This window comes from Abramis brama (genome assembly GCF_963993115.1).
Source record: "Abramis brama genome assembly, chromosome: 13".
Classification (NCBI taxonomy): Eukaryota; Metazoa; Chordata; class Actinopteri; order Cypriniformes; family Leuciscidae; genus Abramis; species Abramis brama.
Window position 1 is genome coordinate 6,980,034 of NC_139975.1, and position 71,217 is coordinate 7,051,250.

The 71,217-nt window shown below is 38.0% G+C and overlaps 6 protein-coding genes across 10 annotated transcripts; 1 reads left to right on the top strand and 5 right to left on the bottom strand.

The window, feature by feature from the left end:
- Positions 1-1,871: 1,871 nt before the first annotated feature.
- vegfba (vascular endothelial growth factor Ba) lies at positions 1,872-23,071 on the bottom strand. Of its 5 annotated transcripts, none has more exons than XM_084133243.1 (9): positions 22,393-22,463; positions 21,562-22,270; positions 17,583-17,625; positions 15,223-15,419; positions 13,002-13,075; positions 10,341-10,373; positions 8,917-9,000; positions 6,931-7,137; positions 5,158-5,317 (listed from the first exon to the last, which is right to left on the bottom strand). In XM_084133243.1, the coding sequence occupies exons 2-9, from the start codon at positions 21,643-21,645 to the stop codon at positions 5,296-5,298; spliced, it is 744 nt and encodes a 247-aa protein (XP_083989369.1). In that variant the 5' UTR covers positions 21,646-22,270; positions 22,393-22,463; the 3' UTR covers positions 5,158-5,295. The 5 variants fall into 5 exon arrangements, with proteins under 5 accessions (XP_083989368.1, XP_083989369.1, XP_083989370.1 ...); XM_084133244.1 differs by having other exon boundaries at positions 6,931-7,134; positions 22,393-22,462; XM_084133242.1 differs by having other exon boundaries at positions 1,872-5,317; positions 21,562-22,487.
- Positions 23,072-25,057: 1,986 nt separating this feature from the next.
- On the bottom strand, positions 25,058-35,609 carry dnajc4 (DnaJ (Hsp40) homolog, subfamily C, member 4). Its single transcript, XM_084133247.1, has 8 exons — positions 35,543-35,609; positions 34,485-34,537; positions 33,918-34,041; positions 32,764-32,854; positions 31,022-31,200; positions 29,833-30,000; positions 29,179-29,265; positions 25,058-26,213 (listed from the first exon to the last, which is right to left on the bottom strand). The coding sequence occupies exons 3-8, from the start codon at positions 34,007-34,009 to the stop codon at positions 26,117-26,119; spliced, it is 714 nt and encodes a 237-aa protein (XP_083989373.1). The 5' UTR covers positions 34,010-34,041; positions 34,485-34,537; positions 35,543-35,609; the 3' UTR covers positions 25,058-26,116.
- A 1,302-nt stretch (positions 35,610-36,911) lies between these two features.
- Positions 36,912-43,877, bottom strand: tmco6 (transmembrane and coiled-coil domains 6). The gene is made up of 13 exons (XM_084133236.1): positions 43,678-43,877; positions 43,458-43,567; positions 43,235-43,344; positions 42,893-43,076; positions 42,706-42,810; positions 41,976-42,067; positions 41,285-41,401; positions 40,996-41,110; positions 39,449-39,617; positions 39,199-39,293; positions 38,053-38,220; positions 37,137-37,262; positions 36,912-37,052 (listed from the first exon to the last, which is right to left on the bottom strand). Exons 1-13 carry the CDS (start codon positions 43,766-43,768, stop codon positions 37,032-37,034), a joined length of 1,503 nt encoding a protein of 500 aa, XP_083989362.1. The 5' UTR covers positions 43,769-43,877; the 3' UTR covers positions 36,912-37,031.
- Positions 43,878-51,874: 7,997 nt separating this feature from the next.
- Positions 51,875-54,707, top strand: eif1ad (eukaryotic translation initiation factor 1A domain containing). Its single transcript, XM_084133249.1, has 5 exons — positions 51,875-52,028; positions 52,388-52,505; positions 52,605-52,713; positions 52,800-52,908; positions 54,219-54,707. The coding sequence occupies exons 2-5, from the start codon at positions 52,419-52,421 to the stop codon at positions 54,436-54,438; spliced, it is 525 nt and encodes a 174-aa protein (XP_083989375.1). The 5' UTR covers positions 51,875-52,028; positions 52,388-52,418; the 3' UTR covers positions 54,439-54,707.
- Positions 54,654-56,350, bottom strand: LOC311094968 (N-acetyllactosaminide beta-1,3-N-acetylglucosaminyltransferase 2; the record flags this gene model as incomplete). Its single annotated transcript, XM_084133237.1, has 1 exon — positions 54,654-56,350. The coding sequence occupies exon 1, from the start codon at positions 56,094-56,096 to the stop codon at positions 54,654-54,656; it is 1,443 nt and encodes a 480-aa protein (XP_083989363.1). The 5' UTR covers positions 56,097-56,350.
- Positions 56,351-69,240: 12,890 nt separating this feature from the next.
- Positions 69,241-70,769, bottom strand: LOC311094969 (N-acetyllactosaminide beta-1,3-N-acetylglucosaminyltransferase 2-like). Its single transcript, XM_084133238.1, has one exon. It carries the CDS (start codon positions 70,645-70,647, stop codon positions 69,277-69,279), a length of 1,371 nt encoding a protein of 456 aa, XP_083989364.1. The 5' UTR covers positions 70,648-70,769; the 3' UTR covers positions 69,241-69,276.
- Between the last annotated feature and the right edge of the window lie 448 nt (positions 70,770-71,217).

Sequence of the window (71,217 nt, forward strand, 5' to 3'; positions counted from 1 at the left end):
CCGGAAAAAGGTGTGGGGAAAGAGTTTACATTTTGTGGGGCCGGGGGACACGCGTAGGCTATTCTACGCCCATGCACACACACACACACTTGAAAACAGACAAGCATCCATATACACAGACTGCTGCAGTCACACACACATTACCTCACTGCATCAAGTACAGTTATCAAACATGCTGTGAAATATTTATATGAGAACTCGGCACTCCAGCGACTCGCCACGGGTGAGGATGTTCTGTTTTGATAATGTCACAGGAATCAGATGTCTGGCTCTATATTAATGCAAAATCCAATATAAGAGTGTGATGAGGGGACCAGACAGTGAATAAAAGCGCCACTGCCGCTCAGCATGAATCTGACCTTTACAGGACTGTCAGCAAGCACAGGCCAATAAAAACCCGCTACAAACTATAATTTTTTTGTTTAAAAAAAGAGAGAAAAAGGTCTCATTAAAACCGTCCAGAAGATCCAAATCTCTCTCTTTCCTTTGTAAAATTTATACATAGAAAAAATGAAAGAAAACCAAGCCTATTTCAGGATTTTGGTTAGCTGTAATAAAATGTAAAAAAAAAAAAATAATAATAGTCATGTCACATATAATGCGTAATAATAATAAAGGTATAAAAAATAAAATAAATGGAACATAAATATGCAAACAAGTCCCAGTCATAAAACAGGCTTAATTTTTTTTACATGAAAAATATTATTTAGTATTTAATTTTTTTATTTATTGTATTTATTACACATAATATTTAATTCCCAAATTAAAAGATATAGGCCTATGTAGAAGTTTTTTTAGGATTTGGTCAATTGTCATACAATTTAAAGAAACTGTTGTTATAATAATAATAATAATATGCAATATATAATAATCATCTTAATCATAATAATGATAATAAAATAGATTAGAAAAATATGAACAAAAATGGTAATAGAAACAGACTTCATTTTGTATCACTTCATGCTGTATCACTCCTGTTAAAAGCCTAGAGAAAAACAAGGATCAGTGAATCAGCAAACAGGAGATATCAGGTGAGGTAAGGCAGGTCTGTGCTGTTCCACAGGCGCTGGGCGGGTGACATTATTAGCTCCTTGTGTGTGTGTGTGTGTGTGTGTGTGCGCGAGTCTGACTCAGCAGCAGTCAAGCGAGAGGAGGGAGAGAGATAATATTATTTCTCACATCATTACGGTGCTGGCGGCCCTCTGCCTAAGACTCCCAGACCCAGGTGATAATTATCACAATGTTTGTCTTTCATTACCGTTAAACGGCAGGAAAAGAGAGGGAGGGGTGGACGATGCAAAATAGGGAGGGTGAATTGCCAATATAACAAAGACTAAAGCAAATTTGTCCATTCCCTACTGAAAAGTTCTGCTGCATTTTCATACAGTGATGGTATAGAGGGATAGTACTTTAATATGTACTGAAAGATTACTATGCATTATATTAACATGATACTCCGAGGTCAGAGTCTTCTTAAAACATGTTACATGTCTATAGGCTATAGACCATATTATCACAATAGATTGCCTCAATATTGTTCAGGACACATTTTACCACAAAAAGTAGGCTAAGCCTATTATAGGACCATTAAGGATTTTTTTGCCTTATAAAAATATATAAAGTCTATATATTTATATATATATATTTTACATTGCAGTAATGCAAATATGTGTTTTAAAAAAAATGCACAAAAAAAAAAAAATTGTTAATTGTCCATTTTCTTTTTTGTCTTTTGGGGTGAAATATGAGGTTGTATGAATGAAAATGAATCTCACGGGTTGTGAGATTCTCCGAGTAATATTGTGGTACTGTTTGCAAGTGTGTGAAACATGCTGTAAATGTTTCAGAATTACCAAATCATCACAAATCTATCTCAAAAATAAGACATTTCACTTTATTTATATTAATATATAGCACATTGCTTTATGGCTGTTGTGTTTTAATATACTGTATGTGTGTGATCAGACCTACGTTTGAATGTATACACATCGTAGACATAAAGCAGAGCAGGTTATGTCTCTCTGTAACAAATATTATACACACGTTCACACACACAGGAGAATCGGGCACAGATGGTATAGCAGCAATAACCATTATTAATTACGTTCAAACACTCAAAGCTTATATCGTGTATAGACTGTGGTGCAGATTGGGTTCTGTGGGGTTCTGTTCTAACTGGATACATGTCAGACAGATACGGTTCTATGCACAAATTCTCAGAACAAAGCGACAGGACTCTGGAATTATCTTTACATAGAATAGAATGGAAACACTGAAGTTCTGTCGGTACATTCATATTGTATGCATTTAGTGTATTTTTGATTTATATATTTTCACGGTTCTATATTCTTACTGTGATAGTTACGTTAACTGTACAGACACAGAGGTAGTTGATATATGTTACTGTTGAGAGAGAGAAAATGCTACATTTATAGCACAGGATATTTCACACGGAACATTTCACAGCGGCAACAGAGTTGAAGGAAAGCCGGTCATCACAGACGAGGAAACAGGACAACATATTGACCAGTCGACACAGAAAAGACCTGAAAGTCAACATGAACTCAAAATCAACCCTATTCACTTTCATAACACACAGTCTTATTGTACATGTAGTTCATTTCAAAGAAAATAACATTTGCATCCACATCTGTCATCAAATTGGAACGACTTGCGCGTGGGCTATTGGATAATGCTAACCAATAGTCAAACGGATATTTAGGCAAACTAACATTCAGATTTGGCTCCATTTTGGTTTGGGAACACCCTTTTACCATTCAATCAACTACCCATGTATAAAATGAAAAGCCGCCCTACATTTCTTTTTTCACTAAAACACATTACAGAAGTAAATTGGGTTGCAATTGACATTTCATGTTGACTTTGACAAATATCAGTAGTTTGGGAATGCTGATAGCAAGTGGATATCCTAGTCTGGAGGGTGAAAGGGTGCTTAAGGATCTTAATTTACATTATTGCAGATAATGACTAAACAATAATATGAAAAATCACTTAAAGTGAGGTCAGCCTCAGTTCCTTGCTCTTGAAAATCATAATTCAGTCAATAATGCTACATATAAGGTGGAAAGAAGTGTTTGGCTAAATGACCACCATTTAAAAAAGTAAGTGATTCTTTCACCTTCGGCCTCCCCAGCTAACAAAAGCTTTTGGTCTTGGTGAACATTTGAGAAAACATTAAGGGAATGTTTTCTCTAGTATATCATTACTTTTGAATGTTCTCTGAACAATCTGAAAAAAGTAGCAAGTAGTAACATTTAAAAACATTGGACTAACATCCAATTGAAATGTTTCAGAAAACGTTCAATGAACGATTTTTGTGCTAATGTTATGATTGTTAAATTTCATTTCATTTCAAAAATTGGATTTTTGATTTTGGTTATTGAAGACCAGGGGCCGGATTCACGAAAGTCTTCTTAAGAAAGAAGTTAAGAAAATTCTTAAGAAGATTTTTTGGGAATGCAAAATATTCTTATCTTTTTTCTTAAGTTAGAAAATAAGAAGAAATTGGCAGTTAATGTTTAATAGAATGTTTCGTGAATCCGGCCCATGAAAACTATGAACAAACATTCTATTAACGCTACTAGACGAACGTTGTTCATAACTTTGAGAGTCAAAGTTCTGAGAACATTCCCTGTTAGCTGGGTCTGACATCAGTGGAAACACACAGTCCTCAACATCATCGACTGACAGCTACATCATCTGAGCTGAGCTGTATGATTCTGAAGAAATCAGGCAAAAATACGCAATATTGTTGGACCATTACAGTCGCAGCAAATTAAATGTCCCACAAGAAACATTGCAAAGCATAATACAAAATGCATCTCAATATAAAAAATAAATACGTCATCCTCCCAATCCTGTGAGATGATAAAGAAAAACTTAACACACAGAATGGGCCCTTCCCTTTTCTGAAGCTTGCCGGGCGCTCTCAAAGCTTCTTTACTCAAATTCCACAAAGTCGAGACTGTGAATTTGTCTACGACGGCCACCCAGCCTGTTTCTATTGGTTGAATTAACAAAGATACACAAAGAAACATTCTTTAAAATAAAATGGACTACAATAACATTAGTATTCTTTACAAAATGAATAAGATAGATAAAATAAATTCTTCTTTCAGTATCAACACAGAAAAGCTTATATTTACCTGCTTGCATTTGTATGTGTATGCATGAGTGTGTGTGTGTGAGGGAGAAATAATTAAAAAAAGAGACAGATGAGTTGAAAAGAATAAAGAAAGAGACGAAAAATGAGTGTGATCGGGGGTGTGGGAGAGAGAAGACGTGTGTTTGGTGAGCACCAATTGAATATAGCCAGGTTTCTATACTATTAGCATTCCTCTCACTGGCTAGCCAGTGGGAAAAGCTTTCAATTCCCAAAGGAAGGAACCAAACAAAAAGCAAATCAAACAAACACAAAAAGACTCATTGATACAGTCTGTGAAGCCACATTATGGACTTATAGAGACCAGGAATAAATTAGGATAGACGAGCAGATCCTTATTATTCACAACTCAGACCACACAGACACCCGTCCATCCGTCTAATCAACCCATCCAACCATTTAACGCGAGCAGAGGGTCAGAGGACACATCGGGGACGTTCTTAGGATAAGATACTCTGTTTGTGTAGCAAGACACTTGAGTTCTCTCAACATTGAAGGTCTGTCAACATCCATCCCATCAAAAACTCTCCACTTAAGACTTTAAGTAGTTTGGTAGAAAAAAAGACTCCTTCCTTATTCTGTTTTCCCTTTGAAAGTTCTGAGCGCACTTGTCGTCCTTAGCATTACACTAGCTGCGTGTCCGTGCCTATGAGGACCCATTGAAGCCGAAGAAAAATCCCAGAATTGGTTTTGGATAAAGCTCAATGAGAACTCCACGGTTCACGTCTTGAGCGCTGAATATTCCAGCGATATAGCGACTGACCCACTGAACTTTAACTAAATATAATGTCAAACAGTTAAAGGTGATTGGTTTACAGTGGAGAAAAAGCTTCCTAAACTCAACAATAGGATCTGATGATGTTCCATACACACGGTACAGAAGTGGATATACAGTGCAAACAGAATGTATATGCATCTAATACTGCTGAAATAGTGTGTGGGACATAGCCAGATGGGCCAGGGGGTGGGTCTGTGGTTTATTCCCAAGCGCAAACCCTCTTTCTGGGTGAGACCCAAACTTCAGAGTCCATGACAAAAGAATAAGCAAACCTTTGACCTCCTCAAAGCTGTGCAAAGTTTGATCTGTGGATTATACGGGTGGTTTGATTTCACTATTCACTTTGGGTTTCACATCTGAAAGAGAATAAGAAGAGGAAAGAGATTACATACATGTTAAAAATAGCAAGCAACAATTTACTTGAAACTTTTTATAAACAATTGTGATCAGTTGTAATGCATTGAAATGCAATACACTACCATTCAAAAGTTTAGGGTTGGTAAGATTTTTTTTAATGTTTTTGAAAGAAGTCTCATCAAGGCTGTCACGTTTGATCAATTGAATACATTCTTGTGGGAAAAAAAAGAAAAAATCTTACTGACCCCAAACTTTTAAATGATAGTGTACCCATTCAAGGTTACAACATTAAAGAGCATTATAACACAAGATAATGCACAATATAAAATTAGTTTTAATCTATTTTTAATTCAGTATTATAATTTAAATTCCCAAGGAATGGCTTGACATTCTCATTCTCGAAAACATTTTACTAGACAAAAATTTTGATTTTGACATATATATATATATATATTAGGGTGTAACAGAACATGTATTCATCCCAAACCGGCACGGTACGGACGTCACGGTTCGGTGCGTACAGTCAGACGACGAATATGGGTCAGTAACCGGTGATCCACACTCCAATCCAGAAGGGGGTGTGCACGATAATGCAATGCTGTTTGCTAACCGCCACAACAGGAAAAAAAGCAGAAGAAGAAGAGACCATCTATGCACCAACCCAAAACAAGAGTTCAGATGGCACGGAAGAGTTTGCTAGTAGCCTATATACACTGTTTCGATTCATTTTTGTGACACGCTCCACAAACTTCACGGAAAGGAAACCTGGACGGAAGAAAGAAGCAAGTAATGAATGACAGTAATGAACTCTCATGCGCAAAGAAAATGACAGTGTAGGCTAATCAAATCAACAAGTTTGAAAACAACTGGTGCATTTTACCGCACAGCATTGGTCAATCCATAAATTATTGTGGGGGGTGGCTTGAGGCCTAACACAGATCAAACGACATCATCCAGATGTGCAAATCACTGGAGCTAGGCAGAAAAAGACTACAGCAAATCAAGGGAATGAAATAGTCAATCCTCCGCAAGATTTATAAATCGAGGGAACAAATTAGCAAATCATGCGCACGGTTTAGCCAATTTCTTTCCTGCATGTCATGTGCGGGGCTCAGTAATTTTGTACTTTTAAAACACAAGAGATGCTTTTCAGTTTTGTAGCTGATTGTGACCAAATACCTTTTTGTTTTTATCAGACCTACAAAAAAAAAAAAAAAACCTATGCAAGAGTGCATTCTGTTTACTGCTTAGTGCTTAAATGAGACTATACTGTTCCAAATACCTCAGGGGGGATTAAATGCCGCTAGGTGGAACAAACTGTAATTTGCACTACTGAAACCTAGCATTGGGGATTGGTAGCTTTTTCCTGTAGTCCTGAACTCATATCATATCGTGTCCCTAAAACCGAGGTACGTAACGAACCGTGACTTCTGTGTACCGTTACACCCCTATGTTGCTTTCTCTTATCTATGGGTCACGGATGGAGAAACACTTCCTTGTGCAATAAAATCCCAAATGGAGGCCATGCCATTGTGTGTAAGAGTCTATTTTTAGCACATCGAGTTGCATTTGAATAAGTTGTTTGGCTCTGTATGTGTGTGTGTGAGTTTACCGGCAGCTGTGCTCGTTGAGTGTCTTCCCTCTCTTTGTACAGTTCACCTCCCTCAAACTGCACCTGCATTCACAAGAGGGAGGCTGTGATGTCATCCTGTGGGCGGGGCATGGTGGACACGCCTCTCTGGCAGGTGGTGGAGGGGCGGAGCTAGGTGGGAGGGTAGGAGGGGGTGGAGGAGGGGGTGTAGTTGGCACAAGATTCCTGCTGGCATGAGAGGGAAGAAAAAAAGCTGTTGGTGAGAAATAAAGACAATGTATGACCTTCATATGCAAAATATGTGCATTTTGTCATTGTTTATTGTCATTGTTTACAAAAAAAGCACCATGAAAGTAATACCTATGTCTATTGCACTATATTCCAAGTGTGCTAAAGCCATATGATAGCATTGTGTGAGGAGCCATTTTGAATCTTAGTGGTACAAACCATCATGAACTATTTTGCGTTAAACAGTAAAAAAAAAAAAAAATATATATATATATATATATATATATATATATATATATTTATTTATTAATTAAATGGTCAGAATGATTCGTAAATGACGATAAAAAATGTTTTTAAGTGCGAGTTCGAGTTTGAGTTCAAACTCAAACAAAATTTGAGTTCAAACCTTTGAGTTAAATTTCAAGTTGAAGAGCACAGAAGTCCTAAGGATATGAGGAATTTTAAAATAGTAAAAAAGCCTCCAAGTGACTGAGTAAAGCAAATCTGATCATAATACTTGCTCTGGCAAATCCGGCTCCAAGAGAATTATGTAAAACCACAACAACGGACAAAGAGCACATCAGTCCATGCAATCATTAACTTAGCAAAACCAGACCTAAGCCTGCATCTCCATATTAGACTTGAAATTAAATTCAGTAACAAACACAAAAAGACCCATAATGCATTCTGAGCATGCATCCGCCCTGATCTTTTTGGACGGCGGCACCACAGACACACTCTGGATATTGTCTGTGGCCGCCAGTTCTTTGATGACTCATTTGTGACGTCTCTGATGGGATGGTGGGCTGATGGGGCTGTTTTTCCCTCTCCCCTTTATTCAACTAAACCAAAACTGAAGAGAAGTGTATAGCTGAGAGTTAATTAAGGAAGAAAATCAATCTTTGTGTGGAAGTGGTTTGAGAGGCTGATGTGGAGGGGAGGCTGAGAGAAAGGGAGGGGCGTTCTGGCTGGCAAATTAGCCTGATTTCACACTTGCCACTGACTCCATCCATGGAGGAGTGGATGATGGATGGCAGGGAGGGAAAGACGGTCCAAAAGAAGCGCCCTCCACTTGGCCTCACCAAAAAACCAATGACGAAGAAGCGAAAGTAGAAAAGGAAGGAGAGGAACTGATTAATTGTTTCCCTTCGACCGGAATTAATTAATTGTTGTCTGAGATGAAGTCAATGTTGCATGAGTAAATGTGCACTACGGCACGTACAAAAAAAAGGGGTTTCGAGGAAAATTTTCAGTTCTCTTTGACCAGAAACTCATACATGGGATTCATGTGCTTTATTGCTTTGAAATAGGTTTTAATATTTAATGATATTTATGGTACTAAATAAATAAAGGCAAAGAAAAGATAATTATTAAACATCTTCTATTAAATGTATATCAATGATACTTTCTACAATGACAAACGAGTACCAAAATATACCATGATCGTCTTTGAAGTACCTTAAAGTGCAAATGAAAATACCATGGTAAATTAATATAATAATCCTTTAGTACCAAAGTTAATCCAAACAGCCTGAAAACAAGATTGCAACACTGTGTACAACATTATGATATCAAGCCTCACCAAACTCTGTTAGATGTATGCTTGAACACAATTTGCCAATGGGGTAAACTTATCTCAAGATATATTCTCTGATAAAAATGAATAATTCACACAATTTTTCTTCTCAATTGTATTTATCTTGTTTTCAGAACATTTAGATAATAATAAGAAAGTACTGATTAAGAAAATTAAGATATAATAAGATATAATGAACATACAATGAATTTTTCCCTGTGTGTTTCTTTCGTTTTGGTTTCCCCTTTTGCCGCTTTTTGCCTCTTCTTGTTGTCTGTGGGCCTTGCCTAAAAAAAAAAGACAAAATATAAAATATATTAAATATAAATATTACATATAGATAAATAGGTATAAAAAGTACTACATGACCATGACTCCATTCAGCTAACTTTATTGCACATACTCTCTACACTTTATGTCAACATAAGTCAAGTATTAAACGAAATTTTATATATTGAATTCAGGGAGTTTTTAAGATGACTTTATCACGTCTTAATTCTTGTGGTTTTTTGGCCTTGGTCTGTCTGAGGCTCCTCAAGGGCCAGTGGCCTAATTAAGCAATAAAATGAATGTTCTGTTCCGTTTCCCAACAAAGGACAGTTCTAGGTTTCTGACTCCCTTCCAACAGTGCAAGACGCACGCCAGCTGGACACAAACGCACACACACACACATACAACGGATTTAGTCTTTAGAAGTCTTTTTTTTAAAACAACAAATATACAAATGCAGTGTTTTCCTAAGGTATCTTCATCTACATAAACATTTTTCTACTGGGATGAGCTCACTGGGAATTTAAAAAACTTTCTTATTCTTATTCAAGTGATCTTATTCCATAAATGTAAGTTGAACCGAGTAAATTCCACATTAAATTAACAGATTGGCTGTTCACTGGCAATAAAGAGGGGAGCATTACTTGTAAAAATTACAACACAGGGAAGTGTGAAGCTGAAGACCAATGCCAAGTTCACACATCACATCCCACTTAAATATTTTTTTTATGATTTACCACTTGCTCTCACCAGTTCTAATAACAGTATTGGTTATAATAAGCATATACTAATATCAGGATACACACTAAAATGAGCCTCAATCTTGCAATAAAACTGTCAAAAATAGTGATGTAAAATTATCATTATTATTGCTCATACTTAAAAGTAGTTTGTACAAACAGACTAAGTACAGTTTATGCAACAGACAAATCCTGTGGCACATTGTCTAAGCAGTCGGACTTGTGTTTTTCATCTAGAGGATCCTAGACAGGACAATGAAAGGGATATTTGTAAAAAGCAGTAGCCTTTCTCTTTAACATCAGGGTCAGAGTAAACTAGTATCAGGGCAGAACAGACTGAACCAACCACTTCTGCCTTTCACACACAATTAACTCAGCAAGCAGCCATCTCCATGGAGTTAATGTGTGTGTGTGTGTGTGTGTGTGTGTGTGTGTGTGTGTGTGTGTGTGTGTGTGTGTGTGTGTGTGTGTGTGTGTGTGCAGTGGGGCAAAGGGAAGAGAGAGCAAATGCTGTTCACACTGCTGGTAAACTTCACTCACACACACACACACACACACACACACACACACACACACACACACACACACACACACACACACACACACACACACTTTACCTGGTTGGCTCTGCATAAAGATTTGCTTTTACCCTGTAAGGAAAAGACAGACAGTTAAAACAGAAAAATAATGAAATTTACAATTAAAAGAAAGATCACATATTATAATAGCATACATTTAATGGTTATGGTGATATTAAAGGGATAGTTCACCCAAAAATGAAAATTCTGTCAGTAATTACTCACCCTCATGTTGTTCCAACCGCGTAAGACCTTCGTTCATCTTCGGAACACAAATTAAGATATTTTTGATGAAATCTGAGAGCTGATCACTTCTCCATAGGCTGCTAGGTGACCGAAACTTGCTGGCCCAGAAAAGTTATTAAAGAGATCGTTAATATAGTCCAAGTGACTACAGTGGCTCAATCTTAAGTATATCAAGCGACGAAAATACTTTTTGTGCGCAAAAACAAACAAAAATAACGACTTTATTCCACTATTCATTTCCTTCTCTCTGGGCCTCTAGTTGGTTCACGCGCTGCACGTCTGTGTTGCACGTCACCACGTAGGCTCACTATTGGCCGACACTGGTCATGTGTGTGATGCGTGATGACGTGTTACACAGACGCGCAGCGCAAAAACACTACGAGGCCCAGAGAGAAGGAAATGAATAGTGGAATAAAGTCGTTATTTTTGTTTGTTTTTGCGCACAAAAAGTATTCTCGTCGCTTGATATACTTAAGATTGAGCCACTGTAGTCACTTGGACTATATTAACGATCTCTTTAATAACTTTTCTGGGCCAGCAAGTTTCGGTCACCTAGCAGCCTATGGAGAAGTGAGACAGGGCTCAGATTTCATCAAAAATATCTTAATTTGTGTTCCGAAGATGAACGAAGGTCTTACGCGGTTGGAACAACATGAGGGTGAGTAATTACTGACAGAATTTTCATTTTTGGGTGAACTATCCCTTTAATGGTTGAGTACCGTTATTATTGTTCATATTTTTTATTTTTTTTAAACCTATAAACCATTAAAAAGTATTAAACTGTGGCATGTAACTTATCCTGCACTGCTGAATGAAGAGAGCGCATCAAATACATCTACCCTGAGCACAAGTGGTGCAACTAGATACACACATTATAATCCACAAAGCTATTCTAAGCACTTACAGTGAGAACATCTTGTTTTATTGTTATGCCTCTGGGTGAGTAATAAGATTCATTTACAAAAGGTTTTGCAATTCATTAAGTCATACTACTATTTAATAATTGTGAAACAAAGCATCTGGATATGCTAATTCATTCACCACTGACTGGTGCACAGTGATTGCTGCTTGTTCAAATATGTGCCATCTATTATCCGTAGCAACACAAATAGATAATATCGAAAACAACTTAACTCAAAATAGGCAGATTTCTAAACTCATTCCTGGCTTTAGATCAATCCCCATATATATGTCGGATTTATATACAGTATTTGTTATAAAATAATGGTTTTAGCATGTCGGAGTGTAAACGTTATCAGTGAAATAAATGTTTTGAGCATTAGCAGAGCGCGCAGGTAAACAGAGTTAATAATGTTGGCTGGTTGCCTGCGTGGGAGTTTGAGTAACTCAGGGTTGGTCAACAGTAGGGAGTTCAGTTTGTACGGGGCAGATCAGTATTACAAAGAGAGGATAGAGAGGCGAGCGCATGTGAATGCTCTTACCGAATGCTCAGCTCCAACCCTGGCCTTAATCCGAACCCCACAACCTCTGAAAGGGCTTTTGAGGAGAACCTCACAATGACCTGATAAAGAGCTGATGGTGACAGCTCGGCTACGTGCCAACAGAACAGTGTTTCGGGGGTGACGACTTTCTGTGACTGGGTTCAGGAAGTACTCCGTGGGGAGATGGGGTCATTCCCCATGTGACAAACAGGGTGGAAGTGCATCTGTGTGTGTGTGTGGGGGGTGATCTGAAAGTCAGATAGGCTTTGGATTGGTGTGTGTGTGGGTGGGTTTACTTAGCTATTCTTTGAGGATAAAATTTCCCCCACAAGTTGGCAAAATGTTACAAAACCTCCCTTTCGAGTGGTATTCAAAGGTTAAAATGATTCATAAATATAGTAACTCTTACACCCAATTATTCTTAATAACCTGACAATGAGGTCATGTAAACTCCTTAAACTGAGTTCTTTTAATCACACATATTTAAGACAATTTTTGCTCTAAATACACTACCGTTTAAAAGTTTGGGGTCCATAAGATTTTTTTGAAAGAAATTGACACTTTTATTCAACAAGGACAAATTGATCAAAAGTGATATTCAAATATATTCAAAAATATATTCAAATAGAAAACTGTAATTTTAAATTAAAATATTACTGTTAGTATTACCAAAAGAAAAAACCTATTTCAAAAGCTTTTTTGAGTTTGAGTTTTTGAGTTTTGTTGTACGTATAAATTATTTTATTATTGTAAACATTTAAGCCACAAGTACCACAATTTTAAGACTGTGCATCAAGATAAAAGCAATTAAACTGTTACCATTCAATTTGGTAGTGCTACGTCTACATGTTTCTGAATACGAGAGCATGTCATGTGAACGGCCTCTTAGGGTTTGGATTAGTCTGTCATAATTAGATTTATATTAAAACAACACAAATCTATGGTATGCTGGCCCTTACATATATTGCTAGGTCAGTTTGCTGGAATATGTATGTGTGAGTATGTATCTCACCTGCACTCACACTGGTTGTGTTCAATGAAAGGCAGCTGCACAAGTTCATGCTTCATGTATGAGGTCCTCATGAGCTGTGGAGTTTAACAGAGCATGAGTCAGTACACACACACACTAACACACACACACAATCTGTTCTGCATAGTAATGACTCCATCTTTTATCCTTCAATCTCTCTATACAGTACGTGACCAGGATCCGACCTGATCCATTACACTAGAGACTCCATCTACCCACACTGAATATGTATGACTAACTCATGCTGTGTTTCCTCTGTGTGTGTGTCTCTCTGGCTAAGACATGAGGTTTGAGATCTTGTATTATACGGGGGGTAGTGTGTGGAGTAGCCTCGCATAGCCAGCCCTTTGCCTAATGACATATGGTCTGGGCTCTATAACCACTGCAAATGGCAAATGACTGCACACTTGGAGGAAGAGGCTGTGTAACTTACATGTAAAGCGACCAATCACAGTTTGGTTTTGTTTAAAGTCATGTTTAGGGGTGGGTTCAATAACAGACCGGCATGCTGTAACAGACTATCAATACTTTCATGTTTACCTGCATATGCAGCACATATTTCTTGATCTTTTATAGATGTGAGAGGACATACAAAATATAAAATCACATGGGAATCCAAAGGGTTGGCCAAGCTTGGAAAATAATACTTTCCCCATATACCGTCGGTAAACATGCCAAAATATCTCTTTTGAATACAACTAAGTGCCTCAAACAAAACACTTGATGTCTTAAATTTTCAATGCTGTAAACTTCACAATTTTTTTTTTAAATCCAGCATTTTGTTGCTCATCTGAAATATTCATTTGTGCGGCATCGAATCTTTTAAACACTGCTTTGTTTTCTGGTGGACTGCTAAAGATCGCTACACTAGTCAGCCAATCAGATTCAGACACTTACGTACGTTGACCCTGTTCCCATGGCGGCGCGCGTTCGGAAGCGGACTGCAACTAGACAAGCAAACTATTATATACTTTGGGTTTCATGTGCGCGTCTAAACGATCAAATACAGACAAAAATATGGCTAAATGACCGGTGTGGAGATTCACTTTAACACAGTTTATTATGTCTTAAATGGGAGTTAGTTGTGGAATAGTTGGGAGAAAATGTGTATTATTAGATCTGCATTCGGTCTTAAAGTGGCAGCGTCTAAATTTTCTGAATGAAAATAGTAGTAGTAGTAGACACGTCGACGCTGCGTGTGACGTAGTGAGGTTTGCTGCGCTAATTTGCATATAGTGGTGTCCCATTTCATAGGGAACGATCTTCAACTCCATTTCCCTCATTGAGGGGACTTTACTTTCGAGGCCACTCAAAACCAAGTGGAAGTTTTAAGGGGTGAGAAATGGGACAGGGCTGTGTGGAGGTGCTTACTCCAAACTTTATAAAACCTGATTCATAGGACCTGTTCTGTACGTGTGTGTGTAATGTGAGTGTTCCATACAGCCATGTTAAGCATGTTAATGTAAGTTAACACATGTATGTGTGAAAAGTTTCTATGAAGGGAGAAGTTCAGAAGTGTGGGGTCAGTTTTTTAAAACAAATTAATATTTTTGAAAAATAAAAAAATATTAAGCCGCACAACAACATTAGTACAAATAAGAAATGTTTCTTGAGCAGCAAACCATCATATTAGAATCAGGATCATGTGACACTGAAGACTAGAGTAATGATGCTGAAAATTCAGCTTTGCATCACAGGAATAAATTAGATTTTACAATGCATTAAAATAGAAAATAGTTATTTTAAATTGTAATAATATTTCACAGTATTACTGCAATAAATGCAGCCTTGTTGAGCATAAGAGACTTTTTTCAACAAAAAAAGGAAAAAAATTCTTACTGACCCCAAACTTTTGAACAGTAGTGTAGGTTAGGGTTACGGTTAGGGTTAGGTATAACCCTATATGATATACAGAGATCCCTCAAAAGTATTCAGACAATTCAGCCACATTTAAGAATATATGAATGCCACTGCATTAGGTAACAAAATATCAAAACAACTGACATTAATTTGTACAGATATACATCTCAAGCACACTTTACAAGCCAAACATTTCACAAAAATTTAAATTATAAATGTTAAAATAATAGACTGTTTTCAAAGTATTGTGACACTGGATGTCAAACGTTTATGGAATATGTCCACAATGTGATGAACTCCACCTGTGGTAGGACACCTGTGAGGTGCATTTGTGTGTGTGTACCTCCATTACAAGTGTGTGTGTTTGTGATGGCACACACTCGAGCGCCTCATCGGAGCAGCAGCCTCCGCAGCGGCGCAGCGTTACACACGATGGAAGGAAGAGGTGATGCGTCTCCCAAGGAAACTCCCGCCAAACTTCCACCAGCGTCTCTCTGGGATGACATCCGCTTCTCTGATACACATCCAACCACCTCACCACTGAGAGAAAGAGAATAAATCAAAGATACAGAGTAAGAAAACACTTCAGTCTTAAAGGTCCCGTTCTTCGTGATCCCATGTTTCAAACTTTAGTTAGTGTGTAATGTTGCTGTTAGAGCATAAATAATATCTGTAAAATTATAAAGCTCAAAGTTCAATGCCAAGCGAGATATTTTATTTAACAGAAGTCGCCTACAGCGAACGGCCCGTTTGGACTACATCCCTCTACTTCCTTCTTTAATGACGTCACTAGAACCGGTTTTTGACTAACCTCCGCCCACAGGAATGCTCCCTCAACTCTACCGAAATTCGTTTATGTACTTGCGCACTTCTTATAACTTACTGTGTTTACTCAGCTCTTACAGTGATTTTCTGAAGTAAAACTGACGCTTCATCTTTTGTGTGATGTACAATAAACTTTATTAAACTCATCAGTAACTTATATGTTTGATCATCATTCAGACAGCAGACTTGTAGGCTATTAATAAATAATGGATACATACAAGCAGATGACAAATACGTTATAATAACCGTAATTAAACTACTAAACTATACCTGTTCCACCTCTATATAGCACTCTGACTCTGTAGGCATTATTGTCCGACTCGAAATGAACACCGTTACTGAGAGTTCCTGATATTATCATCATTCCGTGAGATGAAATTGTCCTGAGAGACTGAGCGCGAGCTCATGAAGCTCCGCCCCCTGGGTCGTCCAGCAGCAGCTTATTTGCATTTAAAGGGCACACACTAAAACAGCGCGTTTTTCTGAGCCCCAAAAAATGACAATTTAAACATGCTGTAAAAAATGATCTGTTGGGTATTTTGAGCTGAAACTTCACATACACACTCTGGGGACATCAGAGACTTATTTTACATCTTGTGAAAAGGGGCATAATACGGGACCTTTAAAGGGATAGTTCACCCAAAAATGAAAATTCTGTCATAATTTACTCATCCAAACCTGTAAGAGTTTCTTTTGTTGAACACAAAAGAAGATATTTTAAAGAAAGTTGGTAACCAGACAGTTGACGGCACCCATTGACTTCTATAGTCAACTGTTTGATTACCAACATTCTTTAAAATATCTTCTTTTGTGTTCAAAAGAAGAAAGAAACTCATACAGGTTTGGAACAACTTGAGGGTGAGCAATGACAAAATTTTGTCATCAATGGTCCAGGTTCGGGACAGCATTTGTGACATAAAACTGTGTTTACATTAATGCTTTCTGGAAGGTTATTTAGACAACCAGCTTCATCATTAATTGAAAATGGCATTATATGTAAGTGGAGATCATACAAAATTGGGGTGATGTGAGCAGAGCGCTTGGTGTGGAAAGCAAAATTTCCTTTCTTTTATAAATTGTATTTAAATGATTTACTGTAGTAACTGACAGCATGTCAGAGATGACATTTATAGAGCATAATTTGTATTGAACCCAGAACATTCCTCTGAATATTAAGCATCAGTGTGCTGGTACTTTAAAGAAACCAATACACTGATCTGAAGCACTTATAAATGTAGAATTAGATATCTTTTTACTCCTCAAAACACACAACTATTTTTACAATAGCAGATTCTTTAAGTGACCTTCTGCTAAAATAAATAGTCCTTGAAATGAAAGTTAATACACTACCGACCAAAAGTTTGGGGTCGTTATGATAATAACAGTAATATTATTATGCTTTTAAACAATTGTTTTCTATTTTAATATACTTTAAAAAGTATTTTGTTCCTGTGATGGGTAAGTTGAATTTTCAGCAGTCATTATTCCAGTATTCAGTGTCACATTGTCACATTTCTTATTATTGTGTATTCTTATTAATGTTGAAAACAGTTGTGCTTAATATTTTTGTGGAAACCATGATACATTTTGTCAGTATTCCTGATGAATGAAGTTCAAAAGAACAGCATTTATTCCAAATAGAATTTTTGTAACTTTAGAAATGTCTTTCATTGACTGTCACTTTTGAGTCATTTCTGAATTAAAGTATTATTATTATTAATAAATCTTACTGAGCCCAAACTTCTGAATTGAAGTATAGACAGTAGCTGGCAAAGAGGCATTTTGCCATGAGCAATATAATAATTTTATTATATAAGCTCACTAAATGAGTAATGCACCTATGATAATAGGTGTAGAAAAGAAAGCAAGACTCAATACCTTCTCCAGATCTGTGGCTCTCTGTTGGCATCCAGTGGTCTGACTAGAGGAAAGGACACAGACAAGGCGTCAGACACAACATGCAGCAGAGACAATAACAAATGTGAACAGTGAATATATGCTAAAAACATTAATAATGATTTTTTAATGCTTTTCTAGTGTTTATTTGTGCCAGAGCAGCATAAAGGTGGACGTTAGCACACATTCACACAAACATGCCCCTCATACAGTGGGGTCCGCGCACTGGACCAAGGTCACCGCTGAGCGAGAGCAGACTTTGCACTACAGCGCAAACAACACACGCATACATGGCTTCCCTGAACCATGCCTGACTACTTTCTGTGAGGGTAGTTTTCTGAGCATGTGTGTCAATCGCATTACAGGTGATCTCACACTGATATAAGCCAGCAAATTCAATTATACCCTCACAGACTCACACATGCTGTGAGAATGAGTGTTTCTGCATGTTTATTTCGCAACGATGACATCAAAGCAATAAATAAAGGTTTAATGTAATTAAACACAATATTTATCAGAAGACATGGCAGATCTTTGCACGGCATGGGGGTTAGTTACGTGTGGAGAGGCGTCTGCACAGTCTGTGTTGCAAAATGAAGGTTGAGTCAGTCAATTTCTCATCAACCTCCTGCCTCAGTGCCATTGTGAAATATATGCCATTGTGCAGCCAGCTCAGAGCTGGCAAGGGGACTGGCACACACACACATATTAACATTCACTTTCACTCCCTGAAATGCACACACACTAAAAATCTCAATGCTGCCAGTTCTGTTTTTTTTTGCAGTAGCAGCAGCAGTTGGCTGGATTTGGCTGCGTCAGTCCTCTCTTTCTAAAAGCCCTTGAGTTTGAGCACCAATCATCAGCTCAGCTGCCCCGCTCTCCCACAATCCCCCTCCACCTGCAGACCGTGGGTCAGCCTGGCATTTGTGAACGGACTAAAGCGTTAAGAAATTAGGTTTTCAAACTTTCACACAAAGCTATCAGGCACTGCTTTATGGCAGATCCAAGTCTCAGATCACATGGGAAACCTGGGAATCTTTTTCACATTTAAACTTAGAAGTGAACTAGACGTTTTAGGATGTTCATGCATAAAAAAAAAAGAGAAGTTATGATGTAAAATATTTACAATTTTGGACTATTTCTAGGTCAAATATAACCACAACATGAGAACTCCACTGAAGCAAAAGATGCAACTTCTCTAAACATGCTGGAGAACATGACCATCAGGTTTCGTTCATGTCAGTTTCAGTGCTGCTGTCATTAAAGTCAGCATGAAATGGAAGTTGTGATAGTCTTTTCTTCCTAATTATGATGAATCTCTGAGGGAAACAGCTTCTCGAACAAGACAAAATGTACACTCCTGGGCAAAAAAAAAATGGGCCAAGCCAAAAATGGAAAAATATTCAGTGGTCTTTTAATGGACTCTTAACCATTTCAGTCACAAATACTGGTCAGGAAATTAGCATGAATTGCACAAATACTCTAGATACAATAACTTAGCACAGAATAGCCTTCCCTTTGTATTCTTTAAACGTTTAAGCCGTGTGGTAAACTTGCAGACAGCTTCTTAGTCAGTGTTGTTCCACTCAATGTCGATTGCTTCAAATAGTTCATAAGCAGTTGAAAAATGTCTCCCAGTTCGTTTGAGTTTAATATGAAACCAAATATTCACTGTAGGGTTTAAATCTGGACTCTGACCAGCCAAAATATCAGCCTGATGGACTTGTTCTCAAGCCACATTTTGGTTGTCTTTGCAATTTGGGAAGGAGCATTGTCTTGTTGAGAAATAACATCTGATCATTCCATATTAGATAACAACTTTCCATTCTGCAATATTCTCCTGTACTCAAAAGCATTAAATGACTTTTCACAGTGACTTATCTCACCGATACCAGCAGCTAACATGACACTCTTCCTCCATGCTTCACTGTGTGGTAGAGATGCATTAGCAACTCGTGTTTCATTGTGAATCATCACTCCACACACGACTTCCCATATTCTGCCAAAAAATGTATTCTGTCTTTGATGTATTTCTGAGACAGCAATGGCTTTTTAAGTAGTCCATTTGCTTAAGTTTAGCAAATTTCCTGACCAATAATTTGTGGTTAAGAAAGCTTTTGTGTTTAGTCATTTTGGGCCTTTTTTTTTTTGCTCAGGAGTGTAGGGCGGGACTGGATTTTGTCCATAGAGAATTGATTGGATGGTTGTGGTTTGCTATTGGTGGATCTCATGTGAGTGACAGGTTGCCCCGCCCTCACGCCAGTAAACACATCATCAGAGAAGAGAAGAGATGCTGAAAGAGGGAAAGTTATTTTGATTAAAGATTAGGAGTGCACAGACATTTAAAAAATAAAATGATGTGCACCAAATCATTAATAAATACTGCAATATTCCATTTTTAAAAATCCATAAAAAACAAACAAAAGAGCAAAAGGAGACAAACCAAATACTATGTATATTGTTTAATTTTCTCTCACATTGTTATTTTGATAATATTATTTGAAATACAAGTATGCAAAATGGAAGCATTTTCTCTAGTGGCCTCAGACTTCTGGACTGCACTGCATAAACAGAACACACTCACACTGCCCACCTGGCAATAGCAGCTTCATCATCACTGTGTAATTGACAGGGAGAAACCTAAAGGTCAGGGTTAGACTTTTGAAAATCGTGCCATACCTTATCATGCACTTTCACCTAGACTGGCAGCATGCAATGCAATGCAACATTCTGAAGGTTTACATTTCACGGCATCTTCAGCATCATCAAATTAAATATACTAGAGCCAAACTGCAGTCTAAAATAAATAAAAGAAGTTTCGGCTAAACACAACAGGACAAACGATGAGTGGAGCTGCATCATTATGAAGACTTATGATATGCATCCATAAAGCAGAGCTCTGGTCACACGTACACCGACCAGACCACATACCGCTGCGCTTGCGAATAACGGAGATGCGCAAATTCAGTGCATTCTGCCATCCTGCTTTCAAATGCTATAACTCGCAATGCTGATGTTCTAACAATAGGTGTCATATACTGGCCTGATGGCTGTAATGTTGACAAAAGCTTGTGTAAGTGAAGATAATGATAAGAAAGGAAGTGCGTCACTGTCTATCCTTCGGAGATCCAGACAAAAAAAAAAAAAGGACATAAATATAATGTTTAGGGCAAACAAATAGCCTATACATGTATTAAAATATGTTTTATATTAAATACGCACAAAAAATATTTAACAGCCACTATAGAATATACGAGGTAGGCCTATATTATAAAATGTATGAACTATAGCGTAAATATGGAGACTCAGCACAAGAAAGTACAAATAAATAAATGTAAAAAATGTAAAACTTAGGCTAGTGTTAATAAAAAATATGTTACCACATTAAATTATGTATTTAACTATTTGAAACATTTAATAATATTCTAGCATTATAGTATAGCCATATTGTCATAATTAACATTATTTTCATCCCCACATTATTAATTATCATATAGGCCACACCCCCATGATGTGCTCTCAGACAACAATAAACTCAAAAACATATACCCATTGTAGTGATCACAAGTAAATTGGTGTTTTTTATCAAGCAATATATCTTTAAAAGCAGCACCTTTCCCATCCAACGTCAATGACCGTCAGGTTATTTCAACATATAAAAGCTCAGACGAGTGTTGTGCATTAACTCAGCTCTATAAAGTGCATTTTACAAGCAATAATGTAAAATCTGCCATAGTAAAAGATACTTGTCAAGTGTGATAAAAGACAACCACACCAGAGTTAGGCTAATTTAATCAATTTAAGTTTAAAGATTAATTAAAATATTTAAAGAACCACACTTTAGCAGCTAATTAAAACAATCAGTAGTAGCCTAAGTACTGCGAGAGCACTGTAATGCTACTGTCCAGTATTTTAAATAACAATAAAATTATCATTATTATAATACAGAGCATGTTCTTACCGGTGTCTTGGCACATTGTATGGGTATTCTGGTAAGTGAGACGAACTGAAACATTCCCAGAATAACTCTCAGTTTGATCCCCATTGTTTGAGTTCACCAAGAAAAGTCAGAAATTGTTGAGTAAATAATATAACAAGAGGTCCAACGTCCAGTCCTTACAGTTGTTAATTTCTCTATGAATGATTATTCCACTTTCACATGCGAATCCAACATCTTTAATCCAAACAGTGACAATTTACTCAGTAGATTCTCAAAAAACAGGGCAATTGTCATTCCTGTCATGGTTTAACGAGAAAAGAAACAAAAATGAAATATCTTAAGTTTTAAAGCAAATGAAAAAGGGACACAACACGGGTTCCTTGAGTAGGCTATAAAGGCTTTTGAGATGCTCAGATGATCGTAGGACGTATTTATTATAAATAACTAGCTATAATAAATCGCAATGGGCTATATGTTATTTTACAGGAGAGTTGTCTGATGCATTTCATTTATACCGGCTCCCTCGCAGCAGAATTCCCGGTGGAAGTAGAGTACGTCCTTATGGTCCAGAGAAACATATATCCGGTAACAAATAAATAAATCCTCAAGAATCGATGTAATGAGCCTCCTGAAGGTCTCTGTGTCTCCCGTCTGGTATTTCAGACCCTTTGCTTTGTGTGGCGCATCCCGTGCTACTGTAGGTCACCAGTGAAATCATGCCCACCAAAACCTATGATGACGCTTTGCTTGTTAGACACAAGATCTTATCATTAAAATGTTCGATATATTCATAATATATACTGTTAACATGCGCAATGCAATGATACATGCACATGAATCAGAGAAATGCACCTTGATATGGTTAAGGTCGTTTTCTCCAGTCTCTTATTTGCCCTTCAGGACTCACACGCTCCGCAACTCTCGGTGCGCGTCACCGTCGCGCTCGTGGTGGAACTTTTCTTTTTTTCCCCTTGACGCGCAGACTTTGCTCGCGCGCAAACCAGCACAGGTGTAACGCTCGCGCATCGTAAGGGTGGACAATTATTAACTGACTCCCCCTGTCTATTTGTGTGTGCTTGTCTCTGTCAGGGTTTTTGAGTTATTTTTTAAAGGAGAAACGTAATTTATTTTTTCACAGACCAACTGATCTGACAGGATGGCGGATAAAAAACGTATACTTTCGGTTCTGGATGCAGATTGGTAAATATATAGCTGCGATAAACAGTTAAAAGCGAAACTGTGTGGATATCTACCTCACTTTGTTCTAACCTACTTGATTCCGTAATATTTAATCATAATTTTAACTTAAATAAAACCAGTTACCACATGAATCACATTTTATGTTACCTGACAAGACATTTTTCAGTGTAGAAACGCGAAAACTGTTTACCTAGCTACTATATCACTGCGCAGCATCCATAGAGACCCGACTGTCAACGAGGGACTATATCTTCCTGCGGAAGGATGGAACTTAAAGGGACAGTTCACCCAACAAATTAGAATTTTGCCATATTCCCCATGTCGTCTCAAATTTGTATGACATTCTTTCTTACGTGAAACTGAAAAACAAAACAAAAAAACAACAACAACAGTTTAGCAAAATGAGTGAGCTGCTTTCAGACAATAAAAGTAGATGGGGAAAGGGGCTGTCAAGCTCCAAAAATAAATTTAAATCCAAATCTTCTGAATACAACAAGTTTGACAAAAAAAAAAAAAAAATTCCAACAGTCACTATTCACTTCAATGTATAGAAAACAGCAGCTTGGACATTCTGCTATAAATCACTCTTTTAAAACAACATATGTTTCGAAAGACAATTTATATTTTGGCCAAACTATTCTTATCATTAATTTTTATGTGATGCAATTATTTTCCAACCAATGTTGTGGACAGGACTATTTTTTGCTTTTTCTTTAATTAATTCTGCAGGCGATACTTAATAACAAACTTTTACTTGCCGATTAAATAACATAAAAAATAAATAATCTAAAGGCAATTAAGACTTTGCTGTGCATCATGTTGACAATGCTCATGACTATATTATCAACATAACACAGCCTCAGAAATCAGTACTGTGACTATCTATCTTCAGGTGTAAATTCAAAATAATTAAGTTGTGCAGCATCTGAACTTGAACCCACCCCACTTTGCTTGCATGTGAAGACCCTCAACATCACCCACAGGTATGTTTGGGTTATACACAGCAAAAAAAAAAAAAAAAAGAAGAAAATTCATGTGGGCTGCAGGAATGCAGGCTGTTCTATCTCTCCTGGACTGCTTACAGCATTAGAGCTGACAACCGCAAAGAGCCCTTTCAGAGTGTAACTATCTAAAGGCCTTCTGGAAAACCCAGAGTGGTCAGGAGAGAAGGTCCAGTCATCACATATCCAAATAAACAAACTGGGCCAAGGTCACAAGATTTCACCATTGATACTGCTGAACTGTGGGTGATGTTGTTAGCGTTTCTGAGAAGTCTCCCCAGACGGTGACCTGAAAAAGTTTAGTTTTAAAACGTCAAAATGATAGAAGGTGCTCTTGTACAGACAGACAGGGAGAAAAAAACACTGTCGAACCTGTCCCTGACTCATTCCTGAGAGCTGGTATCTCCAAGATCAGACCTGAGCAGAGAGGAGCACCTGCATATGGGCCCTATGCGATATCAGAAAACCACATCAGACTGAGTCCATGGCTGTGGAGTCACAGAACGTCAACATCCGCACATGGGTTTGGGAATGTCAGGCTTACACGCATCTAGTGTAGCGGACTCTAGAATGTCGTGAACATCGCTAATTGGGAATGACGTAGCTGACGTTTTTGTTTGCTAAGAGGAGTTAAAAAGTGGGACAATAAACAATAACCAGTAATTGAAGTATGTGGGATGTTTTAGGCTGTTTTATCGTACATGAAGCAAAAAGTGTTGGTCAGACTACTTACCCGGCAAGGTTTAATACTCAGGGTTTTGCTCAAATCACTAACCCCAAGTTTGAGCAATAGCAAAAGTGTTGCTTACCTTCTGGGAGAAGTACACTAACATTTAAAAGTATGGGGTCAATAAGATTGTTTCTTAAAATAAAATAAAAAAATACTTTCATTTAAGCAAGAACACATTAATCAAAAGTATCAGCAAAAACATTTATGATGTTACAAAAGATTTCAAATAAATGCTGTTCTTTTGAACTTTCTATTCATAAAAGACACCTGAAAAAGTATGTCTGAAATCCACAAAAATATGAAGCAGAACAACTGTTTTCAAAATTTAATTTCTTCCATTACAGGAATTATTTTTTTATTTTTTTAAATATATATAAAAAATATTTTACAGTATTAAAATGTGATTTTGTATTTTTGATCAAATAAATTCAGCTTGGGTAAGCTTAAGAGACTTTTTTCAAAAATATAAAAAAAATTCTTAGCGACCCCAAACTTTTGAACAGTATTGTGCAAGAACAGTGGAGGAGTTTGCAGAAATCTGCAGAAACACACACATGCATTCAGATGAAGAACTTAGTTACATAACTGAGATCCATATCATCTTTAATTATTCATTGCCACAAAAACCAATGACATTAAGGCTTGCATTAGAGTTATTCCACACACAATCAATATTTGATTTTTAATAATGAAGGCGCACTGGTAATTTAAAGTTACTGACTATTGCAGAATTTACATTAAATGTAAAACCCTAAAAAAAAAACATATCCAATCTTTAAATAAGTCAATGATATGGCTATCTAAGAAGACTTCATTTGGATATCTAAGAGGACTTCATTTGCAGAGCTATGCCTTGTGATAGCCAGGGTCTGCCCAGAGTTTGAATCCATGATAAATGACTTGTTTAATATAATCTTGTTTTATAATTCTTATATAATAACTTGTAGGAAATGCATTTGATATGCAGCCTAGATCTATTACATTGGGGAAAGAAACGTCTCATTACTTGCCAAAGCACCATTTACTTCCTTTTCCAGAAAGAAAATCTGATGTTGCATTCAATAGGCTGGAGAATAGCCAGCACCTGAAATAAGTCACACTGGAGAGCACTGATCTGTCCATCTTTAGGACATTTTTCCATGAGAAACTCTGCGACACATACACACACACACTGAGCTTAACAAAGTGCACAATGTACAGTGTTTTCAGTGTTTTGATGAACTACTTTATCAGGAATGCAATGTTTCCATAACACCCTTTCCAGGTGCAGTTACAACGTCGCCTAAAATGCAGGCAATACAGTAAATGTACAGGTGTTTTCAACACCTGATGAGGAGCCATGGTCTCCTATAATCAGCCTAATTTCCCTTGCACCCTCTGTGACCTTATCTGACAGAGCTGGGTGAAAGAACAGGCTAGAAAAAAAAAAAACAGGTAAAAATATTACTGCATGCAAAAAAAAAAGCTAATATTTTGAAACATGCAGTGAGCGTCTGAGAACCTTATTCATGGATCTGACACAACGTGACCCTAGAAAAATTTATAAAAACTATTGACACAAAATACAATTCACATTCATCCACAACCTGCACTCCCTCCATAACCCTGTGCGATGAGCTTCCTCTAGATCTGTCTTTTCCTTGCTTTACTTCTCTTCTCCATTACTGCGGATCTTGTATCTCTCCAGGAACTCTGCATGTTTCTGTCTCAAGATCTCATGCTGCTTCTTAAAGCCATTCACTCTAGAGGAAAAAACAGAAAGCAGCATGATCAAATAACATGTTTACAATTTCTTAAGAAGAGTGTTAATCCATGCAAAAATCTCTGGTATTATGCTAGGGCAGGGTTTCCCAAATGTGGGTTCGCACATTAGTTAATGAAAAGCTAGGAATTAATTATTTCAAATGTAAAATTATAATAAAAAATGGGTCTGAATGTCACAATAATCGTGAAATAGCTGAGTGCAATTGTCAAATAAAAGGCTGTGATGAAATTAACTACAGTCTGAGTGTTTCAGAGTGAAGCGTGGCACTGTGTTCAGTGCACACATGAGTAGCTCATGATCCGCTGTTTTCAGCATCTCAGAGCTTCTTGGTTCACAGTAAATAAAGCGAACTCCATCTCTGCATGTGCTGCGAGTCAATTTTTATTTGCATAATCTCCAACATTTTTGAAGACAGATTATTTCTACCAAAATAAAAGTTGAAAGATTTGAAATGTTAAATGCTTGTAAAAGTTTGAATGTTTGAAAGTGAAGAATTTGACATGAATTTTAGCATTAATGTAAAATAAATATTTAAAAAAATATGTAAAATAACATTATTATAATTGTATCAATAATATATATATATATATATATATATGATAGAATGAGATTTATTAGGTAAACAACAATAGCAATAGTGCTGTCAAATCGTTTAATCGCATCTAACAAAAGTTTTTGTATATAGTTTTATATATATGTGTGTGTGTGTGTGTGTGTATGCATGTATGTATGTATATGTACAGTCGTGGCCAAAAGTTTTGAGAATGACACAAATATTAGTTTTCACAAAGTTTGCTGCTAAAATACTTTTAGATCTTTTTTTCAGTTGTTTCTGTGATGTTCTGAAATATAATTACAAGCACTTTATACGTTTCAAAGGCTTTTATTGACAATTACATGACATTTATGCAAAGAGTCAGTATTTGCAGTGTTGGCCCTTCTTTTTCAGGACCTCTGCAATTCGACTGGGCATGCTCTCAATCAACTTCTGGGCCAAATCCTGACTGATAGCAACCCATTCTTTCATAATCACTTCTCGGAGTTTGTCAGAATTAGTGGGTTTTTGTTTGTCCACCCGCCTCTTGAGGATTGACCACAAGTTCTCAATGGGATTAAGATCTGGGGAGTTTCCAGGCCATGGACCAAAAATTTCAACGTTTTGGTCCTCGAGCCACTTAGTTATCACTTTTGCCTTATGGCACGGTGCTCCATCGTGCTGGAAAATGCATTGTTCTTCACCAAACTGTTGTTGGATTGTTGGAAGAAGTTGCTGTTGGAGGGTGTTTTGGTACCATTCTTTATTCATGGCTGTGTTTTTGGGCAAAATTGTAAGTGAGCCCACTCCCTTGGATGAGAAGCAACCCCACACATGAATGGTCTCAGGATGCTTTACTGTTGGCATGACACAGGACTGATGGTAGCGCTCACCTTTTCTTCTCCGGACAAGCCTTTTTCCAGATGCCCCAAACAATCGGAAACAGGCTTCATCGGAGAATATGACTTTGCCCCAGTCCTCAGCAGTCCATTCACCATACTTTCTGCAGAAGATCAATCTGTCCCTGATGTTTTTTTTGGAGAGAAGTGGCTTCTTTGCTGCCCTTCTTGACACCAGGCCATCTTCCAAAAGTCTTTGCCTCACTGTGCGTGCAGATGCGCTCACACCTGCCTGCTGCCATTCCTGAGCAAGCTCTGCACTGGTGGCACTCCGATCCCGCAGCTGAATCCTCTTTAGGAGACGATCCTGGCGCTTGCTGGACTTTCTTGGACGCCCTGAAGCCTTCTTAACAAGAATTGAACCTCTTTCCTTGAAGTTCTTGATAATCCTATAAATTGTTGATTTAGGTGCAATCTTAGTAGCCACAATATTCTACTTGTATTCTACATTCTGGAGTATATACAAATTTCTATTATAAAAACTTAAGCAGCAACTTTTCCAATTTCCAATATTTATGTAATTCTCAAAACTTTTGGCCACGACTGTATATATGTGACAGCACTAAATAATAATAATAATAATAATAATAATAATAAGTATAATTATTATTATTATTATTCTTCAAGATGATTGGGTTCCTAAAACACCAGTGTGAATGTAATGTGGACTGAGATTCAACTAAAAAGAGGTTTGAGTCCACTTTAAAGTCCAGCTACAAATTCAAAATAAAACACTTATTTTTAAATATTTTATCTATTTACTTGCCTGTCATATGATCAACTGATATCAGAGAACTGTGAAGATCCAAATGTATTATAATATTAACAAAATCTCACTGGGTGCTTCAAGTACATATTTTAAGGGTTCGGCTGACAAAAACGTTTGGGAATCCCTGTGCAAGTCTGATTTATGATATTCTGGTCCCTCAATATGGCAGCACCATGCAATTTAGCATTATTATAATTATAATTACTACATTAATTACTCCCTCTTGCTTAGCCCTGCTGTAAATATAATTGTAATGTATTTTATTTGATGTATGTCCACTACCAACTGGCCGGGGACTACAGCTGGAAATTAGCCGTAGAGGCTAAAGCTGCTCTTTTTATCAAAAGGGACTGTCCACGTCATTATAAACTAATAAACTAAACGAAACATTTTTCACCGCAAAATTGTATTCAAATAAGAAACATGATTTACACAAGTACTCAAATATTCGACAACCAAATCGCAAGTGCGCAGTCCTGTTGAACACACTTAAAATGTGCTCTTGAATTACTGTGGTGACAACAACCTTCAGTACTTCAACCTAATGAATGAGTTGCTAATAAAGTACAAATCCAATAAGGCTGTCAAATGAACATGAGATGAACCTATAATCCTCTTACCCTGTCCCACAACTACTCTCCTTTACATTTGAAATAGTTTCAAAATGCTCCCGCTTTTGCTTTCAAAACCTCTGATGCGCCTCCTGAGGCTACATGTGCAACTTCAAAGTGCTCCCCACCTGGCTCTTTCTTTGGATTCATTGTAGATCTCACTGATGACTCTGTCCTTCTCATCCATGAAGTTATTATGGACCTCTTCCAGTTTCCTGCATGACAGACCAGCCAAGAGGTCAAAGGTGAACAGATTTACTGCCAACATATATATTTGGAGGGGTGAACAGACATCCACGAGGTGCCCACATAACTTTAGGGTCACATTTAAAAGGGCACATGGACAATAAAACATTTGATCATTTTTCAAAACATTTCAAGTGCACTTCTGCTACGCGTCAACCGAGCAGTGTCTGTTTACAGAAGATACTTAATCTCAGTCGCCTGAATTCAAGGTGTAAAAACATTTAACTGATACTGGAAAGCATAACTAAACATCAGGGATTATGGGAAACCAGTGAACACACTCTACTGGGGTTTGTCTGGCTCTGGGACAGACAATATGCCTTTCAAAAACAACACACCATTATCACGCACTCATCAGAAAACCGATGCACGAACAAAAGAAAAACATTTTGCACTGTGTTTCATACAAACAGTTGCAAAACACTCACTTATCAGCACAGCATCATTCAGAATGTGTTGAAAAATATTAGGATGAACCGCTATGCATGCTGACCTCAATACTATGTGCACCTTAGTGTGATATGATTAGGTCTCACCTGAACCCAAAGTAATGTGCGGAGAGACTGATTAGCATGGTGAGCACGCAATAGCCCACCAAACGCATGTTCCGTTTCTTTCTCTTCTCCCACTCCTCAGCCGTGTTCTCCTGAGGCTGGGCCTGTCTGAACTGCTCCCAATAGCGCATGCTCTCTGTGGCCTCCGCACTGAGAAACACAGAGACAGAAAGCAGGCATTTTAGCCACTGAGCCATAATCTTTTTGTAACACGTATACCCAGAAGTATCATAAAAGTCATCATGACAGGTGATTCTATTATCTTTGCTCTTATTGTGAATTATACAACAGAGCACATTTTTCTATATGGACTAAAAAAAAATTCATAACCTGTCATAAAAATGTACAAACTTCTCTGAACAAAACGGGTCAAGTTCTTGTCCGTGCAAATCTCGCCACCATGATGTTAGGGTGTTCTGGGTGGTTTCTAACTGGTTCTAGTCAAAAGAGCCCATCCCTAAGTCTCTATGATATTCTGGGGCCTCAATTATAAAGATGTGCGTATAATAATCTGAAGTGTGAACATATGACAGTTTCCGAAATGTTCCTATGAGCAATTTCTTAAACATCTGTATGCACAAAAAAGTTCCTAAATGCGACCCTTTTTATAAATTACAGTTCATCTCAAATTCAAGCGTAATGTGTAACTCACATATGATCAGTGGGCAAAGAAATCCAAGAGCACTGTCAGAAAATGTATGTGTGGTAGGAAAGGCCTGGTTTCTGTTTGTGTGTGTAGGCATATATTATTTTCAGGAAATCATTCATATATGTAATTATCACAAAATAGTCAAAATGTTGCCCATTTGTGCATATAATTATATTAATGCATAATGTGATAGCCTAATTATCTTTAAAGTTTAATAAACAAATGTTGAATTCATTTAAATACTGCTACATGAGCGCCAAAAAAGTTCATATGCATGCTTTTGTTGCCACATGCATAAGTTTGTTTCTGCCTTTATCGATGTCAATTTTTTTCTTCACTTTTGACATATGAAATATGATAGTATGTGTGTTTTTAAAAATGAGGCCCCTGGTTTTCTATATATAGCAATGTTATAGCCTTCATGTTGGTATAAAATGCCCACTTTCACAATTCAGTAAAATCCCTTTTAATAAAGTCAAGTTGGTTGATTATAGAGCTAACAGTCTCCCAGTTGCTGCTCACCTGGGGCTGTTGGTGGAGCTGGAGGAGGTTCTGAAGGACGGACCTCCAGAGTTCTGGTACCTCAGCCTGAGGTCATAGTCCCGTCTGGAAACGTCTCTGCTCAGCACCCTGTACGCCTCGTTCAGGTGCACAAACTGAGTGTGCAGGCCGGGATTGGAGGGGTCACTGTCTGGGTGACACTGAAGGAAAAAAAGAAAAAGGGGATGGAGGGAATAAAAGTTTGTCCCTTGTAATATTAGAAGTGACACTTGCCAAAGCATGCATGACTAATTACTGTATCGCTGTGTGAATGCTAATGACTGATCTTGACTGGATTGTAAATTTCACTGTTAGTTCATTTATATTTTCTACAAAGGCTTTTTGATGTTGCTGCTACTAGAGCAGAAATTACATCTTCACATGTTCACTACTTCACATGTAGTGACAAATAAGAACTTAAAACAATGATATTATTATTATTCAAAACTTAAAAAATTATTTCATTATTATAACTTGATACTTATCATGCCAGACAATCAAAGGAACATGGACTGAAATACAAAAATATAGTATCCTTAATCCATTGAATTCATAAAAACACTGAATAAAGACCATCAGATTAATGCATGTCTCATATTTAATGAATAAAAAATGCCAAAAGACTCATCTTTATGACCTTTTCACCTTCCTGCTCTCACTTGTTCTGTATGTCACATGGCTCATAAACCTTTTATGACTTTTTATCTGCTTCTGACATGGAAACAAAGCACCCATATCCCCGGCTTGTACCCTCATCTCCTGTCACACACACACACATAAACACACACACACTTGGTTCTATCCTGCCGTCACTCTGCCTCCTTGACCCGTAAACAGACGTTTCTCATTCTCAATCTCTTTCTCACAGACACATGCATAATTCTCTTATTCCTTCTGTTTGTTTCCTGTGAAACTGTAGCCCTGAAACATATATTGAATTTCTTCAGTTTGAGACAAATTATAGCCATAAAAAAATACAAGAATAAATGCCTAAATATTTAAGACTATGGGAACAGACAACAGTCTCTCTGACACAACTGAACAGCTCCCTCTAGGGGTGAGGAGGTAAATAACTAGGCATCATTTTTGTACAACCATACATCATTTTCAACTTTTTTAACACTATGGATTAACTATGTATCAGAGAAGAAATTCTGAGGATCTGTCTAATTTTTTGATAAATTAAATGCAAACTGGCAAATACATTGCAATTTTATGCATATTTTGCATGCATATTGCTAACTCCCCTTCCATTCTCCAAGTATAGATGATACATTAAATAAAATAAAATGTAATGGTTAAACCGATGTTAAGGCCCGTTCAAAACCAAGAGTGATAACTATAAAAAGAACCATATTAGTGTTTATATCGGCGGTTGATAACGTTCTGGTTATTATACTGTAGGTGCGTTGCAGTTATGTTGCCGTCTGTCACTTTAAATTCTCTTTAAAGCAGGATGGATTCTGATTGGCTGATCCACCATTCTTCAGCTGGAAAAAAAAAAATCTGAAAGTGATTCCAACTATATTGTTCCTCTGTGTCATTATTGTTATAGTTGTGTTGTGGTCTTCCCTATTCTCATAGAATTATTAGAACGATTATTAAAATGTTGTAGTTATAGTTATTGACTTTACTGTGGATGTGCCTTTAATGTGCATGAATAGGTGTCAGACCAACTCAGTCAGTATGACTCTAAAATGACAGCATAATCACGAGAAATTAACCTTTTTGGACTTGTCGAAAAATGCATTCTTAATTTGTTCCAGCGTAGCGTCCGGTTTCACCCCGAGAAGTTCATAGTAATTGGCTGATGACCTATAAACAGAATGAGAGACGATTAAAACAAATTCTCAACACTGTCTTCATGATGGTAAGATTTAAAAAAGTTTCTCTACAACAATAATAATAATAATAATAATAAACAACTGCAGCCAAATCTAATAATCTTATGCCCCTGATGATAATAATAATAATAATAATAATTTACAAAATAATTTATGTTTGACTAATATGACAGCCTGATCAGAACAATGTCAAAAATATTTTTTTATGTTTTCCATCAAAAATGTGGGTGGTGCTTGTTGCTATGGTCCTAGGATCTTCTTGGTGGTTGCCAGGGTGTTGCTATGGTGTTTTTGGTTGTTGTTAGGTGACAGATGTTTCTATAATATTCTGGTCTATAGATATGACGACATCAGCTCTGAAGGATGCATTTACATAAATGCTCTGAATCAGGAACAATAATTCACACTTTAAAGAATATCAGCTCACATTCAGACATATGAAATCAAGTAAATTCAAGTACATTTTAGTTTCAAGTCTATTTTAGACAACTTAAGATTTTCTCTCCTCACAAAATCTCAATGCAAAAAGTGAATTTCTTACTCAGTATTTTAACCATCTAAATAATACATTTAATTGAGAAGAAAAATGATATGAAGATATGAAGTCTTCGTTTTCTGATAAATTTATACTTAAAAAGACTTTATAGAATTTATACTTGAAATTAAGTTTATTTCTCTTGTCCCACAGGCAGACCTTTTTCTTGATTTAAGCATTAACTCACTTAATAAAAAATAAAAAAATCAAATATATATATTTTTTAAATATTATATTATATTACATAATTGAAAATATTATGTAAAATCTAATTTAGCTGCTCAAGTAAAAGTATCTTGATTAAAGAATGTTTAGATATTTGTACTGGAAAACAAGACAAAAATACAGAGTAAGAAATTCACTTTTCGTAGTGACGTGTCAAATTTGTTTTGAGCATTTGAGCTAAACTATTTTGATCCTGGCAGCTGCATGTATTATTCCTGCTGAAAAACATGTTTCATCCATATTTAACAGATAAATAAAGTTTGGTGGTGCGTACCTCTGCGCAGTACAGAGTGAGAACAGCCTCTGAGAACTTTTACAGTACCAAAAACAACTCTGACAGAAACGAAGCTGACCCATCAACAGCATGATGCTCAGAAATAAACTCAATATAGATGAATCTGAAAAACAGGGGAGAGATATGTTATGTTAGCACAGATAATAAACATATAACTAAATCAGATCTTTATTATGGTAAGAGAAATTCGTTTTTTGGATGTTTTGTTTGATATTTTTCTGCGGTTTCAGCATATTCAATGTATCCTGCGTTTGGTTGCAGTTTCAGGATGTTGAATGTGGCCTGTCTGAGTGAGGCTTTATTATGTTGTCTTTAAGTTTTAGCACGCTGAATGCATGTTGTGTTTGGATGAAACTTTATCACGATGAACGCTTGCTGCGATTGGACAAAACCTGATTGTGTTCAATGCATGTTGTGTTAGCTTGAAGCTTTATCATGCTGAATGCACATTTCGTTTGAGTAAGGTTTTATCATGATGAATGCATGTTTTGTTTGAGTGAAGCTTTACATGTTGAATGCGTGTTGTGTTTTGGTGTGACTACGTACCGCTCAGCAGGATCCCATTGAAATGCAGGCGGTCAGCAGCTCTGCAGGAGATCCTGAATGGACACAAGAGATTACACAAAAACATATCATGTTTTATATCACATTTTAGGCCTTTCTTTGACATCTACCCCCGTTTTCACAGACAAGGCTTAAGCTAGTCCCAGACTAAAATGCATGTTTGAGCTGTTATTATAACTCAAAGCAACTTGCTCTGCCATATCTTAAAATATGTCAGTGCCATTGTTTTGTCTCGAGATGCACACCAGTAAAGTTTTCTTTTAAGGCACGTTTAAAAAAGTCATAATTGAACTAAAGCCTAATCCTGGCTTAATCTAAGCCCTGTCTGTGAAACTGGGCCCTAATGTTCTTAAATGAATCTTAATTACAATCACTACACCCTAAACCCTTGTATAGTTATGTGTGGACATTATTAGTCAAGTTTGGCCTCCACATTGTAGATTTTTAAGGACTTCAGGACCACATACACACCAAATTAAGGTAATGCAATGCATGCGTTTCCAGTCCAAACATCTACATTAACTTGTCCAAACATCTACATTAACTAAACATCATAAATCTGAACAACAATTTATCCAATAGTAATCTATGACAAATAAATAATAAACCGAGTAACGTTAGATGCAAAAATCTAGTGATCATTTTCTGCACCAAACACGGCTGTCTCGTAACTAAAAAGCTTAAAAAGCTGTCTAAGTAGTCAGCTCTCTTGGTTTGAGACACAGCCATTGAAAAGTAACTCAAATTTGCCGGTAGCTAATGTAACCAAAAAATCTCAAGTGTATTTCTATGCCAAATAGTATACGATCTTAAAACGTTTGTAAACGGTGTCTTAAACCATCTGACAAATGTTTAGTATCAAATGATCAGTTCGTGTGAGAGAAATTCACTTTCCACTCATGCTACTAGCTTAGCTGCAATGCTAAAAACAACAACAACAAACTCAAGGGAAACGTGTAGCTTAGCAGACAAACTGATCAAACGTGCTGTAAATCTCATTAGTCATAAATCAGCGGATTAAACACAAATAATGGTGTCACCTTCATTCATGGACACGCGCGGGTCGGCTGTGGTCATGTTCTGCGCTTTCATAACGCCTAAACAGCGCTGTTACATAAAAGGACAAAGTGTTTCATATCAGACATACAGCTGCTGTTTAACTTACCTGTTTTCAATAGATCAACTCTTTATTTACACTAATAATAAAACGATACATTTTAGATATCTATATATATAGATATATATGGCATAAAATAAAAAATTACATTTAAATAGTTGATCTAGCCGTTCATCACTTGCATATTTGTGAATAATAGTGCAGTAATTTCAGGGATCCTGGATACATATTGTAATATAACAATTCAATATATCTGGGTAATTGAAATAAAGCTTCAAAAAAAATTTATTTAAAAAAAAAACAACACACACATTAAAAACCCTTTCAAAACTAATGTAATGCATATTTTTGAGTCATGAACAATGTGTTTAAAACAAGTTTCAAAAGTTAAATAACATTTCAAAGTGTATATTTTTTATATCAGGCGGTATAGCCAAATAGTTGTATGTGTATATATACTGTAGTTGTAACACCTGACATGGAAATTGTACCAACCAAGAACCAACCCATACTGGAAATGAGCAGTTTTTACCAGTACTTGAGAGAGATCTACAAACCTTTTCATTCTGCCACAAGGATCAGTTGAGCTCCTCTGGATGATGCCTTATCATGTTTACTGTTATTACCTTGTCTATTCACAATAAAAGAGCCATGTTTGCAGTTGCCACTTTGACATTATGAGAATATACAAATTGCTGGACAAATTTTTTTTTCAATTATCTCAACAGCTCTAAAACTACTGATATTTATAAAGGTTGTTTATATAAAAGGTTTCAAACCTAAAATGATACCATTTTAAATAGTTTTCTTAGTCTGTTAATTTGTTCGGACAGTTGCACCACCTGACATTTCGGGGGTTTAAGATAACAAAACATATACAGTCAACACTCGTTGACCCATCCACAATAAAACAGTACATTATTATAAAGAACTAGATATATAATGCATAAAATAAACATTTAAACCAGGCTCTAAATGTACTCTTTTGTCACACAAAATAATTGACTTTTTTTTCCCCTTCTCAATTCACGCAGTCATTAACTACGGAGTTAATGACTGCGTGAATTGAGAAGGGGAAAAAAAATTAACTTATTGCCCATGAATCTTAAACAGTATTTGTGTTTGTGCTCTGCTGTTGTCACAATGATATGAGGGTTTTATAACTCCTGTAGTGAATTTTGAAGACATGGCAAAATCCAACTGTGCACTTACTAGGGCACATGGCTAAACCATTGAACCACTGCATCCATGGGTCAGTCTGAACATAAAAAAAAAAAAGGTCATGCTTCACATAAGCAGCAAAAAAGTAATTTATTTGCTGCACACTTGCATAACTGAATGCTTAAAGAAAAGAGAAACTGGAAAAAAAAATGGAAGAGAAAAAATACATCTTTGCAATTCTGTCATTGGTGTTATGATGAAAGACTCTCCACCTTTAAAAAAAGAAAAGAAAAAATAATGGTGATTCCTACCTTATAATATGCCCATAAAAATGAACAGGTAAATGCAGAACTGACCTCAGAGAAAGAAGGGAAGAGATGATCGAGAATGTAGGCAGCTTTGAGACGTTGCTCTTCTTCACTGTTATACTGAATCGCTTCCAGCAGAGGAACACCATTTACCCTCGTAAACTCCTCAATCACCTGTTACGAGCAGGAGCACTTCAATTCAATTTGCCTGTCATGAATCCTCATACATAGATCAATGTAAAGTGATTTTAAATGCAGGTTTATTATAGTTAACTAAAACTGAAACCATAAAAAAACATACTTAAATGTAAATAAAATAAAAGTTAACTGAAATAAAATAAATTCAGCTAGTTGCCCATGCAGCACTTGTCATTTTCATTTAGTTTAACTTGATGTATGAAAATAAATATAGCTAAAATGAAAATTCATAAACACTTCGTAGACATAAAAAACGAATAAAGATGACAAAAATACAAAATAATTTACAATTAAATTCTAAAACTAATTCAAAATATTAAACATTATGTAGATTAGGCATAGGTTAGTTGTCAAAACGAGTGAGAAAGATTGACATGGAGCAGCTAAATCTCCAACCTCCAGAGAATCACCCGTTTGAGAGAAGAAGAAGAAAAGTCTGCTGGCAAAAAGAGAATGAGACAGAGTTCGTAATAAAACCAGAATCAACACTGGCTTGGCTTTTTGGAGATGGCGAGAACTGAAGGATTTGAAATGTTATAAAAGCGATGCAGAGATGGTGTTTATCACTCAACAGGTGAGTAATGTATTTTATTAAACAGATAAATTGCCATTCCTAGCTCTCTAACATAGTTTATTGTAAAGCATGATCTATTATGAAGGGTCTTATTCATCCGCACAATCAAAATGCATGCAGTTTTGTTTTTTAACCGCTAAAGGTTAACAAGAGTGTTTAAGTGAGACAGGATTCTTATATGATGACATTCACCTGTGGGCCGCTGGATAGCAGCATGTACAGCACTTCCAGGCTCAGCGTCACCACCTCCGGCTCGGCCATCTTGAGTGTGGCACAGAGGGCGCTGAGCAGCCCTGCTTGTGTCAGACCAACACAGTATTCTGTGCCATGATGCGCGATATTGCCCAGAACTCTCAGTGCCTTGTACAAACATTAATGGTTGTGAGAACGTTAGATGTGCATGTTATCGAAACGCACATGTTTTTGTGAATATGAGTATAGTAGACTAAAGCAGCAGGGAGATAAAACTTTTATTATTATATATTAACCATTATATGGTTACATTAGTATTTTCACCTAAAAAAATTGTTTTAAGACAATTATTAATATATTTTACTGTATGTGTCAGTAGGAAATATCAGTTTACATTTCCAAACATTCATTTTGCCATTAGTTATAATAATCCAGTGACAAGGAGTCTGACAACAGCCAGTTATGATCCACACGGAGATCTGATCTCACCATCATTGAGTCTATCTGTGATTAAACTCCGAAAAAATGGAGACAGACTAAATTTAGAAGAACTGTGGCAACGTCTCCAAAACATTTGAAGAAACCTTCCTGCAAAGATACCTGAAAAACTATGTGCAAGTGTATCAGGACAAAAGCTGTTTTAAATGCAAAGGGTGCTCACACCAAATATTAATATCCATTTATAACATTATTTTTGGAAGCATCCTCACTTTACAGCATTTTTAGTGCCTAGAACTTTTCACAGTACTGTATCTTTGCAGGATGGTTTCTTCAAGCGTCTTAGAGACGTTGCCACAGTTCTCCTGGATTTATTCAGTTTCTTCATGTAATCACAGATAAACTCGACGATGGTGAGATCAGATCTCTGCGTGGATCATAACTGGCTGTTGTCAGATTCCTTGTGCATACAAAAATCTCACTGGATTATTACAATTAATGGCAAAATGAATGTTTGGAAATGTAGACTTCCTACTGACATACAGCAAGAGATATAAATAACTGGCTTAAAACCATTTTTTGGGTGAAAATACTAATGCGCCTAAGACTTTTGCACAGTACTGTGTATATACACCTCATAGTAGGTCGGAGTCCAAAAATGTAGGTATTTATGTTAGAGTAATGTATATATGCATGCCTGTTCCTCACCATTGTGTTAATTCCTTTCGAAAAAGACAGAAATTGGATTAATATGGGAACCATGTTGAGGAGCAGCAGGCCAGAGCAGAACCCACTTGAACCGACTGAAAAGAAAATCAAATTGTACAAATGTACAAATCGTGGTCATAATTGTGAGAAATTTGTTTTCTCCAATAAATACATTTTAGTTTGAGCTTTACTGCTGAGTTAATTGAGATGGAAATCATTTTGAGCAAATGCATGCTAATGCCCTGCTCACCGGTGAGGTTGTTGAGCGCCCACAGGCTCTCTCTGGACAGAGCAGGATGAAGGTGAAGGTAAGTCTGACTGAAGACGCACAGCGCAGCGAGGAGACGAGTGTCCTCTGGCATTACGTCACCTCCACTGACCAGCAGGTTACCAAGGCAACGCAGAAGAGGCCAAATGAGCTGCACAGCAAAAACAAAAGTCAGGGTCCAAAGGAAAGCAGTATGAGTTCTATGAGCTTTTCAGAGGATGAGAGACTCATCAGGAACCTTATAAACTTGCTGATGAACTGTGCAATTTGAACTGTTTGAGAGATGAAGGTCAAATATTATTGTATGAAAGCTTAACCACGACGTTGCATCAGCATCTATACCACAATTCCACTATGCTTCATGAGATTCAAGAAATAATGTAATGGTAAGAATTTTTTATAACAGCATTGATAGTTGGATTATATATGAATATAGGCACTAGGGCTGCACAATTAATCGAATTTCTAATCGCGATTACGATTATGGATCCCACGATTACGTAATCGTTCAAAGCCGCGATTACAAAAAAAAAAAAAAAAAAAAAAAAAAAAATCCACTCTGCGTGCATTTAGAGCATGTTATGAGAGGCGAATCACAACTACTTCAGAAAACCCGGCACAATAGGAACTACCAGGCAGTGACGTATATGTACGCTGAAATAAAGTCTTTCACCTCAGAAAAACGGACGTTCCTGTCCTGTCAGCCGTTATAGGCTACTGTGCTCGTAGCGCACACTCTTCAATTGCACGCGCAAATGCGGCGGCGCGCGCTGTGTTTAAGTGCAAAGGAAACTACGAGCATGCAACGTTGTTACGTTGTAAATTAGTAAGTCACGAAATAAAAGTAAAATACCAATAAATCACATTAATGGTACGTCGTGTGTTAGCTGAGAAGGATTTGCATGCAGGGATGATTTTCATTCTATTCGCCAGGAGCAGTTTCCATGTTTCATTAACAGTTCTTGTTAATATTGTGTAGGCCTATTCACCATGGTAACTGTCATTTCAATATTAACCCCAAAATGCCACTTTATTTTCACTTTGTGTTATTTTTTTATATTTTTAAATGACTGTGGTGGCTCATACCAACATTGTATTAACAAAAGCTAGTTTGGGACTGCTATTTAATAGCTTTAGCATAGGCCTAATGTTTATTTATTAGTAGTCTTTACTATTAGTTATATTCTTTCAAATTTTTTTGTGTATGTTAAGTAAAGGGGGACAGTGTGTGTGTTCACAAATTTTAAAGTAAACATGTATAATAATATGTCTATATATACATTATATATATGTCTATATATATATATATATATATATATATATATATATATATATATATATATTCAATGTAAATTATGATAATCGTAATTAATAATCGCAATTACAATTTCAAGGGAATAATCGACAATTATGATTTTTGTCATAATCGTGCAGCCCTAATAGGCACTGTTTCTATTCAGTGAACATGCCAATTTAAAATGACTCATGTAGGTGATGTAGATAATAAATATTTTGCTGTGATGGCTTACCAACTCCAGTCCACCCTCAAGGTTTCCTAGAGCAACAGCGCCTCCTAGTGTGATCAAAACAGCACTGCATTGTGAGAGGGCGCCTTGTGCAATCAGCATCGAGTTATCCAAATTACTGCAAGCAAAACACAAACGTCATGTCATATATCAAATAGTTTTTTTACCCACTAGTCACCTTTTGTTCCAGAATTTACGTTATCTTGCAGAACTGGCTCTAAACATGTTTAGAACAATTCTCCATCATTCTGTTTTTGTTGAGTAAAAAGTATGAAAGGAGAAAAGGCCACACCTGCTGACTAAATAGTGCAAACACCACATACACTCGATCGCTGGCCCAAAACCAAACTCAGGATCTGGAGTCAATGCTGAGATCACATGAGGGACTATTTCCGAAGCCATGACCGCTCTGGGGTTTAAAAAACAAAAAGAGTGGCATGTTGAGATTAATATCCTATTTGTCGTTGCCATCAACAATTTAGAGTAAACTGTAGCAATTTCAGCATTTCGAGACCTCAGCTCATTTGTTCCACATACAACCCCAGGCCAAAGTTATGGAATCACCAACCTTAGAGGATGTTCCCAGATTTTTTACTTTATTAGCAAATAAACAAATCACCAAAACAATTTTTTGTTCAATAGCTTAACATTCTGGCTTTATGAAACACCTCAATTTTTTTCCAGATCAAGTAGAGGAAAAAAGAATGGAATTGCTCAATGTTGAGGACAAAATTATTAAATCTTCACACAAAAAAACCCACAATTAGTATTTTCTCACTCTCCCTCTCACTTTTATGACAGCCTAAATTCAATCTCTTTTAACTGGTAACTAATTAGCATTTTTAGCACCCTCTACTTGATTTGGAAAAAAACATGCCATTATATGTTTATTTGCTATAAAGTAATAAAGCTAGGTGAACATCCTCTAACTTTTGCCAGGGGTTGTACTGAAAATCTTAATGTCACAAGCTCTGGTCACTTACGGGATGATTTTTTCAGTTGCGTCTTTGGCTTGTAGTAGCTGAGACAATGTGAAACCAACCGCCTCCACCACTGCCAGATTATGCCTCTGATTCTAGAACAGAGAAATCACCCGGTCACATTTCACCCCAAAATCAAAAGAAAGACATTTTTTTAATATTTCAGATAGATAGACAGTCACACACACTGCATGTACGTATACATACTTGCACGCACACACACACACACACACACACACACACACACACACACACACACACACACACACACACACACACACACACACACACACACACACACACACACACAGATCCAGACACAGACACAGAGTGTATGTTGTGCATTGTGAGATTTTTTCTTTATTATTTATTTAATAATTTCTTTGCATTACAATTATTAAGCATATTTCCCCCCAAAAAATTCTCATTACTATAATATGAGAAATAAAAAAGTAAAATATGAATCTATTTTAGTAATGAAAATCACAATTGAATATAATATTTTTTAAAAATCCACAAAAGGAAAGTATCTGGTCATATTAAAATTGCCCTAAAAATCGTAATTTTCATCATGCAAAATGTTGAAAAAAACGTTTTTGTGAGATTCATCCTATAAGAATGCACCATCATCCGTATGCTAAGACTTGTGTTTGAAAGCCAGGTTGATTAAAACCAGCAAGAGTTAACAGGCACAAAAGTGATCGTTTAATACTAGTAACCCAAATGAGCTTACGTGAATACAGTTTGCCAGTGCAGAAACGATTCCCTGAGCTAGAAGCTTCTCTCTAACTACAGCGCTGTCGGGACACAGATTTCCCAGAGTGTATAAACAGAGTTCCTAAAGGAAAAGACAAAAGAGACAAATTCATGAGGAATGATCGATCCCTCTGACACTGACTTTACAGCAGTAACTCACTGACCGTTAGCTTGGTGCTCTGGCTGGAGAGGAAGGTGAGGAGGTACGGGCCCGCAGGCAGACAGGCCTGACCTACGCTGGGATGAGTAGACTGGGACAGCTCATGGAGACAGTGTGCTGCTTCCAGCTGACACTGGGCATTATGAGCACTGAGCTGCCCGATCAACATGTGCATGCTGTTCTCGGATCTGAAGGAAATAGAGGCACTGCATTAGTAAGTACAGTATTTATGGCTACATGGCTATCCAATTATTTAGACGGAATAACAGCACTTGATACTGTGAAATATTATATAGGCCTCCTTAAAAAAGATGGAGTAAGCTCCGTATTGGTTTTGAGGTTATACTTAATGAAAGTGAGTTGGGTCTCTGGGTTTCTCAGTGCTTTTCTTAGAGATGCAAGACGAACTGCTTTCTCCTCACCCCCAGACTGGACTCCACGTATCAACTCTCTGACCTAATGTTATACATACAACACACAGTAAATACACAAGCTATGTGACATATGTAACAATATTTTTAGTTTATTGAGGAAGAGAAATAAATGAGCTTTTCTCTCTGAAGACTCACCTGTTCAGGTGACAGAGAGGTGGAGCCAGTCTCCACAGAGTCTTCCTCATCCACATTCTGCAGGAGTCTCTTACTGATGAGCAGTCTGTCTCTACGTGCCTGTCTAAGAGCTATGGATGGATGAGAGTGTCAAGAATTGATTAAAGCGTAGTAAAATCAACATGACAGGGTTAAAATAATATAGAGGCCCAATAGTACAACACTCACATACTGTACACACCTTTCTCAAACTCTCTTCTCTTGCGTTTAAACTCCTCCAAATCACTGGCAGATCCACTTGCTTTGTGATGGAGGGTTTTCAATCTCCACATCTTTATGATTACTGTATATACAAATATACAACCCTGAACTATGCTCTGTAACTCTCATTGCATATTTTAACGTATTTAATCAGCCTGGTTTGATGTTGGTATTTTATTATGTGAACCGTGAAACTAATATTTCAAAATAAAAGTTTCCCAGGAACCGGTGTTGTACCGAAATCCGACTCCCCAAACAAATCGCACTCCCCTTCGCGTGCACGCGCAAGCGAGTTTAAATGCACTTCCTTTGCCATATATCCGTTTATCGATCGATTTTTCACACAACAAGCACCCAGATCCTGCATGGAAGCTTTGTCAACACTTAAATAAATTAACAGAAAGTGAACTAGTGTGGATAAAAGATGCAAAAAAAAAACAAAAAAAAAAAACATGCCAGATCGATTCAAACTATAAACTTCGACGGGTAAGGAATAAAGCTCCAGCTATCAAAACAAAACTGTTAATTTCACTTAATTTAACTGAACTTATCGTTTGTGTGTTAAACATGCTGTGGTTCATAGTAAAATATTGTATTACTCTCCCCATTGCACATGAATGTCATTAAAAATAATAATATTTAACCTTTTTTCACGAAGATAGGCTTTAAGAGTTCATCAAATACATATTGTAGATATATGAGGCAAATACCTGTCTTTTTGTTTGTTTGTTTTTTGCTTAATTGCGTCTTAAAATAGAAATAAAACAAATTATTAGTGATAATTGACACTTAACCCTTTCATGCATGAATTATGATAACCTCAGTCAGGATTTTTTTTTTTCCTGTGTTTTTATTGCTCTTAGGGCATGGAAAACAAGAATTGATTTTTATTTTATTTTTTTTAACAAATTTTTCAAAGAGATCTTCAGATGTCCACTTGAGTGGACAGCATGCGGTTATGGTTTAAACTGAAGATATACTGTATTAAATATAAGACAATAATCAAACAGATAAAGTATGTGAATTTAACAAACTAATCAATACAATTATATTAAATCATGTGAAAACTATAAGATATATACAAAAAATATAAATGCAAAATATTGCAAAGGCTTCATACAACTTCATACAAGTTGCACTTCGCGTATCTTTGATATCAGAACATGAGGACGTGATTCCATCAGAATTTTCTACAGCCTGTCAAGGTACAACTGTGGAAACCACTCAGATGGTCCCTCCAGTGCACCAGAGTATGGAGATTTACCCTTATTAGCTGATAATTCTGATTATGTTCAAGATGGACATGCACATTTCTATCATAGCCCTCCTCTGAGAAAACCTAGCGATAAGTTTTTTCAATCTCATCTGAAATGATCAGTGTTGGGGGTAACGCATTACAAGTAACATGCATAACGCATTCAGATTACTTTTTTGATGTTACAAGTAAAGTAATGTGTTAAAAGTAACATGCATTATGTAATCAGATTTGTTTTTTATGTTACGAGTAATGTATTGTAACATGCATTACCTAATCAGATTACTTTTTGATCTAACAAGTAATTAACTACATGTAATGTGCATTACCTAATCAGATTACGTTTTGATGTAACGAGTAAAGAAACGCATTACAAGTAACATGCATTACATAATAAGATTACTTTTTGATGTTATGAGTAAAGAAACATTACAATAACGCGCATTACATAATCAGATTAATTTTTGATGTTATGAGTAAGGAAACGCATTACAAGTAACATGCATTACATAATCAGATTACTTTTTGATGTTATGAGTAAAGAAACGCATTACAAGTAACATGCATTACATAATAAGATTACTTTTTGATGTTATGAGTAAAGAAACATTACAATAACGCGCATTACATAATCAGATTAATTTTTGATGTTATGAGTAAGGAAACGCATTACAAGTAACATGCATTACATAATCAGATTACTTTTTGATGTTATGAGTAAAAAAACCATTACAATAACGTGCATCACGAAATCAGATTACTTTTTGATCTAACAAGTAATGCATTACAAGTGCCATACATTACGTAATCACATGACTTTTTTCGATGTCAATGAAAATTACATTCTAATAATACAAATACATTTATTTACAGTAAAAAAAGTCACTGCACAGTTTCAAAAACAATATTCACATTATAATTGTGAATTGTAGCTGAAATATAGCAATTGATGCATGACGTCCACTACAGTGGACATGTGATTAATCAGAGTTTTCTCTCAATCTAAAATCAAAACCTGGAAAATTTTACTGTGATATGACTCATTAGATATTGCTTGATGCTGCAATATTTTTTTTACCTACAAGAGTCTCCTAGGAAAGAAGGAATGGGTGGATATTCCGGAGCAACTTGGCATGTCTGACTGACCCTTGGCCATCTTGATTTGGAGGGGGAAAAAATCGAAACACAACGGCTTGCCACTTGGTTGCAATGTATAGGATGATGCACCAGGGTCCAATGAAGAGGCTGATGTGCAACTTTGCCATAAAAACCCGTGCAAATTCAAGAAAATGATTTTTTTTAATAGCTGTCCACTGTAGTGACCACTATGCGTGAAAGGGTTAAAGCTAAGAATGTAAAGAAACCTTAGACATCTTTTTAATAGTTATTTTCCAGCACATTAGGGCCCTAAAAAGCATTATTTATTTTATTCATTCTTTCAATTTTACATCTTACATAGCTTATGGATATACAATTAAAATAGCTGGAGCAATTGCTTTGCGGTCAAGTGCCCTTTTTTAAAATAAAAAAACTGCTAAAAAACAAGATGGGTTTAGCAGGGGGAGTCGGATTTTTACAGCATTAAAATACGGACTGGTGAAATCACACTCCCCTCTCCAGCACAGGTGTATAAGGTCATAGACTCACCACACTACTGCCCCTGTCACATCTTGGTTTAGTGATTGTGTGGTGACAAAAGCATTTGATTGTAACTGCATTAAGATGGGTTTTCCAGGGGGAGTCGGATTTTCACAGCATTAAAATACGGACTGGTGAAATCACACTACCCTCTCCAGCACAGGTGTATAAGGTCATAGACTCACCACACTACTGCCCCTGTCACATCTTGGTTTAGTGATTGTGTGGTGACAAAAGCATTTGATTGTAACTGCATTAAGATGGGTTTTCCAGGGGGAGTCGGATTTTCACAGCATTAAAATATGGACTGGTGAAATCACACTCCCCTCTCCAGCACAGGTGTATAAGGTCATAGACTCACCACACTACTGCCCCTGTCACATCTTGGTTTAGTGATTGTGTGGTGACAAAAGCATTTGATTGTAACTGCATTAAGATGGGTTTTCCAGGGGGAGTCGGATTTTCACAGCATTAAAATACGGACTGGTGAAATCACACTACCCTCTCCAGCACAGGTGTATAAGGTCATAGACTCACCACACTACTGCCCCTGTCACATCTTGGTTTAGTGATTGTGTGTGGTGACAAAAGCATTTGATTGTAACTGCATTAAGATGGGTTTTCCACGGGGAGTCGGATTTTCACAGCATTAATGTATGGTGCAGCCGGGGCCCCACCCTGGAGCCAGGCCCGGGGTTGGGGCTCGTATGCGAGCGCCTGGTGGCCGGGGCTGGGGCTCGTATGCGAGCGCCTGGTGGCCGGGGTTGGGGCTCATATGCGAGCGCCTGGTGGCCGGGGTTGGGGCTCGTATGCGAGCGCCTGGTGGCCGGGGCTGGGGCTCGTATGCGAGCGCCTGGTGGCCGGGGTTGGGGCTCATATGCGAGCGCCTGGTGGGGGGCCCACGGGGTCCGGCCAGGCTCAGCCTGAAGGAGCAACGTGGGGCCGCCTTCCCGTGGGCTCACCACCTGCAGGAGGGACCGTAAGGGCCCGGTGCTGAGAGGATCGGGCAGCAGTCGAAGGCGGGGGCCCCAACAACCTGATCCCTGGACACGGAAACTAGCTCTAGGGACGTGGAACGTCACCTCGCTGGCGGGGAAGGAGCCTGAGATTGTGCGTGAGGTTGAGAGGTTCTGACTAGAGATAGTCGGGATCACCTCTACGCACGGCTTGGGCTCTGGAACCACACTCCTCGAGAGAGGATGGACTCTTCACCACTCTGGAGTTGCCCATGGTGAGAGGCGTGAGAGGGGAGTGTGATTTCACCAGCTGGTGTGGGTTTGCTTATAGCCCCCCAGCTCAGCCGCCATGTGTTGGAGTTCACCCCGGTGAATGAGAGGGTCGTTTCCCTGCGCCTTCAGGTCGGGGATAGGTCTCTCACTGTCGTGTGTGCCTACGGGCCAAACGGCAGTGCAGAGTACCCAGCCTTCTTGGGGTCTCTGGGAGGGGTGCTGGAAAGTGCTCCAACTGGGGACTCCATCGTTCTACTGGGGGACTTCAATGCCCACGTGGGCAGGGACAGTGACACCTGGAGGGGCGTGATTGGGAGGAACGGCCCCCCTGATCTGAACCCGAGCGGTGTTCAGTTATTGGACTTCTGTGCTAGTTACAGTTTGTTCAGAGGTGGACTCGTCCATCACCCAAGCTGAAGTCACCGAGGTAGTCAAGAAACTCCTCGGTGACAAGGCACCGGGGGTGGATGAGATCCGTCCCTGAGTACCTCAAGTCTCTGGATGTTGTGGGACTGTCTTGGCTGACACGCCTCTGCAGCATCGCATGGCGGTCGGGGACAGTGCCTCTGGGATGGCAGATCGGGGTGGTGGTCCCTCTTTTTAAGAAGGGGGACCGGAGGGTGTGTTCCAACTAGAGGGGGATCACACTTCTCAGCCTCCATGAGAAAGTCTATGCCAGGGTACTGGAGAGGAGAATACGGCCGATAGTAGAACCTCAGATCCAGGAGGAACAGTGTGGTTTTCGTCCAGGCCATGGAACACTGGACCAGCTCTATACCCTCTACAGGGTGCTGGAGGGTTCATGGGAGTTTGCCCAACCAGTCCACATGTGCTTTGTGGATTTGGAGAAGGCATTCGACTGTGTCCCTTGCGGCGGCCTGTGGAGGGTGCTCCGGGAGTATGGGGTCCGGGGTCCTTTGCTAAGGGCTGTCTGGTCCCTGTACGACCGAAGCAAGAGCTTGGTTCGCATTGCCGGCAGTAAGTCAGACTTGTTCCCAGTGCATGTTGGACTCCCGCAGGGCTGCCCTTTGTCGCCGGTTCTGTTCATAATTTTTATGGACAGAATTTCTAGGCGCAGCCAGGGGCCGGAGGGTGTCAGGTTTGGTGACAACACGATTTCGTCTCTGCTCTTTGCGGATGATGTTGTTGTGTTGGCCTCATCAATCCAGGACCTTCAGCATGCACTGGGATGGTTTGCAGCTCAGTGTGAAGCGGCTGGGATGAGAATCAGCACCTCCAAATCCGAGGCCATGGTCCTCAGTCGGAAAAGGGTGGCTTTCCCACTTCAGGTTGGTGGAGAGTTCCTGCCTCAAGTGGAGGAGTTTAAGTATCTTGGGGTTTTGTTCACGAGTGAGGGAAGGATGGAACGGGAGATTGACAGACGGATCGGTGCAGCTTCTGCAGTAATGCGGTCGCTGTACCGGTCTGTTGTGGTGAAGAAGGAGCTGAGCCACAAGGCGAAGCTCTCGATTTACCGGTCAATCTACGTTCCTACTCTCACCTATGGTCATGAGCTGTGGGTCATGACCGAAAGGACAAGATCCCGGATACAGGCGGCCGAAGTGAGCTTTCTCCGCAGGGTGGCTGGGCGATCCCTTAGAGATAGGGTGAGAATCTCGGTCACTCGGGAGGAGCTCAGAGTAGAGCCGCTGCTCCTCCACATCGAGAGGGGTCAGCTGAGGTGGCTCGGGCATCTGTTCCGGATGCCTCCTGGACGCCTTCCCGGGAAGGTGTTCCGGGCGCGTCCCACTGGGAGGAGACCCCGGGGAAGACCTAGGACACACTGGAGATGTCTCCCGGCTAGCCTGGGAACGCCTCGGTGTCCCCCCGGAAGAGCTGGAGGAAGTGTCTAGGGAGAGGGAAGTCTGGGCATCTCTGCTTAGACTGCTGCCCCCGCGACCCGGCCCCAGATAAGCGAAAGAAGATGGATGGATGGATGGATGGATGCATTAAGATAGGTTTTCCAGGGGGAGTCGGATTTTCTCAGCATTAAAATACAGACTGGTGAAATCAGTTGATTGTAACTCATTTTGTGTGAGTGTATACTGTACATGTTACTACATTCAAATAAAATGTATTTAATAATTTTATGATTATATTTTTTAATATCCAATGTATTTTTTATTTTAAAATATTTTAATAATTCATATAATATAATAATTTAATAAAAATTACAATATATGTATATAGTTTTACTTAGAAATTAGTTTTATGATATATTATATTAATATATTAATATAATAAACATAACTTAATAATAATTAAAAAATACGGTTTTACTTGGAAATTGGTTTTATGATAAATATTATATTTATTATATTAGTATTATGATAGATATTTTTTGGGTTGAGCAAGATGGAAAAAAACACACTGCGCAAAAAAGCAGTTACAATCAAATGCTTTTGTCACCACACAATCACTAAACCAAGATGTGACAGGGGCAGTAGTGTGGTGAGTCTATGACCTTATCCACCTGTGCTGGAGAGGGGAGTGTGATTTCACCAGTCCGTATTTTAATGCTGTGAAAATCCGACTCCCCCTGGAAAACCCATCTTAATGCAGTTACAATCAAATGCTTTTGTCACCACACAATCACTAAACCAAGATGTGACAGGGGCAGTAGTGTGGTGAGTCTATGACCTTATCCACCTGTGCTGGAGAGGGGAGTGTGATTTCACCAGTCCGTATTTTAATGCTGTGAAAATCCGACTCCCCCTGGAAAACCCATCTTAATGCAGTTACAATCAAATGCTTTTGTCACCACACAATCACTAAACCAAGATGTGACAGGGGCAGTAGTGTGGTGAGTCTATGACCTTATACACCTGTGCTGGAGAGGGGAGTGTGATTTCACCAGTCCGTATTTTAATGCTGTGAAAATCCGACTCCCCCTGGAAAACCCATCTTAATGCAGTTACAATCAAATGCTTTTGTCACCACACAATCACTAAACCAAGATGTGACAGGGGCAGTAGTGTGGTGAGTCTATGACCTTATACACCTGTGCTGGAGAGGGGAGTATGATTTCACCAGTCCGTATTTTAATGCTGTAAAAATCCGACTCCCCCTGCTAAACCCATCTTGTTTTTTAGCAGTTTTTTTTTATTATTTTAAAAAAGGGCACCTGACCGCAAAGCAATTGCTCCAGCTATTTTAATTGTATATCCATAAGCTATGTAAGATGTAAAATTGAAAGAATGAATAAAATAAATAATGCTTTTTGGGGCCCTAATGTGCTGGAAAATAACCATTAAAAAATGTTTAAGGTTTCTTTACATTCTTAGCTTTAAGTGTCAATTATCACTAATAATTTGTTTTATTTCTATTTTAAGACGCTATTAAGCAAAAAACAAACAAACAAAGACAGGTATTTGCCTCATATATCTACAATATGTATTTGATGAACTCTTAAAGCCTATCTTCGTGAAAAAAGGTTAAATATTATTATTTTTAATGACATTCATGTGCAATGGGGAGAGTAATACAATATTTTACTATGAACCGCAGCGTTTAACACACAAACGATAAGTTCAGTTAAATTAAGTGAAATTAACAGTTTTGTTTTGATAGCTGGAGCTTTATTCCTTCCCCGTCGAAGTTTATAGTTTGAATCGATCTGCCATGTTTTTTTTTTTGTTTGTTTTGTGTTTGTTTTTTTGCATCTTTTATCCACACTAGTTCACTTTCTGTTAATTTATTTAAGTGTAGACAAAGCTTCCATGCAGGATCTGGGTGCTTGTTGTGTGAAAAATCGATCGATAAACGGATATGGCAAGGAAGTGCATTCAAACTCGCTTGCGCATGCACGCGAAGGGGAGTGCGATTTGTCCGGGGAGTCGGATTTCGGTACAACACCGGCGAATGACATCCTATATAATAATAACATATTATTAGTATACCAATTAATATGATAATAATAATAATAATAATAATCATTATTATAACAAAAATACATGGTGTTGCATAGATATTTTACAGGACGTTCCTTTTAACCATCCCCTCCAAATACATAAAAATATATGTATCTATTAAGTCCTGTTCCTCTCACCCCTTGTGGCTTTTAATTTGAAATTTTCAAACCTGCCTCATCGTTCGCGTTTTGCTTCACACCTCTCTCTTTGGAAAATTCGAGTAAACGCTCTCAATTCATCTCAATGCCATTAGTAAATAAATTCAGAAAACAACCAGAGGTTCATGTACAGTTTCTAGGTAAGTGACTATGGAAATGTGAGCTTTTACAGTGTGAAATCTAGACACTGAAGGTTTTTTATTTGTCAACACAACATGAAGAGCACATGTTTCCGCTGCATGATTTATGTGAAATGATTTGCTTTTTGAGTAATATATTTATAATGATCATGATATAGTGGCCACTGGTTTCCAGGCTGTCAGGATATATAGTTTGTGTGTATGTTGATGAGGCTTTGCAAAGGAACACACTCAGTAACTGAGTTGGCCTAATGTGATAATTGGCTATTTGAGAAAGTACCACTTTGTTCTTTCTTGACAGTTCACATGCGTTTTCTTAGCTCAATTTCTCAAACAAACAAAAAATGTGCTTTTTTCAGGTGACACGCTTTTCAGAGGTTTATATCCACCATGTCAAAGGCAACCAAACGCAAACACGTAGTCAAAGAACTTCTGGAGGACTATGTCAAACCCACTGAAGACCAGCATATCATGAGGGTACAATTGCAGTAGCTTTGGGGATCTGTACGGCTTTGAAACCCGATATTCTGATTATACTATGTTAGTAAATAATGACACACCTCCTCCTCATCACAGGTCTTGGGAAGTAATGGCAATAACCTCCATGAAGCTGTGACTGGCAGTGGCGAGCGCTACCTGGTCAGTATGCCTACTAAGTTCCGCAAGAACCTCTGGATCAAACGAGGTTAGTTTGTTCTGCCTTTCCTGGGCATATAACAACTCTGTTCCTAAACACACTAAAACGTTTTCACAATCTTTCTCTGTTTTTAGGAGACTTTGTCATTGTTGATCCTATTAAAGAAGGAGAAAAGGTGAAAGGAGAAATAAGCTTCATACTTTATAGGGACCACATTCAGTACCTGAGGAAACTTGGAGTCTGGTAAGGCCATTGTGTCTTTTTTTTAAACCATTTTAGTTTAATAACTTCATAATAAGTATTATATATTATTATTATACGTTTATTATATATACCATTTTACTTGTATAATGTATTTCATAATTTTATATATAAACAAACACTATTGGTTGTCAATCAATTAAAAGAATTAACAAATTAATCACACATTTTTCTGTAATTTATTGCGATTAATCACACGTAACATTCAAGTTTTTAATAGATTTTTTAATATTGTAATAATTTCACGTTTAATCTCCAGATTAATGTAGAAACAACATAAAGACAGTAGCCTATGTTTTAAATATCACATGCTACTGATGTCTATGAAATAGATTTTTCCCCCCTTAATTTTAGCCATTCAGCATTACAGTATAAAGGCCATCATTTTTAACATTTATTAGGCTTTAATAACTATAACATCTTTTAATTTAAGTGAACTTAACACAATCTTCACATAAACCCATTGTAATAAATGCCACATTAACTATTTCCCTTAAATATATCACAGCTCAATTTTTTCTATTGGCCCAGTCAGACCGGTTCAGATTTTCACAAAAAGGATGTATACAGAAATTGAATAAAGCTATAAAACACGTCACTGTCTTCACTGCATAAATTATAAATTAAATATAGAATAATCATAAATAAAGGAACACACTGACTTTTTGGGACTTTAGCTTATTCACCGCATCCCCCGGCGTTAGATAAGTCCATACATACCCTTCTCATCTCAGTGTGTGCCGTAACTCTGTCTGATGCACCCACCGCTAGCCTAGCTTAGCACAAAGACTGGAGGTAAACAGCTCCAGCTAGCATACTGCTCCCAATAAGCGACAAAATAACACCAACATTTTCCTATTTACATGTTGTGATTTGTATAGTCACAGCGTGTACAAATAACAAGGTCACATGCGACACAGCCATCTTCTAACCGTATACACACTGGGAACGATATTCTCAGAAGGCGAAGCACTGCTACTTTTGCGGAGTGATTTACTCCAACTCTGAGCGATCTCTCTGCTCCTCACCACGCGGCTTCTCAGGTGCTGCGAGCAAATCACTCCGCACTAGTAGCAGTGCTTCGCCAAAGGATGACGGGAGAAACGGATGCTGCGTTAATTGCGTTAAAATATACTATATAGCAGTTGCAGTATGTTTGTCTATAATATTTATATTTGCATTATTATTATCCCTAGACAACAGTAATTCTTCCCAGTATCATGTGTTCAGATCTGTTCAAGAAAACAAAGCTGAAATGTGTTTAGTAAACCTCATTTTCACACTTCACACAGGCCTGCAGGATTCCAGGAGGATCGCACATCCGATGACAGGAACGAGGGAACACCGAAAGAAAGTGAAAGAAAAACCAAGGAGGAGGATGACAGCGACTCGGAGGATGACGACAGTGATCTTTTCGTGAACACCAATCGTGCCACTGTTCTCTACAGTGAGAGTGAGGAAGAGACTGAGGAGGAGGAGGAGGACGAAAAGGAAGATGAAGGAAGAGCATAAAACAAGCAAACTGTAAATGATACTGGACGATGCTTACACTACAGCATGACCAAGACCAGTTTTCTATGATAATGAACCTTAATTGGGTTTAAAAAACAAAATGCCTGAGACTGAGCTGAATCATTTCTCTCAAATGGCTTTCAGATGGTGTTTCTGGTTTAGTTTACTGGGTTTCCAATCTAAAAGTCATTTTTGTTTCTTTAAAAGGAAACAGATTATGCATAATTCTTGTTAATAAGGTTTGGTAATAAACTTTGTTTTGTATTCTTGTTTTGCACTGATTTCTGTCTGCTAAACCCAACCCTAGTTTCGACTCTCAGAGTTGCATTTCTGCATTCAGAACTGGGGTTTGACATTTCGATCCAAAGTTGGAACATCTCAGCTGGGCTACGCTTGTGCACCAGGAGGATGGTGTGATTCGCACAGGGTTCCTTGGGCTCATCCTTGGGGAAGTCAAAGGTGAGGAAGGCAGGGTGGTGGATAGGGTACACTCCCAGTCTCTGAAGACACATGCCCAGGTAGACATCATCAATGGGGAACAGGTGAACCTTTTGTGACACCTCCAAAAGCCTATGGGCCAGAGAACCAGAGTAAACCACCCCCCCTCCACCAGGGTATGATGGGTACAGCCCTTTAAAGAAGCTCTCCGGAATGTAGTACTTACTCCCATTAGAGCGCATTGGTGCTGCACTGTTTATCACGTCCCCCACAACAAATGTCTCCATTTTATTTGACCGCCTGGATCCACTTGAAAAGCTTTTATTAGCCTCCTCGGCCAGCAGATAGTCTAGGAGAGCAGGCGTCCTCACAAAGATATCATCATCACCTTTAAAAATGAAACGGGCATGTGGGCATCGCCTTGGGAACCAGTCCCAGAACAGCACATCCTTCAGGGTGAGGTTAAAAAACGTGTCCATGAATTCCCATTGGATGATGTCACCATATGTATCACTCTCTAATTGCAATTTCTCTTCAATATGCAAGTCTTTGGACTTCCCCAGAAGGAAGACCCTGCGAACAAGCCTTTGCCGCCCACCTCGGCTTTTTATTCTTCCTGAACGCCCCCAAGTTTCTCTTATCGCTTCTCTGTTCACAAAATCCGCAGTAAGACTTTTGATGGCCAGGAGCAACGTTGGTGCCCGATTCTTTGCTAGTGGACCACCATCACAAACATCTAAAGGATCAATGATCAGTGGATATTCTCGACACTGCATTCTGGTCACAAAATCCTTCATCTGCGTTGGTAGAGTGGAGAAATCTGGCATTGTATTGTTAATCTCATAATCTGGAGAGCATCCATTCCCACTTCTTCTGGACCTTTCTGTTTTGTAAGAAATACCAGGTGGGTTTGCAGCCAGATGAGGATTTAGGATGGGGTTATGCTGGGAATCTATCATATACTGGATGATGTTCCATAGTGCTCCACTGTTTAGCTCGCTTCTCCAGAAGGATTTCACAGGATGGGGAGCCAGATCTCTGGAGAATTTGAGACCACTGGCAGTAAAGTGTGTCTGCAGCACAGGATGAACACCAGGTGCACCGTGTTTCAAGACATAGATCATATTCATGGCGACATAGATGTACATTGGGAGCACCAGTGTGCACGGCAAACAGAAGAACAGGATCCTCCGGCGGTATCGGCACAGACATGAAGCCATATACTGAGGAAAGGAAGATTTAATGTCAAACAGACCATTCAAATTGATTGTATTATCTCTAATCACTCAGACTGTCAACACAGGTGTGACTAGTATATTACACAAGATTAAATCTACAAAAAATACCCATGGTTTACTGTTACTTATGGTAGGGGTGAGCGGGGCGCAAACAAACCTGGGGTTGTAGTTGTAACACATGGTTTAACCACACATGCAAGCATTACATATTTACTAGTTGCCTTATCAACACTACATAGAGGAAAAAAAATTGCCAAAATTAAAAAAGTCTTTGGAAGATATCACTGAACATTTAACCATAGCAAAAGTAAAAATGTTTTACTGAAGTTAATTTTTCATCTCTGTTTTTTGTGTTTCTTTAAAATTAGACAAATCTAATATTATTTTAATCTTATATCTGTTATTTAAGAGTTGAGATAGGCTAGTTTTGTAATGCTGATCTAACTATCAGAAAACACTAGCTGGGTTTATATTAAGCGTGTATAGCGTCAGTTCTGGCAGGTCACGTTAGTCAAGCTGGCATCAGCTGATACATGTCTACCTAGACTATAGGAATACGACGCCTATCACGGTATACATATACAGGTGCTGGTCATAAAATTAGAATATCAAAAAGTTGATTTATTTCAAGAATTCAACTTAACAGGTGAAACTAATATATTATATAGACTCATTACATGCAAAGTGAGATATTTCAAGCCTTTATTTGTTATAATTTTTATGATTATGGCTTACAGCTTATGAAACCCACGTAATCAAAATCCCAGAAAATTAGAATATTACATGAAATTACACAGTAATACCATGGTCATTGAACCAGGTTTTGGTTATTTTGGCAGTGTGGGCAGGTGCAAATCCTGCTGGAGAATGAAGGAAGCATCTCCATAAAGCTTGTCTGCTGAAGGAAGCATTAAGTGCTCTGGAAATGTCCTGGTAGACGGCTGCGTTGAGTGGACAGCACAGTGGACTAACACCAGCCGATGACATGGCTTCCCAAACCTATTCTAATTTTTGGAAATCCTGTTTTATGAGCTGGAAGCCCAAATTATGTACAAATAAACAACTAAATATTTGAAATCGTTTAAGTTGTGGGCCCTGAATCTATAATCTATGGAAGTTTAACGTTTTGAATGGAATTATGGAAATAAATAAACTTTTCCATGATATTCTAATTTTTTGGAAAGGGTCTATATGTATGTATATATATTTATTATTTTTTATTAGATCAGATAACATTTTAATCTTTCATATGGTTATGTTACAACGTGCCCCACCTATGGGGAATGTTGTCACATTTCACTTCCATTCTTTCGGGGTATATCAAGAAAAAAAGTATACTGTATTAATGAAACAAAACCACATACTTTATTCTCTGAACCTCAAGTGGATTTACACAAACTGAGAAAGTGAAGTGTAGACTGCCGTTTTCACATCATTTCCCACTTGTGCTACTCTAAAAGATAAAAGTAGCCTAATCCACCAAATTATACTAACTATCGTTTTTACTTCTCTCTTTGTTATTATTTTATTGTTCCAACAACAAAACGAAACTTATATTTAGACTTTGGACTTACCACTATTCTGGTAATGCAGGCCTATTTATATGATGAATTTCGCGTCATTCACGCAATATGCGGAAAAGAAAAGAAAAGGATATTATGTGGATCAAGTGAAAACATCTAATAACCAAACAAACCAAGAAATAAGGTAAATTTCCCAATGTCTCGAGTAGCCTCTACTGCTGAGCGCGTGAAGTGATCTCAGGTGTGTGTGTGTGAGGTCACGCCCATGATACAGTTGCATAAAAGCTAACAGATAAACAGGCCGGCTAGAGGCTAGTTGTCACACTTTTCACTAGAATATTTCTCATATTTCTCAAAGTCAAATTCTATAGACACAAACCTTAAAGTCTTGGGTACCTAAAAACTATTGAACAGGTACAACCATGGACAACAGCCAACATGAAATTTCTTAAAAATAAGTAAATATGTTCATTAATTGTAGTTTTGACCTCAAATCCTTTTAGTTTAGTTTAAACCCTTTATTTATTTTTGTTAGATAGCAAATACACTCAAGCCCTGCAATGCCCTATTTATTATTGTAATTGTGGTAGATCTTATGGAATGCCAAACCTGACTTAATAATAAAGAAATAAAGAAATAAAGAAATAAGCAAAGAAATGTAAAAAAATAAATAAAAAAATAACTATTTATACTTTTATTTCCTTATTTATGTATAATTATATATTTTTCCACATTTATTTATTTTTTCATTTATTTATTTATGCATTTATTTATTTTTACTTTTATTTATTTTCACATTTATTTATGTATATATGTATTTATGTATACATTTATTTATTTCCACATTTATTTATTTATACATTTATTTAGTTATACATTTATTTATTTATACATTTATTGCTCTGTATGCTAATGAGGGGGGCGTGTTTTACCGCAGACATGGCAATCGAGCTCAGAGTGGCAGTGCTGAAGCTTTGAGGCCACAGTAAATGCATCCATGGCTCCTCTGCATTAACAGTCTGTGTACATAATATCTAATGCCATTCAGAGTCAGCGTCTGCACGTCCCACATCTGCAGTGCAAAGATGGATTTTGTTGAAACTGATTTTATTTTTACTGGTAACAGCCCTATAGTGCCTTATTAACTGAATATATCAGTTAAAATTAAGAACTTATAGCCTACATGATGATGCATATAGCCTACTATTTAATAAGGTTTTAAAAAATGCCCCAGGAAATCAATTTATAGCGGAAATATCACCTCTTTATGGAAAAGTTTGTTTCTGTTGCTGTCAACAGCTGTTTTTGGAAGATACATTAAAATGCAGTTAGCTTCTGTGTACGGATATACAATGCATGGCATAAAATGTGGTTAATAGTGGATAATTTTGACGCGCTTCCATGTCGAAGTGTCTGTTATCGGCGGATTCTGTTCATGTGTGCCCAGACATTTTAGAAATCCCGGCCTGCTGTTGTTTTACGGCCATGTCCGGAATAAAGAGTAAGCCTATGGGGCGCAACTACCCAGTGTCAGAGGGGTATGCAGCAACAATTTTGGCGCCCCCCCCAATTTTCTTCTCAAAATCTATATTTTTGTTATTTGGTGTCACAAGTGGAAGCAGAAAAGACAAACACCCCTTTAAATCAAAATAAATTACATATGACCAATAACACTTTAGTTTACGGTCTAATGCTCACTATTAACTAGAGTCATTAACATGCAGATGGCAGGGTTTTATAATCACTGAGGTCCCGAATGTGAGGTAGGCCAGTTAGGGGGATTTGGAGAAAATTTTGATTTCTCTGATCTACATATGTGCATTTTTTAAGATGTTTTGAAAGCCAAAAAAATTGGATAACAATAGCTTTAAAACCATGTCAGTGGGCAGCTGATTATCTCTCCTCATCAGATCAGCATCACACTCTTTTTCTCTTTGTTTTTTCTCTTGCCCTGTCTCTTCCCCTCCTAAAGCTGAGCTTTGACGTGATATAGGCTGATATAGGCTTTTCACGTTTGTCTGTCAGTGAAGAAAGTAAACATAGGGTCAACTAGGTTGATTTATGAATCATTTTCTCAGAAGCATTCATTTACTGAAAGCTACTAGGTAACTAAGTTTATTAAATTCATTCACAATATTTACACATTCATTACTGATCTTATGCCTAATTCAGGGCCGTAGACAGGGCTTTAAAATCAAAGAGGTCCTAAATTTGAGGTTGTTAGGGAGTTCAATTTTTTTATTTCTCTAATGTGCTTTTCAAGATGTTTGAAGGGCAGAAAAAAGTATAAGAAATAGCTTTAAAACCATGTTAGATTATTTGTCAATACCTTCTCTCTCCTCATTTCTCTTAGGGGCCGTTTACACCTGGCCACTTCATGCGTTTTCTCAGATCGGATAGCTATCCGATCGTGAAAAGACCAGGTGTAAATGCCCTCCGAAACGCATTCGAGGCGGATTTGAATCCGATCGCTCAAACCACTTCAGGAGGAGCTCTGGGCCGCATTCCAGATGAAACTGGACAAGTGTAAATGCATCTGGTTGTTGAAACCACATATGTAAATTTTACTCCTCCCAAAAATGCTAAAAAAAATAAACGTGTGAGAGCGTGTTATAGGCTATATGTAATGTTATAGCCAGATATGACGACGCTACTGGAACACGCATCACTGCAGATGAGACGCTGAGCATCTATTCATTAAGCCAACGTGCAAACTATCGTAAATCAAAGTGAAAGTAAGTCGCAGACGCTTAACACACAATCATCATCATTAAAAGTAGAGAAACGAAATGATCTTACCAGGGCTGTTGCCGCTCTCTCTTATTGCGGTCTTTGATTTTGAAATTTTAGCTGATATAATAACAATAAAATGCAGTTCATATTGGTTGCTTTCGGTGACGTGCACTCCGTTAAATCTGCATATAGCGCGGGAATTGAAGATCGCATTTAAATCCGTTTTGCAAAAAACACATTTATGTGACCAGGTGTAAATGGAACCGTTTTGATAAATCAGATAGCTATCCGATCTGAGAAAACGCATTAAGTGGCCAGGTGTAAACAGCCCCTTAATCTCCTCATCTTGCCCTGTCTCTTCTTCCCCTCCTGGCGTGACACTCACGCTTTCAGCATCAATCTCACGCTCTCACGCACACGCAAGAAATGTCACGCCAAAATCCATTTTTCTCCCCTCTCAATCCGTTAATTTTCTGTTGATGACTAGACCACAGCGTATTAATAACAGGAGAGGAGTTTAAGGCCACAGCTGTAACATCTGCCTACAACGTTCTCACTGCAGTATTCTCTGATGTTGATTCGCTGAAAACCTTGCACCTGATACATCAGTTGCGTGTGAAAAGTTCAGAGAGTTCAGAGCATAGGTTCGGAGTCCGAGTCTTGCCTTATCAGTCTGTGTGTCTGACGTGCGTTATGTGGGCTAGCTAATTGACCTATGGCTAAGCCACGCCCCCTCCACTCACTCGGACAAACAGTCAACATTCGGTAACAGGCGCTATGGCAGCTGTCACAGTTAAGAGACATTTCACAGGAGGCAATTGATAATTTTTGGAGACAGAAAGATTATATATCATCTCAAAGTCACCAAAAGGGCCTTAACTATGCATTGGAGGGTTATATTAATCATTTTATTTTGAGAAGGTCGATGAAAAGCTTCAGCTCCAGACAAAGATTTAACGTTACAGGTCAGTGTGTAAACATGATAGTTTGGTGCTATTTCGCTTCAAACGCTCGCTTTATACACGCGAATTTGACGCTCTATTCGCGTTTGGTGTGAACGCAGCATAATGAACAGGCTGCAATGTCAAGATTGCAATGCTGGAATGTGTGTGTGTGTGTGTGTGTCAGAGAGAGAGAGGCGCGGGCGCGATCGAACAGTGGAAACATAAAAACATACTCTATTTTGTTCATACAGGACATCATTAAAACTGCAAAGTGTTTAGCCTACTTATATTTGTGTAAAACACAACATTGTGCTTTTGTCAAACTGTACTCTTGTCAAACTGCAACGCAGCTAGAAGCTAGGCTAATGTTACTTTAGAGATGTTAAAGATAACGTTCGAATACGTTGTTGACTTATCTTAGAACAGATGTAGACATCCTTGTTTAATTTATCCACGTTTAGTTGGTGTTGTGGTCTAAGTTACCGCATAAATTAATCCAGAGCAGACACTTATCTCGGTTGAGATGTGGCTTGGGAAAGGGTAAAAAATACACACCGTCGCCCAGCCTCTCAGGATACCTAGTGTTGGAGTTGAATGTACCCCATGCACACCGTTTGACTATTTTAAACTTAAAATGACAAGAAAAAACAGATAAAAACGAATGAAAACTGACTAACTGCAATGCATTTCAATGGACGTGGAAGCAGAGAATGTCCGAGTGTATTGGGTTAGCTATGCGCACTGTGATTGGCTCATCGCGTTTGGGGGCGTGGCTTAGCCATAGGTCAATTGCTCAATAAAAATAGGCTCATGGTACAAATTACGTTTTGGCAAATCAGGCAAGTGGCATTTTAAAATTCCCCAAATGATCAAAGGTTGCCCAGATTGTTGAGCCTGCCACACTCAAATGCGGATGCTGAGCGAACCTTTTCAGTTATTGGCCTAAACAAGACTGACACCAGGAACAGACTGTCACTTGATGGCACCCTGTGAGTGATGGGAAGTTCGGATCATTTTACTGACTCGCTTGTTCGATCTCGTTCATTAAAATGAACGAATCTTTTTTCGAGTCATTTCGTTCATTTAAGGGGCTTTAAATGTTATACTTTTAACAGCAAAATTCCACAAACACATCCACCTACGCAGTCTTTATCATATTCTGAATTAAGAAATCATTATAATGCAGTCAAAAATAATTTACAGGGAACATAAATAATTACTTTACCTTCCGAGTCTTTCGTTCATTTGTCACGTGACAGACGCAATGAACGTTCATGAACGGATTGAACCCTGCTTAAAGGGATAGTTCGCCCAAAAATGATATTTAAGCCATGATTTACTCACCCTCAAGCCGTTCGAGATACATATTTCAATCTTTTTTCAGACGAACACAGTTTCAGTTATTTTAGAAAATGTCTTAGATCTTTCAGTGGTTATAATGTGAAGCAATGGGGTCCAGCAGATTCAAGTCGCAAAATGTGCATGCATCCTTCACAAAAATAATCCATCCGGCTCCAGGGGGATAAACAAAGGCCTTCTGAGGGTAATCCGTGCAGTTTTGTCGTAAAAATATACATATTTAAAACTTTATAAACGAAAATAACTGGCTTCCGGTGGCGGTCGGCGCGCGTTCATGGAGATGAATGACGTCGTGACGTATGCATCTCGAACGGCTTGAGGGTGAGTAAATCATGGCTTAAATATCATTTTTGGGCGAACTATCCCTTTAAGATACCTGCTTCAGGCCAACTCTGCCACTGTGGCATAGGCTACAACAGGCCTAATGTGTGAAACTTGTGTTGTGGTTTTCTGGGGAGGTGGAGTAACTAGGCTATTATGTGTCCCTTTTGTTTTGAGATTTTTTATTGTTTTGATGTTGTTTTACATGCAGGGACGTGGGAATATTGTGAGAGGGGGGGCGGGATTCTTTGGGGGGGGGGGGGGGGGGGGGGGGGGGTAAGGCGACCGTTATTTAGAATGTGCCACTTTATGGTTTCCATGGTGACGCGTCATTGCTTGTCACGTGACACACCGCAGCAACAACAGCGCTGAATGAATGATGATGTGTTAGCTATGGCATGAAATATCTGATATTCCGATTGTCAAATACATGCAAGTGGAAGTGTTGTTTAGACACCTTTATATCGATCGCGTTAGTTGAGCTGTATGCGCGATGGGCGCCGCCATGTTAGTTTGTGCCGCAGACGCAGTTCAGAGAATCGGATCTGTTGGATTTACAACACGTGAATTCATCCACTTCTCCCGAAATACTTAAAAAGTAAGTGGCTGGTGAACTGGGTGAAGAATAGAGTAAACATTAAAGTTCCTTACACAATGTGTATCTGAAATGAATAAAACGTGCCGATTTATATCGGAAAGGATTATTATTACCTCTTCCATAGACATCAGTGTGTATTTTACAAACTCTAAATGTATTGTTTTTTTAGTACTTATGTGAATTTATATGTCTGAAACCTAAAATACCTAAAATAAACAGTATGTGGTTGAAAACACTGAAAAGTTGTGATATATGGCATTACACGATCGTACGTGCGAAAGGCTTAAAAACAAGAAATTTTATGACACAAAATTTTGAAATGTAGGCTTAAATCAAACACATTTTAATTAATATTCTGTTATATATATATATATATATATATATATATATATATATATATATATATATATATATATATAAAAAACACAACGGAAAACAAAAACAACGAAAAAAAAACCCCAGCTAGCTGACCAGAGGGGGGGCCAACGTCTATGTCTACGTCTATTCCAACGTCTATGTTTACATGTTTGTTATTTAATCACCTCTATCTTTATTTTTTTTATAGTGCAATCAATAAATTACTTGTACATTTTGAAAAAACTTTTCCATTCTATTAGTTTTTTTTACTTCTTTTTTTTTTCATAAATCAGGGTTTATACTAAGTAAACAAGGACTGACATTTTTAAAATTAGGGTTAGGGTTACACGCGCGCACTGATGTTTTACAGAGTCTCACTCCAGCCAAAGTCCCAAAGTTGGCAACCCTGCGCCAGATGCGTGAGAGTTGGCAACCCTGATCTTATCTCGCACTTGACCATAAACTGAAGCGTCGAGTCGCTCTGCTCAAATTCGCGCTCAACAGCTTCTGTGAACATAAAGCCCGCCTACTTTGATTTGATTGGTCATCTCAAATATTCTGACATTGACGATCAGTGACAGACCAATGAGGATCAGATGAACACACACACACACACACACCCTGAGGGCGCCTACTCTAATGTTATATAACATTGAGGAAATGCAGAAATGATTTAGAAACGGACAATAGCAGCTACATATAGAAAATACAAAAAAAATGTTATTTTTTAATTTTTTTACCATCGCTTTGGTATGGAAGCCCGTTTCCGCCACGTTGAGTAAAAAAAAAAAATTCTTTAAGTCATAATAATGAGAAACTTTCTCATAATAATGACTTAACATCTCATAATAATGAGAAACTTTCTCATAATAATGACTTAACATCTCATAATAATGAGAAACTTTCTCGTAATAATGACTTAAAATCTCAAAATAATGAGAAACTTTCTCGTAATAATGACTTAACATCTCGTAATAATGAGAAATTTTCTCGAAATAATGACTTAACATCTCGTAATAATGAGAAACTTTCTCTTAATAATGACTTAACATCTCGTAATAATGAGACACTTTCTCGTAATAATGACTTAACATCTCGTAATAATGAGAAACTTTCTCGAAATAATGACTTAACATCACTGCCACTCTGAGCTCGATTATGTCTGAGGTAAAACACTCACCCCTCATTAGCATACAGAGCAATAAATGTATAAATAAATAAATGTAGACATAAAAACATATATACACATAAATGTGAAAATAAATAAATGTGGAAAAAATATATAATTATACATAAGGAAATAAAAGTATAAATAGTAATTTATTTATTTATTTATTTTTTACATTTCTTCGCATATTTATTTATGTATTTATGTATTTATTATTAAGTCAGGTTTGGCATTCCATATCTTTCCTACGTACCTAGAACCTAATTATCTGGGGCGTCTCCAATCGAGACCCAAGCGTCTGCAGTTGACACTTAATAAATATATCTGGGGCGTCTACAATCAACACCCAATAATCTTTATACTTTGGCTCTGTGTCTACAGTCGACAGTTCGACGACGTCTCGTCCCTAACTTGCTGCGCAGCAATAATAAACAGACAGACATCAGCAAATGTCCTTTAAATGCTTTAATCATGGCCGGGAGAGTTCTCAAGCAATTCTCACTGAATCTTATACCCAAAAAGAAGAATACGTCAGGTTTTATAGGATAAAGACAGACACAACAACAAGATCAACGTGACTAACAACTCACGTCACCTTCTTTCAATATGATTGGTTCAATTTGTAAAATTTGTTAAATTTCCTCTTGACTCATTTGACAGCTGTTTTTGTATGTTGTGGTTTAATTTAGGCTACAAATGTTTGATTGACAAGTGTTGCGAGTTGACACCATGAATTGTTTCACAGATCAGGGCTGCGTTTCCCAAAAGCACTGTAAGCCTAAATTAATCGTTAAACAATTGCCTGCGATCAAATTAGGCTTATGATGCTTTCGGGAAACGCAGGCCATATGATTTCATCATTACAAAATGATATCAACCATTTCATTTATGTTGATTAGATTTTAGAATTCAGAATTAAATATGCTTTTCATCAGTGTGACGATAAAATTAGTATGAGGCTATGAGCTCACCACCAGACCTTCTGTATGGAACCAATCATGAGTAAAACGCTCTCATCTTCTCTCCACAAAACGTGCCCACAAATACTAGTTGTCTTCAGGCTGCTTATTATTAGATATATATTAGATATATCTTGATTCAAAGATGCATATACATTTACTTGAGGTGCAAATGTAAAATTATGTCTTGAAATTTTTTACAAAATTAACTGAGTTTAGGTTATGCTTAAAACAAGAACAAATATCTGTCAACGAGTTATGAAAACTGCTTTGAATTAAGTTAATTTTTCTCAAGACAAAAATACAGAGGAAGAACATCCCTTTTTGGCAGTGTGAATGTGAATGGATAAGTAATGGATATCTGTTGGAAGTTGTATTTTAAAATTTTGATGTGTTGTAAATACAACACGTTGACTGGGTTTCACAGACAGACCTTAGATTAAGCCAGGATTAGGGCTTAGTTCAATGAGGACATTTACATATAGCTTTTATAAAGTGCCTTAGAAAAAAAACATTACTGGAGTGCATCTTGAGACAAAACAATGGCACTAACATAATGTAAGATGTGTCAGCGCTTTCAGTTAAAACAGCTCAAACATGCATTTTAGTCTGGGACTAGGTTTAAGCCTTGTCTGTGAAACTGGGCAATTGTGTTTCTCCCTATACATCTATATTTAGAGAATATATAGACATTTTTCTCTTCAATTTATTCCTTAAATTATCTTTACTTGGTCTTAAAAAGCTCTTTAATTTAATTTAAAGTCTTATATTTACCTTCGTAAAACCTGCAGAAACCCTGGTAACAGAACTCGTTTCTCCTTAATCCCGAAGCCTGATTGAATCAGGTCTGTTCAACCGACCTCGCTCTGTGTGCTACAAAGACAGCGGCCCAGTCAGTGGTAACTTGATAGTGAGGATATCAATAACTTGATAGTGAGGTTCCTAAAGGGGGCCAGAAGGCTGAATCCGCCTCGATCCCACACGGTTCCGACCTGGGAATTGTCCACAGTCCTCATGGCCCCTTGAGGCCTTCCATTCAAGCTGCTACAGTTGGCTGAGCTGCGGTCCCTTTTGATTAAGACCGCCCTATTTCTGGCTTTAGCATTGGCCAAGCGAGTAAGTGACCTGCAGGCGCTCTTTGTTTGGGCCAAACTGCAAGCCGTAGCATGGCTATGTACCTTAAGTGCTCTCCACTCTGTTCAGAGCACAGGTCATAATTCTCTCTGCTCTTCCCTCTTTGCAAGATGAGCAGTCCTTATACCTACTCTGCCCAGTCTGGGCTCTCAGAGTGTATGTTGAGCGCTCTAGCCATTTCTGACAATCAGAACAGCTTTTTGTGTGCTTCGGACAACACACTTACAGGCTGCCGGTTGCAAAGCGAAAACAATCTTGTTGGATAGATGGCGCTGGCTTACGCCTCCTTGGGCTTACAATGCCCACTCCACCAGGGGAATGGCTTCCCCCTGGGCATGGTCCATTCTTCAGTGTCCATTCTTGACATCTGTGCGATGACCGGATGGTCCTTGCCGTCTTTGCCAGGTTCTATAACTTGGACTAATCTGCCCTTCAGGCACACATCCTGTGTGCTTAAGACAGTCTAGGACCTCTGTGGGGTTTAGTCTGCGTAGGGCCCCATTAAGCCCCATACTGGGCATGCCCCAAGGGCTTTGGCCTCATGGCCTGAGCCTAGCTATTCTGGGCAATTTCTTGCCTTGCCCTGGGTATTTTTCACCCTAGTATTGTCCATGAATATCCTGTTTAGAGGCCTGGACTTGAGTGCCCTAGGGCTGGGCTCACAGGATGGGCTTCCATTCTCTGTTTGTAGCACGGAGCTATTGGATTGCATTTCCCAAAGCTTTAGCAACTGACGCAATGCGAGTGAACCATATCGAAGGGAACCTTGGTTCACGAGCATTGTGTAGTTGGCCGTGCTACAGCACTTGCACATGATTCTATGCTTAAAAAGTGAAACTGAAAATGACATGTAAAGGCCAAGTATGGAAACCCATACTCGGAATTTGTCTTTGGCATTTAACCCATCCAAGTTGGTGCACACACATTAGGAGCAGTCACCCTGAACATACACACACTGCAAATAGTGGACACGCACACCCGGGGCAGTGGGCAGCCATTTTACTGTGGCGCCCGGGGAGCGATTGGGAGTTGGGTGCCTTGCTCAAGGGTACCTCAGTAATTTCCTGCCGGTATTGAGAATTGAACCTGTAACCTTCGATTTACCAGTCTGAATCTCTAACCATTAGGCCATGACTGTCCCTAATGCTTGCCACTCCTCAGTCGAAAGATTCTGATTAAATGCATTCATTACCAACTTATATAGGCAGGAAGGCCTGGTGGGCTGAAATGCCATTTGTCTGTGCAAGTGCACAGATTTGATTCAACCAGGCTTCAGTATTTCAGAGAAACATGAGTCCCCCCAGGAGTTGTTTCTGTTATCTTAGGGAATCCCTATCTTAGGGAAAAGGTTACATGAGTAACCGAGATGTTTTCTAGTTACATATTTCTTTTCCTCTGAAATATCAGCAATAACTTTATGTATGTATCCTCTGTGTATGTGTTCAGTGCATTCATCTGACTTCAAAAGTGTTTGAAGCAAATTATTTTCATTGCTCTTTTTAAGCTGAGGACTTTATAGTACTTTCAACAGTACAAGTACAAGGAACATAGTACATAGTACATAGTTATAGTACAAGGAACAAATGACTCCTCATGATATGATCCAGGCCTGTAACCAAACAGACAAAGAATGAAAGGACTCATACTCTCTGATATTAAAATAAGTTGCTGATCAATATAGGTTTTTCCAGTGGCAAATTGTTAAAATTTTACCTTCAGTCCCCTCTAAAATTGAACATTTGGTTGCATCCCTGGTGCAACTCCTTAAAAAGTTCTGTCAATGAAGAATGTTGTTCCCCTGAAAATATGTTATTATAAAGACACATATCATTCATCAAAAACTTGATCTTCCAATGAAATGCAAAATTCTCTTCACGGCACAATATGGAAGACAAGATCTGACTGCCACTACTTCTGTTTTATCACAACTTAAATGTGTTAAAAAGTTCAAAATTACAAAAGTTTATACAAAAGATCATGCAATGCATGACATTAGTTTTTCAAGTGTTCGGAAAAAATGAGAACCAGCTTTGACTAAAAAAAAACTTGTTGAGGTCTGGCTTCTTTCATCTGAACTCAACTCTAGTTTCGACTCTCAGAGTTGCATTTCTGCATTCAGAACTGGGCATCAACGTTTCGATCCAAAGTTGGAACATCTCAGCTGGGCTACGCTTGTGCACCAGGAGGATGGTGTGATTCGCACAGGGTTCCTTGGGCTCATCCTTGGGGAAGTCAAAGGTGAGGAAGGCAGGGTGGTGGATAGGGTACACTCCCAGTCTCTGAAGACACATGCCCAGGTAGACATCATCAATGGGGAACAGGTGAACTTTTTGTGACACCTCCAAAAGCCTATGGGCCAGAGAACCAGAGTAAACCACCCCCCCTCCACCAGGGTATGATGGGTACAGCCCTTTAAAGAAGCTCTCCGGAATGTAGTACTTATTCCCATTAGAGCGCATTGGTGCTGCACTGTTTATCACGTCCCCCACAACAAATGTCTCCATTTTATTTGACCGCCTGGATCCATTTGAAAAGCTTCTATTAGCCTCCTCGGCCAGCAGATAGTCTAGGAGAGCAGGCGTCCTCACAAAGATATCATCATCACCTTTAAAAATGAAACGGGCATGTGGGCATCGCCTTGGGAACCAGTCCCAGAACAGCACATCCTTCAGGGTGAGGTTAAAAAATGTGTCCATGAATTCCCATTGGATGATGTCACCATATGTATCACTCTCTAATTGCAATTTCTCTTCAATATGCAAGTCTTTGGACTTCCCCAGAAGGAAGACCCTGCGAACAAGCCTTTGCCGCCCACCTCGGCTTTTTATTCTTCCTGAACGCCCCCAAGTTTCTCTTATCGCTTCTCTGTTCACAAAATCTGCAGGCTGAGTTTTGATGGCCAGGAGCAACGTTGGCGCCCGATTCATTGCTAGTGGACCACCATCACAAACATCTAAAGGATCAATGATCAGTGGATATTCTCGACAGTGCATGCTGGTCACAAAATCCTTCATCTGCGTTGGTAGAGTGGAGAAATCTGGCATTGTTTTGTTAATCTCATAATCTGGAGAGCATCCATTCCCACTTCTTCTGGAACTTTTTGTTTTGTAAGAAATACCAGGTGGGTTTGCAGCCAGACGAGGTTTTAAGATGGGGTTATGCTGGGAATCTATCATATACTGGATGATGTTCCATAGTGCTCCACTGTTTAGCTCGCTTCTCCAGAAGGATTTCACAGGATGGGGAGCCAGATCTCTGGAGAATTTGAGACCACTGGCAGTAAAGTGTGTCTGCAGCACAGGATGAACACCAGGTGCACCGTGTTTCATGACATAGGTCAGAGAAATCGAGACATAGATGTAGATTGGGAGCAGCAGTATGCATGGCGAACAGAAGAACAGGATCCTCCGGCGGTATCGGCACAGACATGAAGCCATATACTGAGGAAAAGAACATTTAAAGTTAAACGGACCATCAAAGTTTTGATATCAATGACTCAGACTGTCAACACAGGTGTCACTAGTATTATTACACAAGATTACTCAGACTTTAATAAAAATCAACAAAAAATACCCATGGAAACTCCAAAGTTTCCATCAAAATACCAGTTATTGTTACTACCTATAAAAATCATAATTATGATTAATTAATTAATTTTTATTTTATTTTATTTTTTATTGAACAGTATCAATTTACAAACTTAAACAAGGAACAATAATATGCAAACAAAAATAACTCCATTCGTATATCTGTGCATATACGCCTATGCTTACATAGGTTCATAAAACAAACAACAACAAAAAAAAAAAAACTGCATAATTAGTACAATAAACAAAAGCATAAATCAAACATTTAAGGGGGTTACAAATTGCAAGGAAAAATAAAATAAATAAATCTTAGACAAGAAAGACAAGATCTTAGAAAGAAAGAGACTCAAACATGTTTTTATACAGTTTACAAAGGGACTGATTATCTTTGGTTAAGTATTTAATGGATTCTAGATAATT

Excerpts from the sequence above, each read along its gene's own strand:
- vegfba (XM_084133242.1), bottom strand. The coding sequence starts at position 21,645 with ATGGGGATCAAACTGAGAGTTATTCTGGGAATGTTTCAGTTCGTCTCA. Across the intron at positions 10,374-13,001 it reads CACAACCAGTGTGAGTGCAG|GGTAAAAGCAAATCTTTATG; the intron begins GTGAGATACATA and ends TTTTCCTTACAG. Across the intron at positions 7,138-8,916 it reads CACACAGGGAAAAATTCATT|CAGGAATCTTGTGCCAACTA; the intron begins GTATGTTCATTA and ends CTCTCATGCCAG.
- dnajc4 (XM_084133247.1), bottom strand. The coding sequence starts at position 34,009 with ATGCTGTTGATGGGTCAGCTTCGTTTCTGTCAGAGTTGTTTTTGGTAC. Across the intron at positions 32,855-33,917 it reads TCACTCTGTACTGCGCAGAG|GTCATCAGCCAATTACTATG; the intron begins GTACGCACCACC and ends TTCTGTTTATAG. Across the intron at positions 31,201-32,763 it reads TTTTCGACAAGTCCAAAAAG|TGTCACCCAGACAGTGACCC; the intron begins GTTAATTTCTCG and ends TTTTTCCTTCAG.
- tmco6 (XM_084133236.1), bottom strand. The coding sequence starts at position 43,768 with ATGTGGAGATTGAAAACCCTCCATCACAAAGCAAGTGGATCTGCCAGT. Across the intron at positions 39,294-39,448 it reads GGCGCTCAACAACCTCACCG|TCGGTTCAAGTGGGTTCTGC; the intron begins GTGAGCAGGGCA and ends TTTTCTTTTCAG. Across the intron at positions 37,053-37,136 it reads TCTTCCCTTCTTTCTCTGAG|GTGGAGAGTCTTTCATCATA; the intron begins GTCAGTTCTGCA and ends CTTTTTTTAAAG.
- eif1ad (XM_084133249.1), top strand. The coding sequence starts at position 52,419 with ATGTCAAAGGCAACCAAACGCAAACACGTAGTCAAAGAACTTCTGGAG. Across the intron at positions 52,506-52,604 it reads AAGACCAGCATATCATGAGG|GTCTTGGGAAGTAATGGCAA; the intron begins GTACAATTGCAG and ends TCCTCATCACAG. Across the intron at positions 52,909-54,218 it reads CTGAGGAAACTTGGAGTCTG|GCCTGCAGGATTCCAGGAGG; the intron begins GTAAGGCCATTG and ends CACTTCACACAG.
- LOC311094969 (XM_084133238.1), bottom strand. The coding sequence starts at position 70,647 with ATGGCTTCATGTCTGTGCCGATACCGCCGGAGGATCCTGTTCTTCTGT.